This window comes from Columba livia, chromosome 1 (genome assembly GCF_036013475.1).
Source record: "Columba livia isolate bColLiv1 breed racing homer chromosome 1, bColLiv1.pat.W.v2, whole genome shotgun sequence".
In the NCBI taxonomy this organism is placed as follows: domain Eukaryota; kingdom Metazoa; phylum Chordata; class Aves; order Columbiformes; family Columbidae; genus Columba; species Columba livia.
The window spans coordinates 74,124,716-74,194,423 of NC_088602.1; the positions used below are offsets into that span (position 1 = coordinate 74,124,716).

Sequence of the window (69,708 nt, forward strand, 5' to 3'; positions counted from 1 at the left end):
CGGCTGGGGGAACTGGGGCTGTTCAGCCTGGAGAAAAGGAGGCTGAGGGGAGACCTGATCACTGTCTACAGCTACCTGAAAGGAGGTTGTAGCATGGAGGGTGTTGGTCTCTTCTCCCACGTAGCAAGTGACAGGATGAGACGAAATGGCCTCAAGTTGTACCAGGGAGGTTTAGATTTGATATTAGGAAAAAATTCTTCATGGAAAGGGTTGTCAGGCATTGGAACAGGCTGCCCAGGGAAGTGGTGTAGTCACCATCTCTGAAGGTGTTTAAAAGGCCTTTAGATGAGGTTCTTAGGGACATGGTTTAGTGCTAGAGATAGGTCTCTTCCAACTAAGATGGTTCTATGATTCTATGATCCTGCACTGACATGGGCTGGGGGGGTAGAAGCCGCAGCACTGCCAGGCACCTGGGAACTCTCCTGTCCTACCTCTGCGTTTCTTTCAACACACCACAGAATCATAGAATGTCCTGCGTCGGAAGGGACCCACAAGGATCACAAAGCTCAACTCCTGTCCCTGCACAGGACAAGCCCAAAATTCACACCATGTGTGTGAGGGCATTGTCCACTTCAATATGGTCAAAGTTGATGCTGTGACTGCCTCCCTGGGGAGCCTGTTCCAGTGCTCCACCACCCTCTGGGTGAAGAAACATTTAGATCCATTTAGATTTGAGAAGAAACCTCTTCTCAGTGAGGGTGACAGAGCACTGGAACAGGCTGCCCAGGGGGGTTGTGCAGTCTCCTGGAGACATTCAAAACCCGCCTGGACACATTCCTGTGTAGCCTCATCTGGGTGTTCCTGCTCCGGCAGGGGGACTGGACTGGATGATCTCTCGAGGTCCCTTCCAACCCCTGACATTCTGTGACTCTGTCCGCACCCGCGGGCGCAGAGCGCCGCTCGGCCGCTGACGGAGAGGAGGAGCGGAACAGGAAGACTAGACTCCGCCCCATGGCGGCCTTCCGCTGGGGAAGCGGAAGCTCCTCGGCCCCGCCCGGCAGCGTCCGGCGGTGCCTGGCAGCCATGGCTGACGAGGAGGAGGATGTGCCGGTGAGCGGCGGGAGGGGGTCGCGCTTCCCTCTGGCCGGGACGCTTCGGCCCACATCCCAACGGCGAGGGGGTCGAGGGAGGGCGGCGGGAAGGGCAGGGTCAGGAAGGGGTCCCCGGGTGCTGACGGCGGCCTCTGCTCTGCTGTGCCCATCTAGTTTGAAGAGGACGCGGAAGATGCCGGCGGGGGCCTGGACGGCGGGCAGGGCAAGAGGAAGAGGCTGTTCTCCAAAGAACGTGAGTCGAGCTGCGGCAGCAGCCCCTCCCCAGCGCTGGCGGGTCCCTCGCTGCAGGGCTCACCGTGGCTTGAACGACCACGTCCTTCCCCCAGACAAACACAGCTGAAGCTCTCAGCTATGGAGTGGCAAAACCTAATTTTTCTTAGTAAAACAGCAGCTTTCGTTCTGTGCCCTGGCCGAAAGCGCAGAAAGCTGTGCTGTAGACTCCCCCCAACCCCACCCCAAATATTGTCAATGCATGTTCTGTGCCAAAAGTCAGTCACGCTGCCAGTGTTCAGTACTTGGTAGGCTAAATGCGTATGTAAAGAGTCTGTAATCAGCCGTGCTTTCTTTATGTACAGCATTAGGCTTTTGTTGGCTTCTGTCCACCTGCCTGTTTCCTGTATGTTTGTTCAAGAATTGTGCTGCCCAACAGACAGGAGTGCCATCCCGGAGCATGAATGTGCAGGCTGGCGAGCTCTAATGAGAGGTGTGCTGCTGACAGTGCTGAATGGGTGGAAGAAGCCTCACGCTGAGTGTTTCTTTCTGCAGTAAGATGCATGATGTATGGATTCGGGGATGACCAGAACCCTTACACAGAATCAGTGGACATTCTTGAGGACCTGGTAATAGAGTTTATCACAGAAATGGTAAGTCAGTTCTATACAGCATGGTCAAAACATCCTCACTAAGTCTTTAGTCTTCTGAAGGTTAATACTTCTGACTCAAATGCTGCATTATCCCAGGCCCAAAACTCTGATGCTAGTAGGAGAAAGCTAAACTTAGACTTTGCTCTTCCAAGATTAAGGCAAAATTCACACATCTTGCTCCATATGGATTTAGAACTGTGTCTGAAGTTCCTAAGTAGCAGTTAGATTAGTATTGTAGGAGGGGAAATACACGTCCAACTTTGGGGCTCACTGTGGCATCACTGTATGCGCAGCTGACAGCAGGCAAGGCTCAGCTTTGATAGTCTGTCAGGTTTTTTTGTTCTCCCATTATCTTTACATGGATGGGAACATAGCTCTGCACTACAAAACAAATCCAAGCTTCCAGAGCCTGAAGCTCTTCCAGATATCTGGAAACTGTTTGAAAGTTTGTTTTGGTTTTTGGAAAAAGTTATTCCTAGTGTTTGTGGATCCCCTTGCTTCTGAAAGGTTGGCCTTGCCTTCCCTTATCAAAATGCCCTAAGCTGTCCTGTGATGTGGGTACCTCATTGCTTCCAAGTTCTGCCTGATGCTGTTCAAGCACTCTGCAGGTTGGGTGCCCCTCACGTAATCTGTCTTTACTTTTGATTCTATTACTGTTACGTGTATATAGTGGTATGTGCTGAGTGTAAGTGACGGGCAGCTGGGGACAGCACAGCAACAATAAGTCCACAGTTCACTGGTAAGTTCTATTGTGACTAGTATGATGGTACCCAGATCCTGCTATTGTTTACTTTTTGATTATAAAATGACAGGAAATAAGTGGAACTGAGAGATCAAAATAAATTAAGGGGGAAAGGAACCCTGCTGACTTTCCTCTTTTCCTCCAACAGACGCACAAAGCGATGTCAATTGGGCGGCAGGGTCGTGTACAGGTTGAGGACATTGTCTTCCTCATACGCAAGGACCCCCGGAAGTTTGCCAGAGTTAAAGACCTCCTAACTATGAACGAAGAACTGAAACGAGCCAGAAAGGCCTTTGATGAAGCAAACTATGGATCTTGATTCTGTGCACAAGCTGCACTAAGGCATTACTTGGGCACCTGCTGCCCAAAAGGAGCATGATCTGTGTTGTTTGAAGGGGTTATTCAGGATGGAGGTCACTGCTGGGATGTCTGCCTGCACTCCCAGCCCTTTTTGAGAAGCTTTCAAGCAGCTGAATATTATCTGATTATACATGGTACAACTTGGTGTTTTTATGCCATCGCATGAAATGAGGAAAGAGCTCTAAAGATTTTGTAATGGCAGGCAGTCTGAAGTAGGAGTGTGTTGGATTAGATATCTAAAGGGGACAACTATTTCAGTTATTGCTGGGTATTCCTGTGGCAGGAAACCTAGAAAGTAGATCTTGGTTAACTGGACAAAGTCCTCAAGCCCAAACTACTATAGAACTTCTGCTCTTTGCTCTGTACGTGCTCTTTGAATAAAACAATTTAAGTTTGTGCCCATTACTCATGACTAAACTTACACTGATAAATTCACACAAGGTGCCTAATACGAGGGTTTTAGCACTTCATTGGCTAGCTCTTCTGTTTTCTAGCAATATTAAGCCTAGGAAATGGAAGTTAGCCTATTCCAGATGTACTTGCACTTACAGCCTTTCCTCACCTCTGTTAGGCAGATGCTGTTCTACAACAAAGCAGGTTACTGTTCTTCATTCTGAGACAATTTTTTCTCAGTATTTCCTGGTGATCCTGATCTTGGGACATAGTTACAAACAAGAGCCTGGCAGAAAGCATTAACCACGTTGCTTGTTCTAATGTTATTTCATTAATATGTGTTGGAGTAGCTGTGCCTTACATTGCCCAGCAGGCAGAAATTGCACTTACATTAAAAAGATTCCAAGACAGCAAACAGCGTGTTCTCCAGTCAGGAGTTCACTGTTGCAGGCCACAGCTGTGCTTTCCTCTAGTTCTGGAGCAGCTCAGAGTGAGAAGGTTCAATAAACTCCTCCTTTTAGTACAAGGATAACAAATACTGAACAGCAATAATACTGCAAGTCAAGGCTGCCCCCTGTACAAGCACCACAGAATGAAGGGTGTAAGACTGTTTCCTTGGAAAATAAGTGGCAAGTGTTTTGTCCTAAACAGCAGTAAGCAATCACCTGCAGCATCTCACTGTGGATGGTAACGGTTTGCACTGTGAATTTGGCAGCAGCACCTAATATGTGGTCTGACAAAAGAGAAGAGACACTGAGTAAGGGTAACTGTTCCTGGACAAGTCACTGTTCCTGGACAAGGCTAGGTGGAAAGGATGAAAACCATTCAGCTGTTCACAATACCCCTCCATAAAAAAGCTGTTTTACAAAAATACAATAAAATAATTGCTACATTCTTACCAGAATTTAGGATGTGAGTTACCAAGAGACAATTAGGGTTCTGAGGGTTTTATTTAGGAAAAAAGAAAATTTGGAATGACCTGACCCCTTTCCTCCTTACAGTCCAGGATCAAACACCCATTGCTGCAAAAATTGAATCAATATCCATGTTCTCAGTATCTTCTTTCCCCACAGAGCCATGGTTTCCTTCCAGCAACAGCCACTTAGGGGTTCCCACTGTACTTAGTTTGGCAGTGGCTGTATCAGCACTGGAGCGTCCTTCCCGACTCAGAGGCCCATCCTGGCAAGCTGGGAGGATCAGTGAAGAGCTGTTTTCACAGACCCCAGAAAGCTCAGAAGGTTTTTGCCGAACTGTCTTCAGAGTTCTCTTCAAGCGAGTGCATGATTTTATCCTCCTTTGACAGAACCGTGCCCCAAGGTACCACCTTGGCCAGCGTGCATTTTGTGACCCGTACAGGAGGTATTTACAGACAGATGTTTTGACACAGCACAGTTTTTTCTTCAAGCTTAAGGGGAGGAAATTGCACAAAACATAACTTTATCAGCTGCAGAAGTGTTTTTTCATTTGGGGTTCGAAAGATTTGGTTATTAGCCTTCTCTACCATTGTCATACCAAGGAGACACAACAGCAACTTGTACATTATTAGCCAAGGCATTCTGAAGAAAGATAAACACCCCTTGCATCATATAATCATTCACATTAAATATGTACATGATTTAAGTTGCATTTTCATCCTCCCTCAAGTGTCTGTGCATTTATTAGCCTTTTAAATCCTTTCACAAATGACTGAAGCTAAACAGAATGTTCACATCAGAGCATCCAGTAACCTGAACTAATGATCCCATTTGAATTTAAAAACAATGGGTTAGACCACTGCATTTCTCTACACTAGCAAAATACATAATATTAAAATCTGAAGTGTCAGATCCAGAAACCCCCCACCCATGCAAAATTACCTGCAACCTTGAGCCTCCACATGGTGCAGCCGGTTGCTTTTCAGCAACTTGTTACGCAGAAAATAAGCTTCTGACTTGAATTTATTGCCTCTGCACCACAGAATTGCTTTTCTGAGTGCTTCTGACAGCTCCCCAAATGACGTAGCTGTCTGGACCATCTGCACAAGAGATCCAGTATACTGCAGTCTTGGCATAGGAGAGGAAAGTGATGCTGATTTTGCTGTAAAAGGTGTTGATGCAATGCTTATACCCTGAAACAAAGAATAACAGAAATAGTATTTTAAAAACATGACATGTCTGATCCTTTCTGCTGAAGAGGAGCAGAATACTGAGGTTTTTGTGAGAACTTCCCTTATTTCCTAGGGAGAAAGTAGAATACCAGTCTTGTTTTGTGAGATACAAAAAGAGGTAGTGGATAATTAGAATTTGTATTCATCACAGAATCACAGAATGTTAGGGATTGGAAGGGACCTCAAAAGATCATCTAGTCCAATCCCCCTGCTGGAGCAGGAACACCTAGATGAGGTTACACAGGAATGTGTCCAGGGGGGTTTTTAATGTCTCCGGAGTAGGAGACTCCACAACCCCCCTGGGCAGCCTGTTCCAGTGTTCTGTCACACTCACTGAGAAGAAGTTTCTTCTCAAATTTAAGTGGAACCTCTTGTGTTCCACTTTGAACCCATTTCCCCTTGTCCTACCATTGGTTGTCACCGAGAAGAGCCTGGCTCCATCCTCATGACACTCACCCTTTACATATTTATAAACATTAATGAGGTCACCCCTCAGTTTCCTCCAAGCTACAGAGCCCCAGGTCCCTCAGCCTTTCCTCACAAGGGAGATGCTCCACTCCCTTATTCATCTTTGTTGCCCTGCGCTGGACTCTCTCCAGCAGTTCCCTGTCCTTCTGGAACTGAGGGGCCCAGAACTGGACACAATATTCCAGATGTGGTCTCACCAGGGCAGAGTAGAGGGGAAGGAGAACCTCTCCGGACCTACCGAACACTCCCCTTCTAATACACCCCAGGATGCTATTCGTCTTCCTGGCCACAAGAGCACAGTGCTGGCTCATGGTCATCCTGCTGTCCATCAGAACCCCCAGGTCCCTTTCCCCTACACGACTCTCTAACAGGTCATTCCCCAACTTATACTGGAACCTGGGGTTGTTCCTGCCCAGATGTAAGACTCTACACTTTCCCTTGTTATATTAAATTTTTCCCCGCCCAAATCTCCAGCCTGTCCAGGTCTTGTGTCCAATGTCTATGACTGACTTGGCCCCTAGTCCTGCCACCTGATATACCAACAAATGCTCAAACTTGCAAGCAGAAATTAGTAGTGATTTTCGGTGCAAAGCTTCCACACTAACTTGGGTTGTGAGAGAAGCAAAAATAATGCAGGGAAAGGGGACATTTTCAATAACGGATATCATGTTTTGAGTGTTAGGGTCTTTAAAGTAAAGAAAAAAAAATTGTAAAAAGCTTGCCATACAAACCTCTTGTGTTAGAGGTCTGGATGGTCTAAGTAGGCTCTTCACATCAAAGCCCAGTTGCTTCCCTACAAAGAGAGAGTTCCCATTATGAAATAAAGACAGTTTTAAGTTTTCCCACAGAGACACCACAACGCTTTGCCCTGCTGAGCTCTCAAATCTCCTGCCGTCTCAGCAGGCTCACACCTGTACTCAGCGTTTCCAGGCAGATCTAAGGGGACTTCACTCAACCCACATGGCAGCTGGCAAGGGATGAAGAAGACACACAGATATTACAGAGGAGAACTGCTGCAAAGGAGAACTTAATGGACAAAAGCTTCATGCAAACACCTGGATGCCCGCAGTCACTGACCATAGCGCTGACTGCAAGGGAAGTCTCAGGCACAGCCCAGAACCAGCACACACAGGATGCTTGCATCCTGTACATACAACTCCATCTGCTCTTGTGCAGACTGCAGACAGTGCTCTTAGCTTCCTTCACTACCCCGGGGCCCCATCTATGCAGAAGCAGGAAAATACACGTAACTATTTGCAGGACCTATATACTGCATTCATTACTGTCCAGGCTGTACTCCATTACTGTACAGGCTGTACTGTCCATTACTGTCTCTAGGCTGTATCATGTTTAAAAAAATAAAAAATGAATTTAAAAAAACCCCTTTCAATACTGACATTGTCTACAGCTTTACAAGGGCAAGGGTACATGCAGAATTCTCCTCCTCTTCCAAGGACAGAAGAGGGTAATTGGTACCAGAACTGCACTCTGTGGGTAGTAGAAGTACTCGATTCTCTTGGACAGAGGTTGCGGTCAGTCTCCGAGATGTCAGAAACCAGTAGCACTGTGGCACAAGGCTTTACCTCTGCTGGCTCTGGTCACCAGAACTGGCTCTCCAATATCCGCAGGGCATGGGATGCTACAGTTTTTCACAGCACTCGTGCAGGTCGCAAAATTTCTCTTTGTCCCAACCTCAGACACCACCTCTGGCATTGTTGGGAAGAGCTTCTTCAGCCAGCCAGTAGGTTTTTTTGTTGTAAGCATTTTAGCCTTTTGCTTCTTCACCTCAGAAGAAACGTTAACTCCAAGGAAGTTACTGATATCAGAAGGGAAGGTAAATCCCTTGATATAAGGCATCTGTTGGGTCTCAGACACCAGATGAAGCGATGTGGACAACACACCATACAAGGACATGAGGCTCTGCAACACATATCTGTACTGAATCCTGAAGAGAGAAGACAGAAAGGTATGAAGTCTTCTAGCAAAGCCTTATGCTCACAGAACAACTACCTTCAGCCCAAGCAGAGGAGCTGATATATAAGATTCCAAGCTGCCCCTTCCCTATTCCACCTCAAAACAAGCTTATCTTTTTACACTCAATCACCATGTTGCCCTTAATATTAGTCTGAGCTTTAAGGAACTGTTCAATATCAGAGCACAGGAGCAATTCAATGAGTAAATCCCTGATCAGGAGCACCTCCGCTTCCCTAGAGCTTTGTGGAGTGCCACACCTGGGACTCAGCAGGTTGCCAGGTCACATCCAAATCATTTGACAACACGTGTTCACCCAAAAGAAACCTGTACCAACTCAGAACAGTATTGCTAGCACCACTGCTGGACAACCGCCTGCTCTATGTTTACTGGGGAGACAGATTTCTTGTGCCTAAACATGTTCTGCTGAGTTACTCTACACAATCCTGCTACTCCTTCAGCTACACACAGCAGTTACTTTCTCAGCATTGCTTCGCAGTACTGAGAGAGGCCAGAACAAAGATTTCCCTAGAAAACTCAGCAATATTACAGAACAACTTTATCCCAGCCTTTCCATTTCAGCATGGGGCAAGACTTACTGCTTTCTGCAAAGAGTACCAGATGTTAGTGTTTGTGGCAGGCTGGCATTAACTCTGTGATTTTATTAGCGCTACATAAAGTCTGCTATGAATAAAGCCTTCCAAAACAGCATGTAAGAAGTCTCCTTCCACTTATACAACCCTTCAGGTACTAGAATCAAGTCCAAAGAGATGGAAGGATGCCCCTCCTCCTCCTCCTCCTAAATTAATAAAGCTCACTCAGCAGCAATGCCTCATAACAAGCCCTTTTTCCTGACAGGCACATCAAACAGACAACAAATGAGACAGACTTTTGAATACACAAACCAGAGCCGGCTCAACAACCCTGAAGCCACAGTGTTCAAAAGTATGAATTCTTCTGAGCAGAGATGTTGAACGGACAAGCTGAAGATTACACCAGTTAAGGATGAAAAATAAACACCATGTAATGAGACTTAAACACACCAACTAGCGGCAATTCACAAGGGAATATTCTGGATAATTTGGGAAACGAGCATTCAAACTTTGGGCTGCTCAAGGCTGGAACAGCAGTCAGCCAACAGCCTGAGGTTCCTACATAATAACTTGAAAATAAGATGTTTGGCTATCAAAGGAACTCCAAGTTGCACATATCAATTGCACAGTTGAGTCCCTCAGCAATACAGGGCCTACAGCAGTCCATTTTGGTCTCATGAGGTACTGCTGGTGAACTGTTAAGAACATTTTCATGGTGAAAAAAGGATACAGAAAAGCTTTACAGCAACAGTCCAGTAGACGCAGTATGAGCTTGCAACCTCCCAACACCTTCAGAGCCACGGTTTCCAGCATAGGCTGGCTGGGAACTAAACACTCTGCATGGGCTTGGGGTGTATTTTTCCTGTGTTGAAACAAGGATGAGGAGATGGTTATGATCTAACATTCCCACCCTTTAGCTACACAGACTGAGTTAATGGATAGTATAACATATGTGATCACAACACTTACTTGGGAATCAGTCCTGCCAGAGTTTCAATGCAGCCCACCAAGTTCATTTTCCATAGGCGCTTCAAGCACTGTTCTACCTACAAGAAAGAAAACTCCTTTGACCGGCATCTTGAGACACAGAAGTGCCTTGGTCTAAGAAATATCACTATATTAAGTGACACTTTCTGCTTATCAGTTTAACAGCACAAATTGCAAGCTTGTGTGATGGAATGCTCTGGTACGTTCCTATATCTGCACTATGGTGAAGAAGATCCCTTTATCGCGCTACTGTGAATATGGAATTGAGCGAAGGGCTGGAGCAGGCCATTGCTAATTGGTGCTGCCTGGTTTCTCCTGCAGTATACAATGGCTTTTGGTATTGGCTTTCAAGAATGAAAACGCGTAAACCAATCAAGAAAGTAAAAATGATTCCCGGTCTATTTCAAAACAGTTATTTGAAGATATTGACAATACCTGTAAATACTGGAAAACTGGTAAGGAGCTGATTTTTTTCATCTTAAACCAACAAATGCCTAATAGAGCAGCATAGGATTTTTCTTTTCTCCTCCCATTATAGCAATTAATTGAAAATCAAATCTCAGCATGAGCATAGGTGACCGAGCACTGGTTCCACAGGGCTGGAAAGCAGAAATTGCACTGACTGCACAGAGCCAGGAAACCCACTGAACAAAACTGCAAGGACGCTTAGAGATGACAAAACTTGCCCCTGCTCCAAAATACTTTTTGCATGATGCCCGGGCACCAAGTGCTGCTCCGAAGGCCTCTCAGGGACCCGTCCCCAGCTGCCGGGTACCTGGCGCCCCGCCGGGGCTGCTCCTCACCTGCTGCAGGGCCAGGTAGGGCCGGTGCCGGAGCAGCCTGCTGTGGTACACGTAGAGCACGGCCCGCAAGACGCGTCCCTCGGCGGCCAGGCCTCTCCCCGACAGCTGCTTGCCGGCGATCTCGCTCCGCCGCCGCAGCGCCGGCAGCCACCTCACTGCGGGCAGGGGGACAGCACCGCCTCAGCGCCCGCCGCCGCCCCCAAACCCGCGCCCCTCACAGCCCCACCACCCGCGGCCGGCCAGCACCGACCAACGCCGCGCACGGCGCCCGGGAGCGGCCTCGAACGCCACCCAGCGCTCCCCGGGCCCGTGCCGCTCCCAGCCCGGCCCGGCGCCAGCGGCGGGGACCTGCAGGGTGTTGGGCCGCCAGGGCCACCGTCGCGCTGCTGGCGGGCCACGGCACGTCCAGCCGGTTCCACGCCGCCTCGGGCGCCGCCATCTTCCCCGCTGTGAGGGCGGGACTGCGCAGGGCTGAATGCAGGCGGGACCATGTTGGCGGGTGAGGGGGGTGGCGTGGACCGGACCAAATCACCCCGGCGGGGCGGGGGCTGGTCGCCATTGGGCTGGCTGCTGGTGGCTTTGGTGCCTTTGCGTCTGCCCCGCACAGCTTAGTCGGGGTGTCTGCGGGGTGCCTGGCACCCCAGAGCCGCGGGAGAGAACCGTCCTGGCTCTCCCGGCCACCCGTGGCCGTGGGGAGCTCCGGACCTCCCGCCTGGCGGAGCCGAGTCCCGGGCACAGCCCGGCCCCGCGGCTGTGGGGCAGCCTGAAGAGAAGCTGCTAGATTAATATATGTTGTGATTAAGTTACAAAAGACGTATCTATCATTAGCCAATTGACATGATAAATGCTGTCTAACCACCTGCAAAATGAGGGGATGTTGTTCAAGTTTTAGATCCTGCATGACAAGAGGGAGGCAGAAGATTAAGTAATACATTGTTTAGATGCAGAGTGCTTAGTTTATGTTTAACTAATAATTAATAGATGTTATGTATGTAGTAAACCAATCAATTATAACTAACTTTATCAATTATTTCTTAGTGTAGATGTATGTTAAAAATGGCAAAAAATTGTAATCAATATGTAATTAATTGTGTGGGTATAAGCAACACAAGAGCATCCATCACTTCTGGAGGATGATCCCCAGAGCTCCTCAGCGCTGCCAATAAAGAATGCCCCTTAATAGCATAATTGACTCTGCTGTTAAGTTTATTTCTCTGTTTCAGCCCTGGAACTGCAGCCCAGCCATGAGCTCCAGCCATTCAGTTCCAAAATGTCACGAGTGAGAAGGGAAATAAATATTAATTATGAGTGTCTTTCACACTTTTTAACCCTCGCAGTTCTTCCGCCTTGGGAGTCGGGGCTGTTCAGAGCCAGCGCAGTAGCAGCTGAAGTCGCCTGCAATGCACTGCAGAGGCACTGTGGCAGAAAAAAGTTCTCCAGGGGATGATCCCCGTCACAAGCCAAGTGCCTGTCCTGTCCCTCCACACACACACAGCCCAAAGTGCAAAAAAAACTGAGTAACTTGCTTCACACCAGCAGTTATTCACATCAGCATTTTGAGCATGAGGCTGCTGTCCTCGCCCTGGGGGCCTGCCTGGTCCCTGCAGTTGCTCCCCACCCCAGATGTTTGGGTTGGCTCTGTCAGAACCAAAGGGTCAAGACCAAGCAGGAGTGGGGCCTGTGGTGTGTGCAGGTGCCCTGTGGAGCTGATTGCTGTAACGTGTTAGCACTGCCCGAATGGTTATGCATCACATGGATTAGATTTTTATGGTCTTCCATGAGTTCTTCTCCCCTGGATATATAACATTGTTTCCTGGCCCCTTCTCCCTCCACCTGAAGCTGAATGTACTCTTTTTTTACCGGCCAACATTGGTATTCCCGTTAATATATTTGTGAGAAACAACAGAGTTAAATTGAGCATGAATTTTGTACGGTCTTACCTCTTTAGATTCCCTTTTGTTGTATACTTCCTGCTTGCTTTCAAGGAGTGTCCTACAAATCCAGGTTAAAGCGGTGGTGTCCCTTTAAAAAGATAGGGCAAAATTGGCATTAACTATCACACCTGTAAGGAAGAGAGGGGTGAGAGCAAAGCAGGAGGCAGAGCTGATAAAAGGCTGCTGTGAGCCTTTGCCTCTCCTGGGAAGGGGTGTATCAAGCTTCCTAGGCTAAGAGTGGAGATGAGAGGTAAAGGTGAAAATGGAGTCTCCACAGTGTGAGCAGAGGATCACAAAGGTCTCACTAGCCGAGATCCTGAGGTGTTTTGAGCATGCTATAAGTGAGGAGCAAGCCTGGGCTATCTGTTTTCAGTGTTGCCGTAAAATGGAGCAGTTGGCTCAGGGGCTGTGCCTACCGCTCCATTCTGTATTCATAAAAGGTCCTGGAAGCATCTTTATCCATGCTGACGGTACTGTTTCCTTCAAGGTGTACCACAAGTCTGGTAAGAGCACAGGTAGCTGTGGATGCAAAGGACTGTTCTTGTCATAGACTGAAATGTGGGGAATTTTTTTTCTGCTGTTCTCCTCCCCCCCCCCCCCCCCCCCAACCCACCTCCCTGTAAGTTGTCACAAGGCTGTTCTGCTGCCTATACTTCAATTTAAAGGGCTGTAGTAATACAGAGGTGCAGCCTACTAAATTTTCTAATAGTGCTCTGGTGAGTCGTTGGGTTCTAGGGAATAGCTGGAATGAAAGTTTGTTACCACTTATGTTATTTGAAATAAATAGTCTGGGGTTTTATTATGTCTTCTGCTCTGTTGATCTTCTAATGTATGGTTCCTTTGTTATGGTAACTCTTAGGACAGATCTATGATAGACAGTTTCCCTTTTTTGTGTAGCCAGCAAGTGGCAACAAGCTTTGTCTTATGCATCACTTCGTTGCACTGCTGCAGAGGTCAATGGTAGACTCACTCTTCAAGGAGAAGAGTGGGTAATAAAGAATGAAGATAAGGATCCAGTGCCTTCCTTGTGGTTAGACCTCTATTAGCAAGCAAAAAATGTATCCACCAGCAGTTAGTTTGGGACTAATGCTCATGAGTGTATCCTGTGTTGCTTTCTAGTAGCCGCTAAATATAGGCATACTTTCCTCAGGTGAAACTGACCTTAGTTAGAGGGGTTTGTTTCGTTATTATCAAGAATTCTTCCTGTTTCTTTCTCTTGACGGGGATTCTAAAAGTTGTTTATCAATGCCTGTGAGTTATCTTTCTCCCTTTCCCATCTTTTTTCCCTTCCAGATGTTGGCAGCATTCAGCAGTCAGAGGACAAGGTAAGCGTGTGTCTTCACCTTTGTATGTGTGCAGATAACCTTCTGTCATAGAAGGCCAGCTCAGGAGATGCAGATGTCTTTGGAAACTATTAATAACCATATCAAGGTGCTTAAATCTGCTCTTCACTGAGAGTGACTCTGTCCCTTGCAATCTGGAAAATGAAGCAAAATGGTAGGACTGAACTTAAGTAAGACAATGGGACTGGGAAACAATGTGCACAGATGCTGCTTGCTGTGGAATAGCCCACAGTCTTTTTGTCTTAATAACAGCTATAATAACAGAGGTACTAGCTAAGGCTGCTTAGAAAAAAAATCTTAGCTTATTTAGGGAGTATTTAAGGCTACCCCATGAGCATCTAGCTGCCTTTTGGGCCCTTCTCATCCTGAGAGATATGCTCAGCCCTGAGGGACAGTAGAGGATACACGTATGGCTGGGAAGTGACGGCTGTGAAGTTCTCCACAGTGCTTTGTGCTGCACTGCTTCCATGGTCTCTGCCTGCAGCTGCTGGAGTACTTGGGAGTGGTGATCTATGAAGCCCTGGACTGGGGACTCGACAGCCAAGCGGAGCGAGAGCTGAGTGATCCTTTGGAGAAAGTGCTGTGCCTCATGTTGCAACTGGATGATGAAGCAATGAAACCAGCAGTCACCCTGCAGGATGTTATCAAGGTTTCCTTTTTCACACTTAGTTAATATAGCAGCTTTAGAGGAGCTGCTGGAGTAATGTGTTAACCAAGGGGCAAGACCATTTCTGGGAAAATGCTGGGTAGTTTGTTGGAGGACACAGAGGGAGCACATGGCTTTCCCATCAGAGGGAAAAGGCAAAACCATTGCAGGTGCACACAAGTGCCTATGGAAAAGAATTCAGAAGATTGAACGTGGCTCTCACACAGCTGTATTTATGAAGTCCTTCTGCACATAGTCTCCAAATTCAATACCTGGAAGACTATAGATATTGAAAAAAGTAATTTGTGCATAGTGTTCAGTTTCTGCAAGAGCTGGTATTTGAATGTCTGAACTCAAATATTTTCTTCTCAACCATAATTTAAAGATGTAAGAAACTTCCTGTTTCTTGGTCTGATCAGGGCAGGGGAAAAACCAGGACAAGTGACTTGACGTTCTGGGCAGGGGGGGATTTGTGCTTCATCTGCACTGGAGGCTTCCATTTCCAGGTACTTACTTCAAAGCACACCTTATGGAGAACAAGATGCATAAATTACACATAAGATTGCTCCTGCTTCTCTGTTCCTCTGCATCTACAATAGGGGAAAAAAGAAAAAAAAAACTACGAAGGGCCTGTGAGGAAGGCGTTTTTTTAACCATGAATTAAGAAAACTGAGTCTTGCTTTATTCCATCCTACCGTGGTTTTTTTTTCATTTTAAGATTTCTTTTAAATAGCTGCATTTCTTTCAGGCCTGTGAGGAGCACTTGTGCAGGCCTTCTGAGGCTACCAGCCATTATAAAAGGACCTGTAGCAGCTTGTTTACTGAATATATGGAACTTCAGAAGCTTATGACCATCATCCAGACCTCCAAAGAGGTACAGCTGCGATTGCCTCTTACTTGCTATTCCCTCTACCTTCACATGCTCATCTAGTTCTAAAGTAACCTTCCCATTGCACTAGAAATGGAGTACCTAGCTGAGGGTCTATTTTCACTATGTGAAAGGCTGCTGTCTTTATTTATTGTAGCTTTTGAATTTTTGGGTGATTGGGACTTCTGGGCTTTTCAGATTAACACTGGTAATTTATACTGGATATAGGAAATCACTGAATGGTGCAAGGTAATAAACTCATGTGCTTGCTTCTCAGAGGCTAAGAAAAATGAGTGTGGAAGATTTGGTGGAAAATCCCCTCCAGAAGAAGGAAAAACACTGGGTAAGAGATTGCATTCCTTCATTATGGGAGGCAGGTTTGTCTACCTTGTCTCTTTGAGGCTTTCCATTGACTCTTCTATAAAAAGTAGAGTTTGAACACACACAAAAAATTCTTAGGTTGTTCATGAGCTTAAGTAGTTAAATATTTCTCTGCGAAGGAAGATGGGGAGTGAACTTGAACTATTTCATGTATTAAGCTCATGTGGACTTTTATTCTACATGAAGGGTGTCTTTGCAGTCCAACTTAAACCACTTCTAAAAATGAAGTTGGAGGCAGTCTTTGAAACAAGTGTCCACAAGTAGTTACTCAGGCTGTTTCTTCCTGCAGATGAGCCCCAAACTCCAGCTCTCGGCAGGAATCAACACCTGCCAAAAGCAAACCATTCCTTTCTTGTAGCTGGACTGAAAACTCTTCCGTTGGTGGTAGTACTGGGGCGGCCAATTTCACTCTTATTATGTGGTGTCTGTGCTGTTTCAGGGCTGAAGGGGACTGAAAGCCTATAGCTCTATCCATCTTTCTGGTTGTGCAGCTCCAGCAGCTCAAAGGGGTGAAGGAGGGCGAGGTTGGAGATGTAGCTCCTGCCTTCTGCTCACTGCCTTACTTGTCCTTCCTTGGATCTTAGAATGTGTGTTTGAGGCAGAGAAAGCAACTTATTCTGTTCTTTTCAAGGCCCTACACAGTCAGGGCTCAGTCAGAAACAAATAGCTCCTCTGGCTGGAGCTCTGCCCAGCATAAACAAAAGCACTGTAGTCTGGAGTCTGTGGAGACAAATGGCAAGCCCCGAGAGACTTGTGGACTCACTCCCTTTGTCTAAATAGCACTTGCTTTGAAGCGTGCTCAAACTATCTGTATGAAAATGTTTGTGAAATGTGTGTTTGGGCATATTCTCAATTTTGTGATCTATTAAAATAAACTGGCAAGCTATCTCAAACCACAAACTCATCAACTGCTATAGCTCTTTTCTGCAGGGAATACATGAATAAATACATGGGCTTTGCTGTGTGGCCTGAGGGCCAGTGTATTTGGCCTCTGCTCCTTCAGTAGACATGAGTTTCAAAAGCAAGATGTCTGTTGCATATCCTCTGCCTTTAGTTTCCAAGTCTCTAAGCACCAGTGGATTGCATCGCTCTGACAAACTCTTGAGTTTAAAATAACCAGGATGCCAACTTTACTGGGCTCTCACAGATTAGAGCTGATGCCTTTAGTGGTGCCAAGCAGCTGATGCTCCCTATGGCCCACGCTTTTTTATGTTGACTGCTAGAAAACAGGCCTTCTGAAACATAGACCACAGCCTGATAGCTTCCAGGGTTGTACAGTTTCATCAGAGCTTATTTGTACATGGCATGAGACCATCTTCACCCTGAAATCTAAGGAATGAGACCTCTTATGAACACAGCTGTCTTTCCACCCATCTGTTGAACTGAATGCAATGGGTTTGGAGTGTTGTGGCATCTTGTGTCGTATTGCTCAGGTGTGGGAAGTCGTTACATTACATGGGATGGCCCAGATAGAATCATTGCAGTGATCCAGCCAGTTGGGAAAGAGAAGCATGAGTAATAATGAGGTCATCTGCATCTGAAAAAATGTTTTGGGTGTACAAGTTACTCTGAAATGACCAACTGAAGGCAATTCTTGTCCCAAAACTAATGTAGCAGTATTACAGTACAGAAGTCTCTCTTCACATCATACCTTTCAGTCAAGTTTTGTCACCATGTAAAATACAACTCTAGAAAGTGCAAATGGCTCATGATAAGCTATTTCAGTTTGCCTGGAGACTTTAGTATGTTCTCCTACACAATAATAAATATAACCTAGGAGATATGACTAGTATGTGGTCACTCTCTGACAGTTCTAGTTTTCTGGAGTTGAGGCATGAATGTACCAAAGCCAGTCAAAAACAATCCAACAAAAACAAAAAAACCCGTCTCCTTGAAGGCAGCAATCAGTCAGAGCTTGCATAAGACTCTTCTGATACTACACCAAGATATCTGAATGGATAAGTTGAGAGGGGATGCTTCATGCTATAAGTGGAAAAGGAAGAGGAGTTTTAGTCAGAAGCTTTGTTCTGAGGCAGTTTTCTAAAATGTTTTGCTTCCCTTACTCTGTTTATAATACAGTCACTTCCTCTTACTTAATTTGCCATTGGAATCCAGATAAGCCGTTGACTTAGCACTTCCATTACAATGTTGTCTAAACATGCTATAGAGTTGATTTTTTTTGCTGGTCTTTAACTTTTGTTGGGTTATACTGCATGCCTGAGGATCCTCAGATATTAATACAGGAAGAGGATGAGCAGATGTCTGAGTTATCAGCTTGTGTCTCCAGGCTGAAACTAACATATGCTGCTGTGAAGGTTAAAGTAAGAGATCCCTTTCCCTTTGTCTTCCCATTTTGTTTGTGAGCCCTTCAACCCTTGGTTTCTGAAAGTTCAGAGGATTTTAATGGCAAGATTTGGGATTTAATTCCCAGTGTTTCCTGAGGCCCAATAATATGAAAAAAGTCTGGCACCTGGAGCAATTGCAGAAAGTAGGCGTTCAAGAAAATGGGTCTAGATTCCTGGCAGCAGAAGCTGTGTTTTGCTGGAGTAAGTTCATAAAGTTAACGACAAAATTTAGGAATGAGCCTGGTGAGCCAGCACCCAGATCCCTCGTTATAAATTAATGTCTGCAAAGAGCAGCAGTTCTCTGCTCTGGTACCGTGCCCTAATCCAGAAGTGAGTTGAAGGGGGTGTCAAGGGCACACTTCTGTGTTTCTGAATGACTTCGGTTGCTAAGTGTGTCCTATTACACAAAGGGAGGGAATGCTGTTTCGTGTGTTCCAGCCAGCTGTTGACTTGGCCCTCACTGGTTTCTCTGAGGCATCTCTGTGGCCCAACGTCATCCGTGAACTGCAGAACGGTGTGAGGCTGCGCAAGGCCACTGAGCGACCACAGCATCATGTGACTTCAAATGAACGTATACGCTCTCCCTATGAATTACTTTTGGATGACATTCAGCACAAAAGGTACACCCTTCGGAAGGTGAGTGACTAGAGTCAACAGACAGCTTTGAAACCAACTGTTCTACCTCGTTTCTAAGCAGTATTTGTTGAGACCTACTCTCCAAAAGCCTGTCTTTCTCAAAGGTACATCCAAGTCCAGAAGTGTCTGGGTCTCCCTCTCAGCTGCAGCTCAACATTAGATCACCCTGTTTGTCCACCCAAGTGCTTAATTTCCAGTAACTTTTTAATTCAGGAGTGACCACAATTTCATGAAGCTGGATGGCAAGCTTTTTCGCCCGATCCAGTGGTCAGCCACTCCCTTTCCTGGAGCAATCACTCTGCCTTGCACACAACAGTTTAATGAAATAGACCCTGTTTATGCTTTGCACCTTGGACACTTGTGCCCTTTCATGCTCCTTGAGCTGACCTGTGCCTGGCATCTCTTACTAATTTCTTTGCCTTCCTGGATGTTGTGAGATGTGTGCAAGTGCAAAAACACTTTAAAGTCCTTTGCTCGGCCTTTATGCAGTGTACATGAGCTACTGCAGGAGTATAATGAGGGTAAAAAAAAAAAAGCTGAGCCCCTTCCAGGGGCAGCTCCTGTGCTGACTCAGGTGGTAGGGGCTTCCAACAGTGTGGATGGTTGGTAAAGATGACCAGATACAAAACGTCTGGGGTGTCTCTAAAGGCTTGTGATGCTGTTCACTTGCTGCAGCTAGAGCTGGGAATGATGAGCAGAGCTAAATCACTGGCATAAGGCTTTGTGGCATTGGCATGTTTTGCAAACAGACATGTTGGCAGAAGATGAGACAGCTCTACTTGTAAGAAAGAGCGATATTTTACAAAGTGAAAACTTTGCATACCACACTAAACATCAGGGTTTTGTTGTTTTGTTTTGTTTTCCTTGTTGGTGCTACCAGAGAGCAGGGAGTTTAAAAGCCTCAGCTAAGCTGTGCACCTCTGTAAAACCCCAGGTCTTGGTTTTCTTGACTGGCTCCATCCTTCAGACAAGGCTATGACATTTCTCTGGAGATGATACCTTGATTGATTTCTAAGTGAACAGTAGTGGAAAGAAGACAATACATCATAACTACTTGTGTTCCTTGCAACATAGTGTGTTATCTGTATTGCGCTGTGCAATACAGAACTGTAACTCAAGGTGGCAGGATGAACTGGGTCTTGATTTTATTGTTTTTATTTTCCTGTGATCGACAAGAAGCAAAGACATGTTTGAAGAGTAAGAGTCAGAAGTGTCAGAAGAAAGCATGAAGTGCTGCTGCTCAGGTCTTTGTGAAGGCTCTTAAACGAGGATTTCCCCATCTGCAAAGCTATTTTAAAGCCTCTCTAGCAAACAGTGGTCTAATTTGCAAATGAATGAGTGTGGCAAGCTGTAGTGTTGTTCTACCTGCAATCCCACATGTTCTGAAGTTGTACACACAGGGAAAGTAAATGGCATAGTTGTAAGGAACTATCATCCTGCCAATATAATAGGTTCAGGCAAGATCCCTCAGCAAAGCGTATTTTGTAACGATTTTGCAAAACCAGGCTAACCTTCCCCATAGCTTAACTTCTAACCACAGGAATTGGTTTGCATTCCGAGATTATTGCTAAGAGAATTTTATATTCGAGATCTGATAGCTGGATGTCTCTCAGTATTTATCATGTTTCAGATTTACAGTTGCAAAGACAACATTCCTCCTTCAATGGCTCCTTACATAGCCTCAAAGTAAGAATAAGTGAACAAGACAGCCAAAGACATCTGTACAACTTCTTTTTCTTTTTTTGGTTGGTTCTTTTCTATGCAGCAAGCACGGGGCTGGATGAGGGAGACAGTCTTCCTCACATGAATACCTGCCCTGCGGTTCTTTCTTGCTATTGTTCTTGGTTTATATAGGGCTGTAAACCAGTCTCTTGGACTCTAGCTTATGCATACAGCTGTCTGCTGCTACAGTTCTTACAGTCTTGTTAACTCATTAAATTCCTCTCCTCCCTGGAGCTGTGTTTTCACTGATAAATGTGATATGACCATGGTGCTTGTTAGGATCGCTCCTCATATTAAAATCTGGGTACAAGGTTTTCCAGTGGTTTCTCAGGAGTTCAGGAGCTGCTGGGGCTAGAAGGCTGTATGCTTCTTTTGCAAGCCCCAAAGGGCTGTGCAGTGATTGCCTGTAGTTTGCCACACAGGCAAATTTATCTCTACTGAAAACTCACATAAGTAAACTTCGTAAGTGTATACCTCCCACATTAGTTTTATGTCTTCCCCACCTCCCCCATTCAAAAATCCTGATTTGAGTCAACTCACTGTGCTGTTAAAGGGGAGGGTGTACCACTAGCAGGTATAGAACTATTGCTTAAACGTCATTTCTGCTTTTTCAGGTGGTCATCAAGCACAAACACAAGACCCCCAAAGCTGATGTAGCTGCTCCCAAGCCTCATCTAAAACCTGTAAGTGACCTGGTGCTGCATCTAACGGTAGCAAAACAAGATTATTCTGGAGTTAACAGGACACTTTCTAGGAATACAGACCTAATGTCTGATCTACTGGTTTGGATTTGGGAGGGGGATTATATTTACCCTACTTAACCTTTGGGCAGACCCTCCTGCCAAAACATGGAGTTAGGAACACGGGAGTTGACATCTGCATAGGAGAAAGATGATCTGTCTCCCTGCTTCCTCCACTACTGCTTCAATTTGGAACATTTTGTGGTCTTGAAAGTGCTCCTGGAGTTCTCAGTTTCAAAGTTGAGAGTTGCGATAGTATTCTATTATGTATTATCTAAAGGTTCTCTCATGTGCAGGGTACAGTGCCCTCTTGAGTGAGAGGCACTTGTGAAACAATGCCATTGCTGAAGGAGTAGTTCTGTCACCAGTGGTCTCCTTGCTCTGTCCACTGGCTCTTTCTGGTGCTGTGCTTTGCCTGCAGGTGATGGGGAAGAAGCTGAAAGAGTGTGTGCCGTGGGATTCCCGCTGGTGTGAACATCTCGTATCAGAAATAAAACAACCACAGGAGCTTCTGTCACCAGCAGCAAGGGAAGAGGGGAAGAGGACCAAAGGTACTTGCTACAAAGCAACCTATTGAGCATGCAAGTGAAGTCAGCCTTGACTAAAAATAATACATGGCCTTTGAAATGAAGCTCACTTATCTTCTCCTTAGCATGTATTATGTAAAGGAGGTAGGAATGCAAATTTGTGTTGATAGAGGCAGTATGGCATAAGAATAGCTCTTTCTAGAAAATCCACCTGTGGCTTATTCACAGTCAAAAGACGTTTCAATCTACGATTTTTTTTAAGGGATGCTCAAATTTATCTGTCCATTAAGTGAGAGAACAGAATTTTGACCATCACCTAAAACTAAAAGATTATGAAACTACCAGGATAAAGTCTAGCCAAATCTCAATTTCTGATGTGTGGGTATGAAATTTGTCATTTTCTTGTCACAGCACAATATCTAATCTTGTCTGTGTGTATGGGGGTTCTTGTTCTCCCTCTCCCCTGCAGAAATGGTTGTGACACCAAATACTACCTTGAAATATCCAAGCGATGGTTTAACTCTTCAACATGCCAGTACCAAGTTTAAAATTATCAACACTACAACACAGCAGCTCAGACCAGGACTTCAGGTAAGGCTTTAAATGAAAAGACACTGGAGAGGCACAAGAATTGCAGGCATTAGATCTGCTCATACACATCCTGGAACATCAGGTGCAAATCCTAGTGTCATCAATTTTGTCTCTCAGAAGTGAACGAATGTAATACTGTTAGGTTCACTGACGTTCTTTCCTCTAGAGAAGCTCACACCATATTTAAACACATATTTTGTGGCATGTCTGCAGTCTATAGAACCAAGGTCTGCTCTTGTCTCTTAACATACGGATCCTGCAGAAGTTTGGATATGCACAGAAGCTTGGCCAATATGGTCCAGAAGTATTGTCATTCTTACCTCACAGTGAGGCATTTGATGCTACACGTATTGATGTATTTGCATTTCATGTGGTATGTGAGCCTGTGGAAGGAAAACTTAATGGCTTTTTTTCAGGAAGCAACTTTACTGGTGACTTCCCATTCTTCTGCCTGTGGAGCAATTTTGGGAACACCATTCTTCAATAAGCCATGATACATGGTCTTTGGGTTCTTTAACTCCTAGTTTGATCATGAAAAGCTTGACTGCTTGGTGCTGGGATTCAGTCTGGGCATATTCAGACATTCTGTGGAACAGACCTTAAGCCCTAACACATTGTGTCTAGCACAGATGCACTGGCATACAAACTGGAATCTGTTTTCTGTAAACAGAAATCTGTTTGTCTGAAATGAAGTTGCTTAACTGAGGAAAATGGATAGGAATTAATAAAAGCAGAAAAATCTTAGCTATATTTGCACAAATCTGTGCCACTTGTAGTAATGTTCAGCATTTGGGAACCCTGTGGTTGATGTATTACTGCTAAACTAGAAGGACCTTCATATAGAGACTAATACGATCAAATTTTTCTACTTTTCCAGAGAAGCTAAAAAACAAGCTGTTGAGATACAGCATTGGGTTGGAGTTGGATTAGTGGGGCACAGTCTGTTGAACTGTTCTCCAGTGTTGCTATGTGTGAGCTGGAGCCAGGAAAACGGTTCCAAGGTACTCTGAGAGTTGTATAGTGAAGATTTTGTGAAGTTGGTTCCTGAACAGATGAAGCTTTGGGACTAGTATCTGCATTGAACTTGGGTGGGAGAGAGGACAAACGAATTTGAAATTTCACTAGCTTGGCTGGAGCTTTGTGCTTGTGAAGGAAATTAACTTGCTATTACCTTTTGGAATATAAAGTTGCTAAATATACCACATTGATTTCTCTCTCCACTTTTGGCTGAGCCTTCAACATTTCTCATCAGTCCTGGGTATCCTGGGGTTTGATTAGCAGCAGCGCTTTTGAGGATGTGGACTTAATGTCTCTTGCATGCAGCTTAAGAATATCCTGCCCTCTGGTCTACAGGAAACCACTCCCAAGCTGCCTTCCAGCACCTGTCTTGCCTCAAACAGGGCATCAGTAATATCCTGCAACAGAACAGGTCAGTGTACTTCTACCTGCACATCTAAACCAGGGGGACAAAGTACAATCTGTCACCTGCTGGGTTCCCAAAGCATTAGGTTGGGTTCACTGTATGCTTTCTCTCTGGTCACCTGAGGACAGTTTACAGGAGAAGCTCCAACACTGAGTAATGAGTCTGGGGAGCTGCTCTTAGAAAACCATTCCTCTGCAGTTGGCTGAAGCTTGTATAGCTCCTGCAGGTTCAAAACAATGACAGCATGTCCCCAAAGGCCAAACTGGAATTCACAGTAAAAGCTAGCCTTTCTACTTTCAGAAAACAGTGAAGTGCTCTTGAGCATTCAGCTTTTGCGGTGAATACTGGAGAGCTGCCAGTTGGTTTTCTGCACCCTAAAACTCTCTCTTCCTCTCCAGGTCTTGCTGCAAATTGCATGTGTCCTCCCATGAGTGCACCCACATTAGGAGACATTAAACTGAATGGTTTCCCGGACACTGGCCAACAGCAACTGCCTCCTTACAGAGGAAGGTCCAAATCTTTAGAGAGAGGCCTTCAAAGCAAGGAGCTTGTAAGTCTAGTGTGTCATCTAGCAAGCCTAGTCTGATACTTCTGGTAATGACCAGAGCTTGCACCTTGATCCTTGTGCAAGCAGAAAGCATGTTCTGCGGTTTTTAGTTTAGGCCATATTGTGTACTGATCTGAAGTTGGGATATTATTGCCACCTTAGAGACAGCTTAAGAGAAGACTGTATGCTGTAGTGTCCTTGTGGAGGCTTCCCAGTTCAAATGATATGAAATAAAGTTGTTCTTCATACAAGAAGAAAAAAAATACCACTGCATTAGTTGAAAGTGTCTGTCAAGGCTTCCTCAGGCAGATTGTAGTTGTTGGTGGGACTGTCCTGCTTTCTCCATTTCGCCGCATTCTTTCTAGATTTTGATACATTCGCAAACATACTTTAAGCTGTGGTAAAGAGAACATAGATAGTACAGCATCAGTGACTCTTAAATGTGTACAGTACTGCAGTCATCAGGCTCTGAATTATGGTTGTGGGAACAATGCTGGGGTTTGTGAACTTCTGTGCAACTTTATGAATCATGGCTTGCACTGTTCTGCCCTGATGAGCCATGTTGTGCCCATGTCTCCTTCTTTCCTTCTGCATCCCTCCCTGCCTCCCACCCTTGGCAAGTCTCTGAACTGACCATGACTGCATGACCTCTTTGTTCAGCAGTGTGGTGGGGGATGCAGGTGGGTTGGGCTCACCACCTGGGGATAAAAGTACTATTGTCTCTCCTGGTCAGCCACCAGACCACAGCTGCCATTTGTGTGGGGCCAGTGGGTTGCGGGAAAGAGAAGGGAATAGAGAGTTGCGCTGTGGAAAGGGATCCTGTACCTTGGAGGCGCCAGGATGTCATCTGTGCTGTGGTCTGTACCAAAGGGTGAAACTCCCTAGAGACTGGCTCTGGAGATGGTATTAACTACTGTGGTGACCAAGGCACCTGCTTTCCTCAGTCACCACAGTGACCTGAGGTGTCAGGAAGGTGCTTGAAAACTACAGCAACCACTAAAAGCCCTGTAGTAGTTTCTTTGCTGGTATTGTCAAAGAGTCACCCGATATTCCTCATCACTGGCAGAACTGAGCATTGAGGACAAATGATTCTAAGTCTTTTGCAACCCAGTTTTGAGGATGACCTCCCCAAATACCTGCTTCCTTCAGCTTTTTCTGATGCTTAACTTCTGTGTTTGGATAGGACTGTCCCTTTCCTACCAAGTGGCCATCACCAACCATTGCTGAGCTGATTGGAACCAGGTATGCGATGATGATGCTGGAAGGGCAAGGCTTCTTCCAAGGAGGTAGTGATGGTGCTATTCTGAGAGCAAAGGTACGTTTCCTCTTCTTGTCTTTGTGCTGTCCTTGCCTTTTCAAAAGCTGGCTGGCTCTGTGGCCCTCAGTGCTGAACTGCTGAGATGCTTTCTGCCTCAACTTATCCTCTTCATGCAGCTGATCTGAGTTTCGCCTTAGGCTGTAAAAATCTTTTAATACTTGTATGGTGATGGCTTCTAATCAAACTTAAGCTGTGTAAGTTGCCTAGGAAGTAACCCAGCCTTTGCATGATACTTCTTGTCTGTTATTTTCATGCTAGGAGAGCTGCCATTACTGTTGATCAGCTCTAAAATCACAAAGTAATTAATTGGGGTTTGGTGCTGCTAAACAGTGAAGGAAAGTTTCTTAACTTGGACTCCCACACCTGAGTTATGCTGACTTAAATCACCTTGCTGAGTGGATGCAAAGGTCAGGGAGACGAGGGGGACAGCGAATGACCTGCAGCACAGGACTGTGGACTGTCCACTCTGCTTGTCTGCTGGCTTATTTGCCACATCTACTTTAGAGGGGCTGTTGCAACAAGCCCCTCTAGAGCAAACTTTGTGAGTACAAGCCCATTGCAACACAGATGTGAGGAAGTCTAGGCTACTTGGCTTGGGGGTCCAGATTCTTGCCCTCATTTATTTAGCAGAATAGACAAAGCAAAAGTGTTCTACTAGCAGAGCTATGCTACTTCCACAATCTGTCTGATGTTCCTGAGACTAAAGCCTTGTCTTCTCACCTTCCTTACCAATCCTGCTTTAACTTGCCTGCACTCTGCCTGTTCTAAAATGGCTCCATTACCCCCTTTGTGTTCTTGCTGCTGAAGTTTTTTTAGCTTGCTCAAGCTCTACTTCTCAAGATAATATCACTTCTGACTGCCAGCTGTGCATGAATGTGTTCTTTTTTATAAAGTTCAAGCGACTCATCAGCTTCCATATGACTCATTTTTTGCTTCAGGATTGGATTCAAATTTGCCCTGACTTAATCTCTTTGGGATTGCTGCAGTCTACCTCAAAAAAAGTCTTTTTCTCTCCCTTAACTAGCTACTGTTACACTCTTGCACAATACAGCTATTGTTTGTTCAAGAGCCTTTTTTAAAACTCCTGTTGTCTGGCAGCTGCCCCAAACCTCTGCATCATAAAAACACTGGCCTACAATTAAGTCTTTTTTTTTTTTTGCCTTTTTAGTTTTTAATTCCTGTGTCTTTGCTATCCTTTATTGGACCTCTGTCATTGTATGTGGATCTAAAGCCTTTAGAAGCTTGGTTTATATGCTTACTTTTTAGCAAGCAGTGGGTACTGTTGGTACAAAGATATTTCCTATTGGCATTCACAAGTAACTTTCTCTTCCACAGATATGTTTCAGCTGCTGTAGGCAGATGTTTCTTAAGTGGCCTTACAGCTGTTACCTCTGCAGCAGGTGAGCTAGTAGAAAAAAGGCTGAATAAGGAGGGAGAACAGAATGAAAAAGCAGTGCTGAAAATACTCAGTATTCAAACAGTTGTAGTAATGGGTAGAAACAGGTTGTTGAGCCCTTCAGTTTTGCGTTACTGCAGAAGCCAGGCTGAAGTGTCTACAGCTGCAGAGGATATGGAAAAACTTGCCTCTGAAGTGGTATCTCAATTTTAACTCTTAGCATTAAGTTTGCAACAACCAAGTTTACTGTGCAAGTATTAGATTCCATTTCTCTCAGAGATCACTGGGCATTTTGCTCTAGATGTTGGATTTAACTTCAGGCAAGGGCCTGAGCAGGTTCTGGGAGAGGTTTTTCACCAGAATCTTCTCTTAAGGACTGAAAAAGTGAACTCCAAACCCTCTGACTGGGAAAAGAGTTGGACCTACTTATATCCACTTATTTGTCAGAGGGTTTCTGTTCATGGAAGTGGAAAAGAGGAACTTTAGACGCATTAAGGCTCACTTAAATCTGTTTGAAGCAGTGGCGAAGCACTGAATTGATTACAAGCGGCAAGTAAACAGCCACTGAGAATGGAGTAATTGTCGGTGTTAGTGCTGGGTGAAAAGTAACAGGCGTTTGCACATAGAGCGTTCAAGCTATGGATGCTGACACATTTCAGATTATTTAAACTAGGATAAATAGGAGGGCTGGCAAACTGAATAGAGGGGAAATCTAAGCTTGCTCACTTTTCTATCAACTGATTATGCCACAATCACAAATTAAGACTGACTTAGGAAAGTCACCATGAACTGCAGCATTGGTATCTGCTGAGCTTTACTCAAATGGTAATGCTGGGAACTTTTTTCTCTTAGTGTCGTCTGCTGTGACTGCTGCATCAAGGCAAGTCTAATTTTCACAACAGCAGGTTTTTTACATTTTCTGTTTTCCCTGCACCTCACCTGTCATAGGAAGCTTTCCTTCATCCCAGTAATAAATCTACCCTTTAGCTTGTTTCTGAGAAAACAGAAGAGTGAAGATTATAAGGTGCAAAAGCAGACAGGGTGCCACAGACATCTCTCGTCACACTCAGCTAAAACAACTCTGGCTACTCTTTCTTTCATCCTGTGTAAAGTGGTTGGGATTACACTGTGCTCTATTTATACAACAGTCAGGAAGTTCACTGCATTAATGTCCATGTTCTAAGTGCACCAATAAATCAGTTGCATGCCATGCAAATTTTCCACCTCAGAAGGAGAATTTGTTTCCCTGAGAACTCAGGTGACTTGTGTTGTGATTCTAGATGTCCATGCCCTTCAGAATGTGTGTACATCTCCCACTTCATTTCTTAAGACTTTTGAGACTCTCCAGAGAGGAGGACCCAGCTACTCAAAAGCAGAAGAGCTCAGAGCTGCTGCATGAAATCGAGCACTGGGAGTGTTTGGGGTAAGCTGGGACAGGGATGTTCTGTTTTTACCTTGAAAGATGTTACCAGTTACTTGTATATGCAAGTGTGCAAATATGCAGATAACAGTATGTAGTATTATGCTGGTCAGCTTAATGTTATGCTGAATGAGTGGTTTAGCCACTGGTCTAGCTGTTCTACAATTCTCCAGAAGTATTGTGCATTTTAGATGAAACAAGGGAGGATGTGTAGGTGCTCTGAAATACATTTTGCCTTTTAGCTATAAAGCTTCCAACATGTTTTCAGAAGTGTCCATATTAGTCCAGATAGAGAAGGTTCCTTACGACAGCTCCATTTATATAATAATTTCCAGACCTCATTATATTATGTCCCACATAGCTGTGGGTCTGTCACTACAACCCAGGAGTAGCCCCTTTATACCTAGAAATAAAATATGCTAATGGTTTTGGGCATAACTGACTGAAGAGTAATGCCACAAATGGTTTCTCAGTCCCTACACACACACACAGACACCTTTTCCTTTTTGTGTCCAGAAAGGGAACTATTTCAAAAGGACCTTTTGACAGTGCTGGGTGGAGAAGACAGACTTTGTGGGTAAAAGTGCAATATTTAGGACTGGAAGCATACATTATCTGTTCTTTCCAAATCAGTTACATATTCTACTGGGGGAACAGATATATTTTCTTCCTGAAAGCATTTTTTAATGTAACCAAAATAAAGTTACAGCAGTTTCTGATTCAAAGACTTATACTTCAGCTGCCAAAATTCAGGGATGGTGTTCACTACTTAAGATAACTGTGTGGGACACTGGTTTGTTCTGGCTCATAGTCCAAGTACTGCGGAAGAGGTTTGAATGCATTACAGCTGTACTTCAGGACAGCAAAAATCCATCCTACAACATATGCTGTGAGAATGCAGCCATCACCTTGGGTCAGCCACAGATATCCATTAACCCTTTAGCTGCCATACTATCAACAGAGAGAAGGTGTCAGTGAATTAAGCTGTTCGGCTGCTTAGTAACCTTCCAAAGCAGAGCTAACTGCTCTGTTGAACTCATGCATTAAATTAAATCAGTGTTGGATCATGTGTCGGGGAAGGGTAGAAGACCACCATACCCTCTAACAGAAACCTGTGTCAGCTTTCCTGTTTTGTTTTGGTTTTTTCTTCCCTGTGCCACTCCAGTGTGCCTGTTATTTTGGAACCCCATTGCCTAGCACAGCCTCTGTGCTGTTACACAGGGACCATGGCTGACTGGCTGACTGCAGACATCTGTATGCGATGTGAGCAGTATCTGTTGAACATGGCTTCCAGTCAACAGCGGAGCATCCCTCTCAGGAGAATTTCTTGGCCCTGAACAAAACTGGAATGACTACCATACATTTCTCCTGTCACTTGTTCTGTACCTGAAGTAAATGAAACGGCTTTATGCACCAACCGACATAAAGGCCCAAATAAAAGACCTCCCTGCTGCTTAGTCTGAGCAGGAAGCACAGTTAGTATTTATGTATTGTGTAGTATTACAAAGCATTGCGGTTTTTAGAACTGTTTTAATTCTTTTACGTGTCCTTGGGGAAATAAATGTTGAAGCACTATCATGACTCTAGCATTTCCTTCTTTGCACCTGCAGCTGTCATTGTTCTGTGGCATTGTTTGCATTCATTGCTGAGCAGACTTCACCCTATGTAATGAGTACAGGGAAACTTTTAACATAAAACCTCTATTTCTGAGAAGCTTGAAGAGTGGAGCTCTCAGTTCTGTGATCACATTACTATGTGTTTTGCACTCCTTCCTGATAACTCACTAAAAAGCACTTAAACTCAGGGCTCTGAATCATGTAGCACTGCAGTGATGGCTGTCAGGAAGCCTGCTCAGGCTGCTTGCTTAGGACTAGCGCTTTGTTTGGTTTTTGTCCGTGTGTGATCTGTGCTTTGCCACCAGAGCTCTCTGGTGCTTGTCACTGAAGTACCCAGTATATCTCAATGCCATCATCACCTGAGGGGTGGATGGTTGTTCTGGAGAGATTATTGCTCTTTGTATTGGCCTTAAGCTTTGGCCTAAGCTAAAATGGACTATTACAACATATGATGTTTTAGAAAAATAAAGAATGTTTTGGCAAATGCCTTGTGTGGTTAAAACCAGAAATGGGATATTTGATAGCATGTCTGTTTTTCCCCAGAAACAAAATGGAATGACTTTACAGAAGTGGTGCTCTGATGGAGTTCTCTTTGCTGTGTTTTGCAGGGCCTGGATAGACAGTGGTGAAAGTTACAATGGTGTTGTACTTGGAATGAGTCATGATGAAGAAAATAATGTCTGGGAAGGGCCAGTTCTTCTAGATAGTGGAGAAGGGAAGAGAGGCATGTTTAAGCAGAGCCCAAGGTCTGCATCCAAACTGCCAGGAGGGTCAATACCTCCAGCTGACTTGTGCTGGCCTAACTCTACTTCCTCTAAACTATCTATCTGCAAGCTGATGCCTACTTGCAGGTTTGGACAAGCTCTGCAACTCAATGAATGTGGTGAAGCTGGAGCTTTTGCTTCCTTTTGGAGCAAGTTCAAGTGTTCCTCTTCCTTCAGTCAGTTAGGAGGGATGCAGCCTGCCTGCCCTGGTCCTCTTCTCCATGTGCTAATCACTGGTGCTGCTGGAAGGCACTTCCATGTTGGGCAGGTGGGCTCCTTGCAGGCTATAGGGAATGGCAGCCAAGCCGCAGCTGCGCTTGCTGGAAAGATGGGTGCAGTATGGGGCCAGGGGCATGAGGTACTCTTGGATGCTTGCTTAGTGAGGTAGTTTAGATAGGCTGATCTCAGCTCATTTCTATCTCTGTTTTGATTAATGTGCAAGCCCAAAATTCTTCTCAGGGCCTGGGTACAGTGGTACATCTGTATGACACCCAAGTAGACTTCAGTTTAGCTGGAGAGCAAAGCTGGTTCTAGATTCTGTCTCTTGAACATCTGCTGTGGTGCCACATGGACTTTCTTTACTGGCTTCCCCTTTTCCTGCCCTGTGTCCAGGAGCAGGGTGACTACAAGACAAACAGGAAAAGGGGTGGTGGGGGTTGCTAAGGGACACCCTGACCTTCCCTGCCTGTCCCTTATTTAGTGAGCTATCAGGAAGGCCCTTATTCCCATCACTCCTCTCTGCTATACTGGTTGCATTGGTCCCTGAGTGGGCTAGTAAAACCTCTGTCCCCTGTACAGGGGTGACATCTGATCTTCAACTCTTGTGTGCAACCATTGCTCCTGACCATGGGAAGTCATGACAACTTGTGGGAGGCTTACCAGAAATGTACATCTGTTTAAATACAGCCAAAACAGTCTGGTCATCTTTCCCTGACCAAGGAGAGCACTTCAGAGGAAGCAGAGACTAGGGCTTACCTGAGAACTGCGGAGTGCAAGGGGGATCGGGCACAGGCAGCCTGAAGCCAGGGTGCACAGCAGGAGGCTCCCATGTGGAAAAGATCTTAAATGCACCAAACCTTAAATGCACCAAGAACAGCATTTTGCAGGGATTTGGAAGTGACTGTGCAAAACTTGCTTGGTTTGGAGCCCCTGAAAGGTGATGGCTTGGAGGAAAGCCTTCACTCTGCAAGCACATGGCAGGATTTGATCTGTTTTCTAGTCATTTGCTGGTCCCTCTTACCATATGGACCAGAGCCTTTCCTGCTCAGAGTCAACTGATTCTAGTTATTAGTATTGTGTTTGGGTGAAACTTGCCTTTGGATGTGGGGACCTTTTGATATTCTCCCACTACTGCAGAAAGTAGTCTGTCTGTCTTTTGCACTGGGTCCCAGCACACAGCCCCTAGTAGCTTAAAGCTTAAAGTCTTTAGTCCTATCCCATTAGTGAATCATGACTGAAAAATGGAAAAATAATCTATTGGTAATGGAAGGATACTTTTTTTTTTTTAAGTATAGTTGTGCATTGAATATAACCACCTAGTGCTGTTTCAGGACAGGCTACCAAAGTGTGAAGAGGAACTTGTGGCAAGTGTCATTTTGTCTCCACACGGACTTTATCTGGGTGCTCCTGTACCCAAAGGGCTGGCTCTAATGAGCAGGAGAGCCTGGATCAGGGCCCTGGGGGTGGAGAAGGGAGACCTGTCTACACAAGCTTACTTTCATTTTGTTTCCCGCTCGAGTCAGTTCTGTGTCCACTTATCCATGAAGCCAGTAAGGGAGAGGGAGGGACTGACTTAGGACACCTTTTATTTCACCACGGGGCCTCTGAGCCTCCAAGAATGGTTGGCTGACCCTAGCTGGGCGCCCGGGTACGGCGCCGACAGCACTGCACGCTCGCTGCCGCGCCTGCCAGGAGCACCTGCGGGCAGGGCCCGGCTGCCCCGGGGAAGCAGCCTGAGGCGGGAGCCCCGCCCGCCCTCTCGCCCGGGGCCAACGGCTGCCAACGGCTCCAACGGTTCCCGCAGGCTCTGGGCGCGCCATCCCCATGGCAGCCAACCGCCGTCTCGCTGCCGCCGCTCCGGCAGAGGGCAGCCACGGGCCGCGCTGCCAGCCGGGGCCGGGGCTGGAGCAGGGGCCGGAGCCGGGGCCGACCCGCGGGGGCGAGGTGTCGGGAGGACTCCGGTAGAGGTGCGCGGTTACCCGTCACCCACCCTCCCGACTGCCTGGCGGTGCTGAGTTACAGGCTTCTTTATTGCCCGGGCCCCATCCTTAGCTGCGTCTAGGAAATAAAACATATTGTTACTGTCTTAATTTATTCATATTTCTCAGCCGTTCTGTGGTGCTCCCCTAGCCCTGGGAAAGCCTCAGTGGGCATTTCTGACCCAGCCGGCTGGTGCTGGGCCTGGGCCACCACAGTGGGGAGGTGAGGGGAAAAGTGAGGGTGCGTGGGCCAAAGGCAGCTGGGACAGAGACACAGCGAAACAAAAAGGAGGTGTTACATGGAGGTGAGAAGCAGGAGAGGCCTGGCTGCAGAACTGCGGTATGGTTATTGAAGTTGTTTGGTGTTTTGATGCTTGAAGCCAGGCAGCCTGACGAAAGCAGGTACATGGCCTCTTGTGATAGGACAAGAGGTAAAGATCTTAAATTAAAAGGAGGAGATTCAGGCTGGACATGAGGAAGGAATTTTTTACAGTGAGGGTGGTGAAACACTGGCAGTTTGCCCAGAAAGGTGATAGATGACCCATCCCTGGAGACATTCCAGGCCAGGCTGGACGGGGCTCTGAGCAACCTGATCTAGTTGAAGATGCTCCTGCTCATTGGAGGCGGGTTGAACTAGATGAGCTCTGAAGATCCCTTCCAACCTAAATTATTCTATGATTCTATGAATAATCTCACCCAGGGCGCCACTCCCAGCAACTTCTTGTTCAAGTGAAAGGTGGTTTTGAGCAGAGTTTCACCCTACGTCTGATTCAGTGCAGCTTTTTTTTTCTTTTTTTACAGAAGATAATAATAAAGGCATCATATTTTACACATTAGATAAAACTGTAGATGTAGTGTTGAGCAGGATTAGATTTTGAAACTATGTGGGCAAATTGGGGAAATGGTCTGGAAAGAACAGAAAGCAGTTGAATCCGGATAAGTGGAAGGTCTGACACTGGAGCAGCAATATGAACTCAGCAAGTACAGAGGAGGGAGGGATAGGTTAAGCAGCAATTCTTCAGAAAAAGGATCAAAAGCTGAATGCAAGTCAGATATGTCATAGCGTTGAGGTGATGGAAAGTAAGTGAGGGGAGATGTGTGGTAATTGGATCCAGCCCAGCGGAGAGCAGGGCAAAACAGCGGAAGTTGAGAAACCATTACCTATCGGGGAAGCTTGAAAGAACTGAAATTCTCTAAGCCAAAGGAGGAGAGAACTGAAGTCTTTAAGCACATAAAAGGACATAATCTTTGCTGCTTGTCTGTGATGAAGAAGAGGAAAAAAAGAAGGCTTAAGTCACAGCAGGAAAGACTCAATTTAGATGTTAGGAAAAACTTTCTAGTGACAGGGATAATAAAGAATAGACTGCCTGGGGAGTGGAGAGCTTTAAGATCAAGTTAAGCAACATCTGTCAGAGGTGTCCAAGGTTTAGGTGATCCTGCCTTAGGTTAGCAGGATGGACTGGTCTGACCTTTCAAGGTCCCTTTCAACCCTAATTTTTCAGTGGTTCTGTGGGCCACATTAATCTTCTTAATGGTATTTAAACACTCAGCAGCTTCTCTTAAGTAACTGCTAGCAAGTCTCTTCTCTTGCCTGCGGTTTAAAATTAACTTAATTTCCTTGCATCACTTTCACCCTCCAGCTTCCAAGTCCTGCATAGCCAATGAGCAGCTGAATTCCTTGACTGCTTGTCAGTACCTTCCTTGCAGCTGTGTAGCTATCCACAATGGAAAAGAAAGGATAGACATGCTGAATATCAGTGGCTATAACACGAGTGTAAGGGTTACCTTCTTTTCTGCCCCACTTCTTATGACAGCCAGATCTCATCTGTGGTTATTTCATCCTGTGCACTCCAGGGACCTGCCTTTCCACGTTGCCTGCAGCTTTCTGGGGGAGCTTATGTCCTGCCTCTGGCAAAGGCTGGCTACTTTCTGAAAGGAGTTGTGTTGGACCATGTTTCTTTGCCGTTGGTTTGTCACAGGTCAAGCCTTGACTGTCCATGCCCAGACACTGCCTAACCCTTTTGGCATTTGTGTGTAATTATGTTAGTGTGTATAAGTTCAGGTGTTGTAATTAATGTATTGTCCGTAAGTGATCTCTGCTTAAATGGCGCAAATTGTCAAGTTGGCCCTTAGTCTGGGAGTGCATCCTTCCACCCCTTGAACTACTCATGAAGGTGAATTAAGTTTTTTGGCTGCCAGCAACAGGATAAGAGGAGGAGAAAAAGCTAGGCCGTGATGAGCACTGTTTGCAATCCTTATCAAGTGTCCTCAGAAAACAAGAGAGCCAGCGAGCATGTCCTGAAGGAAGGGTGTCCAAAAACTTCTTGGTTATTTGCATAAAACAGAAAATACAGCATTCCATTTGCTAGGGAAAACTGCCCCTAGTAAGAAAGTGAACAACTGCCTATAAGTCCACACCTTCAGAAGATAGCTCCCTGCCAGGTGCTGAGCTGCATCTATGGACCGTGAGTGGTGACACTGCTCAGCGTGGCTCTGAAAACTGGGTGGGTAAAGGCACCAAGAGGATCACTGACCCAGTGTCACAGCTAGGAGGTCAGTGATAGAGGATATATCCATAAATAAAAGCAAGTTACCCAAAGTCAGGAAAACCTGAGGGTTCCAAACTTATATTGCATCCTTCTTAGTTCTTTACCTAAAAAAGGTATTTCTATAGCTGGGAAAAATCATCCCTAATGAGAAGGGGAACCAGAAGTATCTTATCTGCCCACAGAGAAGCAATTGTGATTCCTCACATTGATCTTCAGTGGTTTTAACCAACCAAGATAATCGTAGGCCACATGCACAGGCCCTCACATTCTCTTTTGTTAACAGAGCAAGGTCTGTCCTATCTCTGTGTGACTGGTGAGTACCGAGAACATTATTTTATACAAGGGAATAATGTACAAAGAAATGAACCAGCCACCGCAGCAGCAAGTTGTAACACAGGATCTTTCACTTTTGCCCTGAGCTGCTTCTTCCAGGCTTGGCTGCCAGCTCTGAGATGGGGGGATTGTTATTTACATGCATAATAAAACAGCACCTGAATGCAGTTGGGGTCCTACCTTTGAGCAACATTAACACTCTTGTGACTTCATTTACAGCTTTTTCACTTTGCCTCTCTTGATGCTGGGAATGAGAGTTTCAGGTGTGCGCCTGTTTAAAAAAGCCACTACGAAATATGCATGTGTTACAGCTGTTTGTGGTTTGTGGAGCCTATATCCCAAACTATATAATAGCCACTTTGTGCAGAAATTGTACAAAGGCACAGTTCCACTCCAGTGAAAATGTGTTTATCGGAACCATGACAGTATGAATCCAATTAATTAAATAAGGTTTTTTAAGGGAATGTTATGAATACTAAGGGAATGTTATGAATACTACAAATACAGCAAGTTTGTAAGGTAAGGGTGAAGCAAGCTTACTCTTTAATTGCTGTGACTTCAGAGAGGGGTTTTTTGGGGAGTGCTATAAAAATCATAAACTTTCTCAAATTTTTTTTGACACAGTTGCATCTCACAGCATTTGGGGGTACGATGAGATTAGGTACCCAAATGTAAGATTATTTGAATGAAGCAATTTATATAAAATGCAGTGGAATATTTCAAGATAAGAGGAAATCAGGACCTCTTTTCTTTTTTGCCCAGACACCGCCACCTGGGGAACTCGGGTCCAGCCACCCTTGAGCACCCTGCGTTTTGGGCATTACAAACTCAAAGATTTCCCATCCAAGCAGTGTTGCCAGCTGCAGCAAGCTTGATCTCTGCTTAGCTGTGGAGCTGGAGCCAGGCTGTGTGCTAACACAGCATGGCTGCAGGCCCTTTTGGTGTTTTTACTCTGTGGAGTTTTTATGAGACCATATCTGTCAAACGTATGTGTGAAGATAAATCAAACAAGCACAGCCACAGCTATTAAATAAATGTGAAATCTGAGTGGCTTCCACCAGCCCCTCCATCCCTGCCCCCCAGCTGCTGTGTCTGCTGAGTGTTTTACAGAAACAGGACAGTGAAGGATGGCTGGTTATGAGAAAGGGAATGCAGAGGGAGGCAGCTCCTAGGGAAAGGGTTGATTTCCTCACAGGGGGAAGCGGAGAACTACAAGTTGGGTTTGGGGCTCATGATGCTGAAGTATTTCAGGTCTAGAAAGAGCCTGTTTTGGATATTGGTGGCTTTTGAAGAGGGAGAGACTCAATAGATTCCGTCAGGAATACGGTCTGACTGTTGTCACGGTATCTAAAAGGCAATGAAGATGGGTACTCAGCAGAGGAGGCAAGAGGCATCAATGAAGAAATGTAATGAGTTGGTCAGTAAGAGACCATGCTTGGGGCTACTGCTGTGTGAGCACCATGAAGTTGCTGCACTGTGAATACCAAAGCATCAGAAGGGCATCAAGCTTTTACATGCCTCCCAGTCCGTCTTCTCCTGGGGACTAAAATAACCTTGACCTGATCTCCACTCAAATTTTTCCCCATTCACTAAAGTGTTCTTCCCCCAAGGGAAGGGTGGTCCTTCCAAGGTCAGGGCTGAGGTTACTGACAGGTCAGGGAGGGCAAGGTCAGGCTTGAAACTTTGGCTGTACCAAAGCTGTTCCACATAGGCAGAGGGCCTTGCAGTTTCCAAAGCCATCACTCTCCTCCCCACTTTCACCAGCTATTCACCTCTCCTAGTCTTAAGTGGAAGAAAATACAGCCAACCTCTTCAAGTCCTTGTGTCGCACCTCTGGGAGCTGCATTCTTGCTCTCGAGTGGTTGGTCAGGCAACAAAACAGAATAGCCAACATATCACTTCCAGAATCTTTATTTGGGGATTGAAGTTGGATCAATGTATCTGAAGGCTACTGTAATCAGGAAGTGATTCTTCTGATTTCTGACAATGGGGCCACTCCTGCCACTGAGAAAGCATTTGTCATTTCCCCTGGCTGCACAAGGGTTTTTTTACCCTGCACTTATTTACCCCAACACATGAGGAGACAGGGGCCCGAAAGGAGTCGAGGCTAACAAATTGCACAGTAACAAAGCATACATTGCTGATGCCAAAGGCAAAGCACAGGGGACAGCGCTATGCCATGCATCTGGACGTGGGCTGCAAGGTGGAAATGTGGGACAAGGATTGTTTGACCCGGTTCCTATGTTCTGTGAAATCATTGCACCTCCATTGATTTTGAATGCTGGATTGACACTAGAAGAGGATTTGACCCATAGAGACACAGTCTGCTGCACATAGGGTGTCATGGTCCTTCTGTGTATATCTCCAGTGTTCAACTGAATGAAAATAAATACCCAGAGATGGTTTTTTCCAGTAAAAATATACAAGGAAAGAGAAGTCTAATATACTAGCAAGTGCATTTCTCCTGAGTTGCTAATGCAATGCAAAATTCTTATTACTAATAATTAGCAATGCACGTGAGACTACCGTTGAACAAATCACCTGTGAACACCCAAAATGCCAGGAAAACACTTAGTATCAATCTTTTTTTGAAAGTAAATAGATTAGATTAGATTCTGTGGGCTCATAGGGCCAGGTTGCTTACTTGATGTGCTGGCACTGTTAGTTTCAATCTAAATCAGCCAGTTTACACAAGCTGAAAATCTTATGGTAAGTTTTCTGTTGATTGTTAGAGTTAATATTAAATATTTAAGGGCCTAGCTTTACATTCAGTCTTGGACTTGGATTTTTTCAAGAGTGTGCTGTAGATCCTGGTGTATAGCATATACGTGCAGTTCCAAGTGATTCAGTTGCCACTTACCAGCTGAAATGCTGAGTCTATGCCATCCTGTCAGTGGGGAATGATTTTGTTCTCATCCCAAATAACAGCACCTTTCAGAGGTCAGGGCAGAGTGTAGGGCACAATTTGAATTTAGGATGGGAACACGGGGGAAAAAGTGGTCATGACTGATGGAAGCGATGTGCCTGCAACTTATTTATGCATATAAACACCTAACAAGCCCTACTCTGCCATGCAGGGGTAATATGTGAGCTTATAATATCTTTTACTCCTAAACCTGTGCTTCTCCATAGTGCAATTCCATTTACAAATGCAGGTTTTCATGGAACAGAAGTAACACAACGGTAACTTTCAGTTCTCTAGTCTTCAATTTATCATCCTACCTATCTCTCCTGTGGTTACCAGTCATCTTCTGTTTACATTGCTGCCCTGTAGTACAGGGTAAGAACCTTGTTAAGATCAGGCAAGGGATGCAGATTGGCTTTGATATTTACTGTACTGCCTCTTACGAGAAAAACCCCTTGCACTGGGACATGTCCTAAGGCACAGGCAACATGGGCAGCTGCCTTGGGTGCCAGACTTATGATCTTTTTGCTGAGGCCAGAGGAGACAGGTGCTGGTTGCTGCTGGGGAAGCCTGGAGGCAAACCACTGGTTTCTTACCTCCTGGAGACATATCTCTTCATTCCTGTCACAACCAGCAGAGCTGGCTGCAGGGAGATTCCTTTAGCAGCAGCAATAGCTGTTTCCCCACCCCATTCGACCCATGGCACGGGGAGCAGCAAGCCCTGTCTCCAGGATTTTCACTGCTCTCACATCTGGCCCTGCATCCTTCGCTTCATCTCCCCAGGGCAAGGTTAGGATGGACTGGCCCCTCCTGCCCTTCAGGTGTGCAGCAGCAGCTGGGGAATTGCCAAAAGATCAGTGACACCTACTGCAGATAAGGGACTACAAGGGGAGTAAGTGGGAACAGGTCCTGTGCAGAGGAGAAAGGGAGTTTTGAGGAGCGAACTGAGGAAGGCGGAAGGAGAAACATCCTAGCACTCCTCACTGGCTGTCCCACTGAATCCTCCTATCAAGGTTCTCCACTTACACCCTTCCTGGCCCTCTTCCTCAGTCAGCCTACACTAGAAGAGGTGCTGACTACCCCCAAATCTCTGTTCCCCCACCAGATCCCTGGGACAGGATACCTCTGTCGTTCCTGACAGCTATCCAACCTGTTCTTGAAGCTCTCCACTTTGAGAAGCTTCATGCCGAGGCACTTTGTGAATTGCTTCCATCTATTTGCCCTGATATTTTTTGTAACATCAAGTTTGAATCTTTCTTACTGCAGTTTAAGCCTGTTATTATTTCTTAACCTCTCAATTTTGAGCAAGTAGAGCTGGCCAGTGCGTTTCTTCCCTTGCTTCAATCTTTCATGAACTTAAAAGCTTGTTGTGCTTATCCTTGGTCTTCTTAAGGCTAATCGTTACCAAGTTGTACTGGTTTAGCTGAAATCAAGGTAATTCTCCATGCAGTTAGAATGTTTTCTCCTTTGTTGCTAGCATGGTCTTTTGTTTTGGATTTAATATGAGAATACTGAGAAAACGCCGTGTCTTCCCTGGGATAGAGTTTGTGTTTTACTTTCAGTAGCTATCCGTTTTGAGTTAGTATGAAGAGAAAGTAAGAACTCACTGATATTTTGGCTGCTGTCAAGGAAACCTAGGACTTCTTCAGCTGTCCAGCTGCAGGTGAAAATTGGAATGTGGGGGGCACAGACAGGACAGGACCTAGATTGACATCCAGGCTGATCAATGAAATATTCGATACCATTAGTGTCATGCTCGGTATAAAGCTGAAGCCTCCTTTTCCAGCTGTTTCGTTCAGGTTTTCTGGCTGTTTGGCTTAGTTCTGTTCTTGTTCAGTTTGGTGTTAGTTTGGCCTTTTGACATTCTGCCATTTTGCAGTTGGCCCTTGGGCCTTTCTGCCTCTTGCCTTTATTTGCTCTCTTTCACTGGGATCAGCTGTTCAGGATGAGAGTGCACTCATCTCTGGGAATGGCTGTTCAGCGTGACTAGAGTTTCATGTGGGATTGCACTGAGTATCATTTATTTCATTTTACATATGGTAGTAGTGGTAGTATATCATCGTTATTTTGTTGCCTTATTAGACTGTTTTTATGTCAACCCATGAGCTTCTCCCTTCCCTTTTGGTTCCCTCCCCTGTCCTACTCAGGGTGTAGGGGTAGTGCGCGAGTGGCTATCAGGATCTTAGTTGCCAGATAGGCTTAAACCACAACTCAAGTCTTTCAGATTTTCCTCCCAGATCACGTTCTATAGACCTCTGGTTATTCTTCTTGTTTTCTTCTGGACTGTGTCTAATTAGCTCACATCTTTTTTTGGCTTTTCCAAGAGTATGGCACTGATGACAAACAGTTCAGTTTTTAATCTGCACTAAACCTCAGCTCCAGCAGTTCCATATCCATATTTGTGCAGTCAGTTATTCCTCAGTGTGGATTCTTGCATGGATTCCTACTGTGTCCTTTCTTTTTTTTCCCTGTTTCTTTATTTTGTAGGCTGTTGTTTTTTTAGTTGGGTTTTTTCTTTTGTTTTTTTTTGGTTGTTGTTTTTTTTAATTCTAGTCCTGTCTTCGATGTACTTGCAGATCCTTCCAGCTTTGGGCATCCTGCACATTTAATCATCTTTTTTTTCGGTTCACAGTCCATGTCAGTAATGGCCTGGAGTCAGAGCCAGAGAGAAACCTGTACATCTCTGTTCAGTGGGTTTTTGTCTGTGGAGAGTCAAGTTCACAACCTTCTGGGTACCAGCAAGGAATGTCTGCTCTGCAGTAGATAGACCACACATTCCTTGCTGGTTTATGAGAATTTCATGCAAGACAGTGTCAAAGGACTTACTGAAGTCAAGATACTGACATCTGCTTCTCCTTACTGGCCTGCAAGCTCTGTCTGCTTGTTTTAAAAGGAAATTAGATGCGTTTGTCAAGACTGGACTATGAAGTTAATATTGGTTGTCACTCATTCCATCATCTTCCAGTTCCTTACAAATGGCTTTTTTCATTATTACAGAATTTTTCCTGTGATTGAAATTAAATTAATTTGTCTTTAATTCCCCAGCTCTTTTTTTTCCAAAGACTTTCTGAATTTTACTTTCCTTGGTTTTTCTGTACTGGTACACTAATTCTTAGTGATCCAACCTAGATTTCACTCCCTATGTGTAACCTCTTTATGCTCAAGGTCCACAGCAGCAGTCTAGTCAAGCTGTTCTTTTCTTGTACTCCTTTTGTTTCTCCACAGTGGTGTAGAGCTTGCTTGGGTGAACCGTGTCCTGCTGCCTGCCTATTCCAGCACCTAGCTTGGAGAAAAAAAATCCCCATTTCCACCAAAGCCTGGGCTGTGGTTGAAATCTGGTAGTTGCTTCTTGGCTTGATGGTTTGCAGGAGACTTGTCATGAAGATGAGGCATACATCTGGTGACCTGCAGGCCACCCTGTGCTGTTGATGCTTGTGTTTTCTCCCTGAGCTATTTTACCTTTAGCATTTCACCTGGCAGATGTCCTGGGCCACCCACCTCAGCATTGGTGCCACATTCTTTCTCTTTTTTTGGCCTTGTCAGAAATTATTGGCATGGATGAGATGGCCACATCTTCAGCAATGCCCAGTGAATATCCATTCCAGCTGCTCTGCAGGAGGGGAAAGGAATACTGTGCACTCCTGGCAAACTATAGCCCCCCCCCACCCCAACTGCTTTTCTTAGCCTTTGAAGTCAAGGTTAGGTCTGCATTACCATACTGGCAGTGAAGTCCTAATTCAAGCCATCTTTAGATAGTGTTTGCTCAGGTGTAGCATCTTGGAAGTGAAATAATCGCTTCTCCTATCCCAGAAAAAATACTCATTGTTTGCCACGTTTAATTAAGTTTTCTCCTGTATTCACACAGCCTCTCACATCCAGATCTGAAGTTAGTTTTATAGTTTCCTCTCAGCCTTCTCCTTTGATCCTAAAGTAGCTGTCACCTCAGTACCTACAGCCCTTCCTTTCTCACCTTGGCCAGCATAAAATGTGTTTGTGTGTTAATGGCTTTCTCCCTGGGGGCTTCTGACTCTCTTTACTAGTCAGCTGGATGCTAGATGAAATCATTCTGTCACATATATATATATTTCCCCACCCGTGTTTTATGTTCCATCCTGACTTCATTCATAGGAAATGATTCTGTTTTAGTTCATTTTGTTTTGGAAAGTGAATCCATTGCCAGGGGAAGGCGAGAGATTTCCAGAGAATGGGTCCAAATTCAGTGCAGGAAGGTGCTGCACAGATTTTGCCACACACAGCCTGTGGCGGCTGCTTCTCATTCCTGCACTGCAAGAAGCTGTTTCCTCCTTAGAGCCTCCTCAGCATAGCCACACTAAAACCAATGTGTCTTAAGTCGTGTGGAGTCTCTGCTTTCATCAGCCCTGTCTGTGACTTGCTATCTCCACCTTATCTGACTCCTGTCAGCCAACTTGCCCTGTACCCGAACTAGAACTGAGGCTTGAACCCTCAGGTCTGTGCAGGGGGGGAAAACCTGCTTTAATAAACAGAGCTCTATTACAGCAGCCAAAGCAGAGCAGGAACAAGCCTTCAGGTTACGTGGAAGAAGGCTTAATATAGCCAAGAAAAAAAAAAAAAAGACAGCTTGACATAAATACACAACAAAATAACCCCATGCTACAATGCTACAAGATGTAAGTACAATTATGAGTAGTACCATTTTTAGACTGTTTGTTGGGATAAAGTTCTGCAACGAAAGTTATTAATAAAATGCTTCACCATGAGTGTCACTTCAATAGCATGACTCGGAAACCTCAATCTAACGACAGCTTGTCTGCTGTAGAGCCTAATTTAGATGCTGCATTCAGCCATGCCACAGCAGACTAGATTCAAAATGCTCAATTAGTGTAATTAACCCAAAGTATAAAGTAGACTGCACATTTTCTCTGGTGTGCCGTCAATCAATGCTCTTTAGCTCTGGTACCAGCATGGAACAACAGGATCCATCTCTTGGGCATGGTTATGTGAAGTGGGCTAATGCGGGAGAGTGCTAATTTGAGGAGGCTCTGGAACAGCAAATCTAGAAGAGCGGAGTGATGGCATGTGAAGTCCCAGAGAAGAGATGTGTGTAGCTACATACTGGGACCCCAATACTCTCCCCCTCTGCTTCTCAGAGGTAAAATCTTAAGCCGCTGTAATCAGCGACAGATGCAGGCTGCTAAACCAGAGCTCTGCTCCATCTCAAGAGAGGGAACTCAAGAAGGAGGCACAAAAGATGTGTGGTGTGTGAATGGTATGTGATGAACTATTGCAGATTACACTCTCCAAAATGAACAAATGTTGTTCTTTAGTGTTTGCTATAGACTAACTTTTAATAAAAATGTACCCACATTTGTAAAGAAGGTGTAGAGAAAAGGTCTGTGATCTTTTTTGTTTGTTTGTTTTCTTCTTGGTGTATTACTATGTCAGCGAGCTTATTAAATCTTACTTCTATAGATCATTTTCAAATTCATGCTTATGTTCCAACACAAAAGAATGAAGGAAAAAATACCTCCATCTGAAACATGGCTGGCAGAGGATGAACAAAAAGTCTGCTTTGGAAATGAGCACTGCCTCTCCCTCTCTCATACATATGCACACATAACCTTGCTGGGCAGCTCACTGCTGATCAGGGTTACTAAGAAGAGTTAAGGCCAAATCTGGAACAAGGGAAAACTCTGTCAGTGGAAACAGCCCAGCAGATGCACATTTATTACATTCACTGCAGCAGCGAAGAAAAACAAAACCAAACTATTTCTTGGTGCCTGTGTCTGATTTGCCTGTGATGACCTCTCTTTCCTTCAAGCCAAGTCTTTTCTTTCTGCAGATCTCCATGTATGGTTGGCATTCCACAATTAGGGAGGCATCAATAAATCAGTGACAGGCAAGCAAGGACTTCAGCCTTCCCTAGAGCTTGCACTGTTAAAAGTTCATCTCCAAGTGCTCCCTCTTCATTCCAAGCAGCAGTCAGGGTGCTTAGGGTTTGTGAACAGGAACAGCAGGGGATCAATGCTGGCCAGACTCTGAAGCTGGAGTCAGAGGGGGTGGGGATGCAGATAATACTGGGTTGAACTGCGCACTGTTAGATATTGGACCATGCAGCGAGCCAAGAACTTGGGTGGTAGCTATTGTTGTGAATCATGATCAAGAAATGTTGTTATTACATAGTACTTTACAATAGTTGAAGCCTGATGCAAACAGTGGGGATCCAGCTTTGCAGAACATAAAGACCAAAGAAAGACCCATGGGCCAAAGGGACAGAAATGCCTGTATGAAGAGGGTCCAGTGTGGCAGAGAGGATACTGTATGAAGGATCAGTGGCAGGGTTCAGTTTGCATAGGGGGCTTCTGTGGAATTCACAGTATACCTGTCATAGAGTACCTCAGGTGGGACAGGACCTTGTTAGGGCTCCAACCTCAACCCACACTCAGAGGAAGGCTATTTTCAAAGTTAGATCATGCTGTCCAAGACTCTGTGCAGCTGAGTTTTGAAAATCTCCAGGATGAGAATTTCACAATCTCTCTGTGAAACCTGTTCCAATGCTGCAACATCCTCTCGGACAAGTTTGGGTTTTTTTATTTTGCTCCAATGAGCATTTCTCTTGTAGCAACATGTTCCCATTGTTTCTTGTCCTCTCACTGGCCTCCTTCAGGTGCAGTCTGGCTCTCTCTTCTCTTTAACCTCCTTTAGATAACTGAAGACTGCATGTAGATTCCCCTTTAGTCTTCTCCGCTCCAGGCTAAACAGGTCCCTTTCTCTCAACTTCTCCTGATACGTCCTCTGTAACCCCCACATCTCTTAGTGGGAAGTAATTTTCCTCTGCCCCATCTATTTAGACAGTAAGGTCTTTGGGATGGGTATTGTTATTTAGTACATGCATGGCAATTTGAGACCTCCTGGATCTCTCTGCTGGGGTCTCACAAGTCAACTGCACATAAATAAATAATAGAGCACAAATGAACTTTGGAAAACCACTGAGAATTTGGGGTGTGCAGAGGGGCCTTGAGGAGGTGATGAGTGAGAGTGGGGAGGCAAGGGTGATGGATGATGACTTCATGGAAAACTTTCCCCTCAGGATAACTCCATTCCCTTGCCTTGCTGGAAGTCAGAGGGGGGCTGTAAGTAAAGCTGCAGGCTCACTGGGGGAGCAGGACAGGGAAGAAGTACACCATTGAGGACTTGTTATTGTCTCACAGATGCCCTCATCTTCTGAAGCAATATTCATTGTACCTGAGCCATCCTTGACAGATGTTTCTCCAGCCTCCATTTAAATTGTGCCTGTGAAGAAGAGCCTGCAATATCCCTCATCAGCTCCAAACCCTCCCTATTACTGCCCCATTGGCCTAAATCTTTGCTGCAAACCAACTCCAGTTTTCCTTGTGTTCTTCCCTTGGACCCTGTAGGCTTTAGGACAAGGCCGTATGTACTGAAAGGCTGTTATAGTCCCTCTTGTTTTTTTATTCTCCAGACTAAACAAACCCAATTCTTTCAATCTGCCCTCATAGATTATGTTTTCTAAAGCTTTTATCGGGCTTGCTCTTGCACCTCGGAGCACTCCCCAGTTTGTTTACCCAGTTTGGAGAGTGCTGTGCCCAGCATCCCCAGCTGAGGCATCCCCAGGGCCAACTGCAGCACAGTCATTTTCTCCCATGCCTGGCCTATGAATCTCTCATTAATGGATCCCATCAAGAGACTTGTCTGTTTTGAAACAGCATAACAGTGTTGACTAAGTTTTTGTCTGTGATCCCGGGAGCCTTTCCTGCAGCAGTGCTCTTTAGCCAATTAGTCCCCATTTTGCATTTGAGCTCCAATACCTCGCTGTGGTATTTTGCACTCGTTCTTGTGTCATCTCCATCCTGCTGATTTCAGACCAATTCTCCAATTTATCTAGATTCTTTTGAAATCTGCTGCTGCCCTCCCTTCCACACAGACCCCGTGGCTACAACTCCTCCCAGCTCAGTGGTGCACATGAATGTTAGCCTGATTTCTCTTCAATATCCCTGATGTTGTGGTCCTTATTATCTCTACTCCTGTGGTCAAGCAAGCTGTTGAACCTGCAGCAGAACCCTGTTGGCAGAAAATGCAGCTGCTAACCTTTTGGAACGGTGTTACAGTGAGTTGCACACCTGCTTGCATCATGTTTTCACCCACTGCAGGTTCCTGGTTGTTTATGAGGCAGTTTTCCAGCACACTGGAGGGCACTGGGCATTGCTGGGCTGTGGTCTCTCCTGCTGGTCTTCTGGGAGCAGCACTGCTAAGTGCTAAGCAAAGGATTGGCAAAGAAAAGCTGCCTTGTGGTCCAGGGCTGTGAGGAACTGAACTGTGAAAAATACCCCGAGGGAACATTTAGGCAGAAGTATGCACTGAAGGGTCAGGCAGACTTCCCTTTCTATAGCTCCATAAATATCCTGGCCAGCTCAGCAGAAGGGGGTTATCTAGAGGTGCATCTTCGGGTCCTGGGGGCTCATGCAAGCCCGGATTTGGCCCCACGAGCCCTTTGCTGACCCCAGGAAGCACCAGCTCGTGCCCAGGGCTGGGCACTTCCCTGGGGGCCGAGCCCAGAGCGGGACCTGCCAGTGCCGCGGGGGCTCCCCCGTGCTCCCCTCGGTGCCCGGCTGTCTCCAGGCCCCGGCCGCCAGGCTGGGATGTGGGTTAGCAGATTTTTTCCACGCTGTTTCTCCGGGATCCCTGACAGAGCCCATCAGAGCTGCCTTTTATCAGCGCTGCACGCCTTAGTGAGCCTGTCATGACTCACACACAATGTGCTCTGTGCCGGATTAATCCGGGCGACTTTATTGCTCGGGATGTGGGCGATGGGCAGGGTGGGGGGCATGCGGACAGATGCAGGGCTAGCAAGGGACTGGGAGATAGGCAAACATGAAGATCCTGAAGTACTGAGGAGGCAGACTTCATTTCAGGATGATCTGAAAGGACAAAGAGAGAACAAGCCCAAAGGCACAAAAAAGGAACAAGACAACAGGTGTGCAAGCTGCCTTCCAGCTGGAGATACTTGTTGCTCTGACCTTTTAATCAGAGCCATGCCAGGGAGCGATGTAGGGGTTTTCAGCCCCATCAGTGAGTTTGTTTGCACTGCTTCACCCTTCACTTCGCACCATCTCCCTTCCCAAGAGTGCCAGGGTTGGTGTCTGGAGGAGCCAGAGGCGGGAGGCAGCCCTTGCCACACGATCATCTCCTGCCGCCTCCTGAGTGTCTGCAGCTCCTGGCACACCCTGTGTTATTTCTGCCACCAAATCATCTGCTTAGCCAACAGTAACCTACCCCCTGCTTGAAGGGTCACATAGTAATAAGCAAGTTTTGCAAGATTGCCTGCAGCTCTGCTGTTCCAGAGGCCCAACGTGCCATCAGTCCAGCTGGGATCATGCCTGCATGTTGCTGCAGGTACATCAGAGTGCAGTTTGGTGTTCGCCCCTGTTACATAGCTCCATTCAAACCAAAGAGAGAGAGAAAGAGAGATATTTGCAAATTCAGGTGCAACGGCATTCTTCAGAGCTGCTAATACTTTTAATTTAGGTGTGACGTTTCTTTGATACATAAATACATCAGTTGAAGCAGATCGCTCGAGGGGCTTGTGAGTCTGACACAGGTATATTTGAAGCTTTGGTCCATGAGGGAGGACAGTGTTTATAGCTCATCTTTTATCCTTTCTGGAATGCAATTTCAAAGTAATTGCAGTTCTTAAAAATGTATTGGTTATGAAATGGTTGTCTTAAGAAAGGGCTGCCATGACAGTCCCCCCTGAAATGTGGGGCAAGCTTGAGAAAAGCTGCTCGTTTTCATCCCAGTTTTATCTGCATGCCGTGTAAATTTGAGATCTCTTTCTGCTTATTTGTGAAAAATATTTTTCCCTTAAATAAAGAACTGTGAAGCTGAGCTGAGTTATTTATGCTCACTAAAGGTAGAAAATGTCCAGTAACTTATGTTTCCTGCGTAGATTATTTCTGTGAGTCCATCATCGTGGGCATTTAGCATGTCTCCTAAATACCACATCCAGACCTTGGTGATTCAAGAGGAGTGAAGTCATATTTGTGTCTTCCAAACTCTCTTTGGAGCAAGCATCTCCAAGACACGAGCTGCAACCTGACTAGTGCCTTTTGGTGATGGCCAGAACAGCTCAGCTGGGCGCAGAGAAGGGAGCCTGACCTGCTTCCTCAGGGCTGATGCACCTTGTAGGGCAGCGCTATGGGCACTGCTGCTGCCTTCACTGCTGGCGGGAACACCAAAAGGGGCCGGGCAGTTACACCTTACAGTGCCAAACAGGACACTCAGGCTACTTTGGGAGTCTTCCTAGGGAGCATCACATGGAGCTATCAGTCCAACTCCTGGTTAAATGGTCTGGTTACTTTTTATTTAAAGAGGTATACATCCGTTCAAAGGGCCCATATTGGCACTGACAGCTTGGTTTATGGTTCAGAAGTATGCGGAATCGCCATCAAACATTACCATGCCTTTTTGAACAAAGACCTATGTTCCACATCCTATTCAATATTCAAAACAAACAAACAGACACCACCACCACCACCCCCCGCCAAAATAAACAAAAATCAACCAACCAACCAAAAAACAACAAACAAACAAACCACCAAGAAAATACAGGAAAGTTTATGTATTTCCTGCCAGATATTCAGTCATAGTTGAAACAGTAAGGTGTGTAATGTATCACCATTTTGGTTGATTATTCCATCTTCAGACACCAAGTAATGAGGTTTTTCATTCATCTCCATTAAATGCAGAATGGAGAACCTGAACCGGTTCATTGTTCCAAAAGCCATTCTTCTGCTTTGGCAACTTTTTCATTTCACTTTCCTCAGGTGCAAGGGTCCAATTTATCAAGGTGTTTAAACACCTCTTTAAGCTTAAGCATATGATTAAGTTTATTCCTACGCAGCAGCACCTCTAAGCATGCTCTTAATTGTGCACTCCAGTCGCAGTGAAGTAAAGCCAGCAATTAAGCAGGTGCTTTGCTGAAGCAGAGCCTAAATGGCTACATAAGTCCTTTGTAAGAAGGAGTATAAATCCTTCTCCTGACAGGGATGGGAGTGGGGATGGATACACGTTATTATCATCCTCCTTTTTAAAGCTTGACTTGGTCTTGCACACTGCCTGGGTCCTTCCTCATTCTGGTGGCCAGCTGGTAAGCGGCTGTCACCTCTCTGAGTGCTGTGGCCATGTACGAAAAGATCAGATTTACAGCAACACTGATGAGATCATCATCCTTTTTATGGAAATGCAAGCTGGTGGCAGGGGAAGGGTTGTTGGGACCTGGCTTGTGTTAACCCAGGCAGGGGGAAGGCAGTGGGGCCATGTCACTTTAAACTTGCTGAGGCTTTGGGGGGAGCGGCAAGGGAGGGAAAGTTTTGAAAGTTTGCCCTGGTTTTGTTTCCCACCGCACCAGCATCTTCCTGCAGGGGCCGCGAAGCCCTTCTGCAGTCGTCATGCCGCTTGGAAAACGAACACTGTCTCTGTTTAATTTTAATGCAGCCCATTAACTAAGCTGCCTCACTGCACTTTGTCCATCTGGGTCGCACCATACGCACCAGAGTTTCCCTTTTATATTATTCCACATCGATTCAGGAGGCCCTTTTGACTTGCCCGCCCCCCCTCTTCTCTCCCCAGCCCATCAATATTGTGTTGCTCAGCCCTGGAGCACAAGCCGAGGTCCTTCCCCACCTCCCGCTGCCCACACGGAGAGACACCAACTTGTGCAAAGATAAGTTTCACGCATGTTCCATCCCCCCAAAAACAGCCCTTGCTGACATAAGATAGGGAATAAGCACGATGGAGGGAGGGACCACAACTATAACAGTGCACACTTGTTAACCAGGAAAAAGAAAAGGGGGTAGGGAGGAGGAGGAGGAGGAGATGAAGGAGGAGGATAGACATAGCAACAGCAGGGGCTTGAGCAGGAAGGGGGCTGGGGGTGAGGGAGGCAGCCAGACAAGTAGGATCCATCCACTGAAGCCATCAATTATAGAGCCCAGGGCCTGGTTGTTGCTGTTGTTGACAGCGTGGATCGTTGGGGATTTATTTTTTTCCCCTCTTCCCTTCTTCCCGTTTTTGGTTGTTTTTTTTTTCGTGGGGTGTACGCTGCAGCTCAGCCGAGGAGGGCTGGGGGCGGGGAACGAGGGGTGAATACAGGATTTTGCCCAATCCACTGATTCTCAATGGAGGCTCCAGGCAACACTCGAGGGGCTGCAAGGCAGCACAAGCTCGAAGAAAGGGACCCTCAAGGGCTGTGGCGGGGAGGTGGGCAATGACAGACATCCCTCCCTTCCAGGTGAGCTGGCATCTGGTCACTCTCTCCCCCCACCCCAATCCCACTGCCAGGTCAAACGTTAAGGATGCTGTGGAGATTTTGGCCCCTGAACTCAGGCCAGGCACTTGCATAGTGCTTTAAGACTGAAATGGGTAAGTAAATAGCGTGCAGAGCACACCTTTGGCTGGGGGGATGCTGGTCTATACCAACTGGGGCAGTACGTGTGAAGCTACACATATACATACGTATATATGTAGATATAGATATAGATATATGTGTATATATATATAGACACAGATATACAAACACATTCCTGCATGGAACATGGACTGTAAGGCCGGTGGCAGCAGTGGCTGCGACTCTCCAGCCTGGCCCTGCGTAGTTCCTGCCCCAAGCCTGCCGTCCCTGGCTAGGTGGTATCATCTCTTCCAGGAAAACATCTGGTCCTGATTTCAGGCCTGCTGGCGGTCAAGCCACCTCTGTCCTTCTAGGTAATGTGCCCTATGGATTAATTACTTTCACAGTTGAAAATGTGCACCTTAATTTTCAGTTTGAATTTGTCCAGCCTCAGCTGCAGGCAGCTGGTTCTCATAAATGCCCTTTTCTGCCAGATTAAAGAACCCTTTGATATTGGGAATCTCTCTCTCCCTTGAAGTGCTTGTAGATCAAATCACTCCTCAGAAGAAACCAGGGAAGGAGATCGTGCCTTTTTAAATTGCACACCATAGGGTAGGTTATCCAGATTTCAAACCCCCATCCTGCTGAAACCTTTCCAGATTAAGCTGTGTGGTGTTAAATATCCTGTGGTATTCACACCAGTTCTCGCAAGCCTCAGTTGCCTGCTAGCCCAGGATGCTTGATGCTAGATGGCATACACGGCCACGCATAGACCACGGGAGGATCAGAGACTTTGAGGGAGACCTGACAGCAGCGTTTGGCCATGAAGGGGCTGTCCCAGCGTAAAAGGAGCAATAAAATGAAAATTGCCGCTGGTTTTGCTGCTGACAAAGTCATGGCATGCTGAGTGGGTCACAGCAATAGAGGCCAATCACTGGTGTGAGGGTGGGAAGGAGATTTCAAACTGGCCAGCATGTTTTGTACCAGCAGTCACGGAGAAACAGATTCATGTCTTATATCAAAGACACAATAGTTTACACATGATGGGGGGGGAAAAAAATATTTTAAAGAAAAATAAGGGATTGTTGGTTTGCAATATTTTTTCAGATTTTAACTTTTCATGGTAGTAGAGCACAAAAGGGAGAAATGTTTTTAATGAAGCCTTGAGTCCGGGAAATGTGAAAATACCTTCCTGCCCAGTCTTGCAGTAAACAGATATCTGTGTCAGAGAAAGGACCCTGCAGAAGTTCACCTTGTCTGAAGTGGAAAGGAGAGCCATGTTGTATCCCCATGCTATTACATTTTATAGCTCTTTTTTGTTTGTTTGTGAGTTCTGCAGCCCAGTATTGCTCTGTGTTTATTAAGCCAAATACTCATGGGGAATGACATGTGGGTCCCACCCATATTCTAAACATTTCTTTACTTCTGGTGTTCACATATATGGTCTGGGCTTGTCTCTCCCTCCTGTTCCCCAGTCTGATTCTCTTTTCCATGATTTTGGTGTAAATACAGGCAACTCCACCTAGTTATGAGGAGTTTGGCTGGTGAAGCTGTTGAATTACAGCTGTCTGGGGGCTGGTTGGAGGTACCAGGTGTGACCAACAGAAAGGTGGTATTTAAAGGTTGATGGTGTCTGCATTTTTGCCTTTCTGTCTCAGCTTCTGCCAGTATTGAGGTACTTATATGTCTTTCTGCTGCCACAGGCATCTCTGCTTGCTTGCTTGCTGGAGTACTACCGTCTGTAACATGCTGAGGCATTGCTACTCTACCATGCTTACCACCAACTGGGGCTATAAACAGCTGAGATTACAACCAGTTGGGTATAACTAGGCCTGGTTACAGGAGCTGGGGAACATAAAAACTGCAGTTGACTAAGTAATTTGCAAAAGGTCACCCAGGGCATCAGTAGCAGGGCAGGACCTGAACCCTGCTCTGTTAACAATGCCTCCTCCTCACTGAACCATCTCCCAGGTGAGACCACTCTTCAGGAGCTTCAGATCAGGGAAAAGAGCTGTCAGGGCAGCCTTTCCCACTAAACTGCATTTCTAAATGTTTTAATGCAGAGTTACAAGTCTTAATGTGAGGGCAAGGCAGGCCTTTATTTCCCACGTCTGAGCCCGGGAAGTAAATCCACAGGGTGTCCCAGGAGGGAGCACCACAACAGCCTAGTCCAGCCCCTTGTAAATGCAGACCATAAAACGTTTATCAAAAGCTGGATCAAAATTCACCTTTCAGAAAGATTTGATATCTTTACAGACTCAATGCAGTCTCCAATTCTGCCTCTAGCTGATGCAAACTAAAGGAAGTTGTAAAAGCCTTTTCAACATCTCCAAGCAGAACAAGTGAGGTGCTCCATCCCACTGGCGTGCCAACTGGTACGATATTTCCTCTAGGCCTGTATCTCCTTCAGCAAAACCAGGGAAAGCAGTTGGCTCCTTGGACATCAAGCATCTTTCTTCCTGTGTGGTGCTCAGTTCTAATGGGAATGGAAAGGAGAAGAAAGATCTTCTTTCTTGTCTCAAATCCTCCTACCCGCCGACCCATTCCCAGGGGTACCGGGTGATATGATACATGTGTTTTCCTTTCATCCCTGCCTGAGAAACTAAAGTTTCTGCATTAGCATGCAAGATGGAAGAAAGCCAGCAGTTACGTGGAGCTACTTTGGGAGGATTTCATCCCAGAGATCACTTTTACTTTTTCTTGACTGTTTCCCCAACATTGTCTGCAGCAGGAAACCCCTGTCAGTTTGTTACCCACTCCCTTCTCGAGGTGGTGAGCTGGATCTCTTGACTCTGTCAGTGATGCACTTAGACGTGGTGACAAGCATCTCTCACCAGAGGCTGTTTTCAGCAGCTCAGGTACAAGGTGCTTTATGGGGCTGGCAGTGAAGGAAGTGTGGAGAGGGGAGGTGGCTTCTTGTCTCACCCAATGAAGAGGTGTTAATTAAACCGGCTATTTAGACTTTCTCACGCCTGACATTCTTTGTCAACTTTTCTACAGCCCGATGAGAACGTACATGACCCAACTGGCCTCCCAGCAAGTGCTGTGTGAGATCCCTTTTCCCCACTGGCCACTCTTCACCATCCCCCCTTCATCATCATCTCCTGCCCCCTCCCACTTTGGTGCTGCTAATGTATTTCCATTATTTATGAGACATCCCTTGGAGTTTCCAATTCAGCCTTTCTCATTCTCTCTTGCTTTTTGCCTGGCCTGTAGAGGTCCACGGCCCAGAAGTCAATACAGTTCAACACTCAGGCACCAAACACAGAAGATCCATTTCAACTTTTCCTTTCTGGCAAGGTTTGTTCTCAGAGAAGTTTTACAAGAGCAAAATGTGATCATCATACATGGTTGTATGAACAAAACAAAAGTGAAAATTTCTGGATTAATAGCCGTGGAAACAAGTGACTTCACAGGTTAGTTGAGAAATGTGTGATGTACTGGCAACAGTAATATGGACCAGAATCCTGTCTAAAAGGGGGAACGGAGAGTTCATATTTTCAGGCATAATGTTCTTTTTTTCTGATGGTCTACCAATGAGGCAGCCAGCTGGTGCTCATCATGATCTCATCTTTTTTCTGCCTTGCTGTGCACAAGGAAATAATGAGAGACATGATCAATGCATTTTGCATTTGCCATCATCTGAAAAATCCTTGATTGTCACCAATCCTGTGCTCAGGATCCAGAGCATTTTGTTCTTAAGGGTTCTCCTTATGTGAAGAACGCTTTCTGCTGCAGGCCAAGTACATCTGAACTCACTGCAGTGAGTTCACTCATTTCAGTACTGCTCTGTAGGGAAATGGTGAATATATTATTCCTTTTTACAAGGCCTGCATTTGCTTGCCGAGAGAGGAGGCCCAGAGGAATGCTCCCTCACCAGACATCAGCCAGACCTTAGCTGTATGACCTTACGGCTTGCAGACAGCAGTTTTACTAGCACATCCAAAATAAACCTCTCCTTTGTCCAGATTCAGGAACTGCACGGAGGCTGTTTCGTTTAGAAGCCTTTCCTTGGACAGTCTATTCCTCTGGTGGCCTGGGAAAGCTGTCAGCCTCTCTTGTGAACTATTTACCACCTCTCCCCTTTGTAATACTGAGTCTTTTTGCTGTCTTGCTTGCTCTCCAGCACACACAGTGTGAAAATAACAACACAAATCCAATTTAAGGTGCACACAACTCCCCCAGCATCCTCTACCAGCATTCACAGATGTCCATGGGTTTTTCCATTCTGAGTGAAGGTTTCCAATTCCCATTGCAACAGCCCAGAGCTTGTTGTCTATATCTGATTTTGAATTAGGCAGAGGCCCATGGTTCCATGTTGATGCCAAGCTGTGGGTGGGAGCGGAGGGGAGGATTTTTTTTCCTAGGGACTTGAAATCTCTTCTTACACTGTTTCTGAAAGATTTCATCTCTCCAGGAAGCGGAGGTCTCTCGAGATGTGCTGTTTGTGCAAGACTCAGCCGTGTGGGCTTGAGCTAGAGGCTTCACATGGAGCCAGACTGAAAGACTGCTCTTTTTCTGGGTTGGGTCCAGCCAGGATCCAAACTTCAGGAGAGGATTTCAGTCCAAGAAATTTAATCTGAACTGCTCTTATCTTCAAGTGTTTCAGATGAAAGGATCATTTGGGGCCAAGCAGGCATGTGAAAGGCAGTCATGCTGTCTTGGTTGTGCCTCCAGGCAGGAGACATAGCAATGGGCCAGTAAGTGAAGCTGCTTGTGGCTCGGGTGGGCGCTTGATGAAGTAACTTGACAAGGGACACACAAACAGCCTATAGCAGAGACAAAGAAAAAAATATCTAAATACAGTTTTGTTATCCCTCTTTAATACACAGAGACTAGTGTGGGTGGGCCAAATCCACAGCTGGCGTAAGAGCCTCCATATTGTCCTAATGCCTAGGGAAGACACAAATATAGAGACGGCATCAGGAGCAAGGGAGCCCCATCTCTAAATGGCATTTACAACAGGAGCCAAAGCTGGGGTTCACATGAAACACATCCCGTTTCAGATCACCAAATCCAATGCCTGGGGTGGATTTTCTTCTATACCCAATATCAGAGCTGAAAGCGTGGGAATGCCTTCTCTTGAAATATATCTTATTTCCACGGTCTGGCTAAAGAGGTCCCTCACTCCCAAACCATTACAGCCTTTGTTTCTTTCCTAAATCTCATAGCACTGACGTTTGCCGTGAAATCACCGGGTCAGCGTCCCCCTCCCCACTTTACTCCCCCCTTCTCTGCGAGCTTGCCGTGTTGCACTCCAGGTTGCACACAGAGAGAAGGGCTGCCAACACCCGGCAGCGGGGGCAGCGGATAAAACGCCGCCACATGAAACTCACACTTGTTGCAGAGCCACGTTTTAACCTTGCCCCATCCCTCCCCCTTCCAAAAAGCCAGCCTGGGTGGGAAAGGCGGGGAGAAATAAGATGTCACGCTTGTCCTGGCGAGCTGAGAGACATGTGTGAGTGGGGGGGGGGTTGGATTTGAAACCAGAGACGGGGATGGAGGAGGGGGAGAAAGAAACATGCAGAGATATTGATGACCCTGTATCTCGGCACGCCGGCTCTCCCTGGAGTCCCTTTCACAGCATGTTTGGCATCTCTCAGTTTGGCATCTCCCAGTGCCGCGCATCCCTGTATGTGCATGTCCCTGCGTGCATGCACGGACGGCAGGATTGGGGCGGGGGGGTCTTAAAAAGCCTTGCTGAGAAAGGTATTTCTTGTGGGGAGAAAGGAGGCGGGGGGGGGGGGGGGGGAAGAAAGAGGGCAGGCCCCCTCACTCCCCACTGAGCCCATTTCTCCTGCTTTGCCAGAGCTGTCAGCTTTGAATCCCGGTGGCGTCCCGTAACTAATTGACAGCAATGGGGGCCTTTGGGAGCCGAAGAATACGCGTCCTTGCCGGGCGAGCGCTGGAGCAGGGGCTGTGAGGGCAGCTGTGGGGGGACATAAAGGGCGGCTTTTAAAGCCTTTGTGCCTGCCCGCGAGTGCGTGTGTGTGGCGGTTTTGTGGTGGAGGTGAGGGGATGCTGAGCGGGGCGGTGGGGGGATTGATGCACGGAGAAACCACTGTGGAGAAGTAAGTTTCTCCCAAAGGAAAGACAGGAGGAAAGAAAAAGCCATAAATGGCACAAGGAGCGAGGTCCCCACACGCTTGGAGGTCGTCGGCGCCACGAGGAGGGAGAAGGTTGGGATTTCGGTGTGACACCATCGAGAAACTAGCTCTCTGTTTTCCATCCTGCCCTTGTCCCAGTTGTAAAACACAACATGCTGGCACCACTGCCAAGCTGCAGCTTCAAGAAACAAAACCCCCAGTTGTGTGTTTTCTGGGCTTGGAAAATAGGCAAAGAAAACTTCTCCTCCCAGGTGTAACCTGGCAGCTTTGTCCCTGCAGTCACCTTCCTCCTTCCTGAGGATACTCAGATACTCACCAGAGGAAGGGCTGGATCTTTGTCATTGTCCCAGTCGCACAAATAAGTACCAGCATCACAAACAAAATATTGTCCAGGAGACATTTTTATGCTTTTAGTTTGACTTGTGCTAAAATGCCTCATTGTCTGTGACATTTGCAGAGACAATCAGTTGATAAAAGTATTCTCACATTTACAGCTGGAAAGAAATAAAAAAACTTCTTGCATTTCTCCAGGGTCTGTCACTGTGGAATTTAATAACAGAAGCAACCAAACGGAGACAAGTGTAGAAAAAAGCAGTTCCAGAGGCAGCTGGGCAAGGGCGTGACTACAAGGCCCAGCACAATGGTACTGCCAATGCGGGACACTGGTATTTCAGACCTAGTCTGTACCCAGCTTTTGAGAGAGAAAATGGGTGTTTGAAAGATGGTTCATAGGCTTGAAGGCCAAAAGAGATCATTAGACCAGCTAGCCTGATCTTTTGTGTTATAAAGACCCTGGGATGACACCCAATTACCCTTATATTGAGCTAAATGACTTTTATCTGACCAGTAACCACTTTTTTTTTTTTTTTGTCACAGTCTTTTGTCTCTTGCTTTCAAGGAGACCCTGTGCAAAGAAAATAATAATAATAATAATAATAATAATAATAATAATAATAATAATAATAATAATAATAATAATAATAATAATAAAAAAAATAAAAGGATAGGCTCAGCCAGTCAATGGCCCCTAGGCATTTACAGAATTGCATTTATTGTTCTGCATTTGCAATACTTAAGTAGATGCTCTATTTTTGCAACCTCCTGGCAATAAAGCACTGAAGTCCAGATCCTCACAGGTTTGCTTGCTGAGTAAGTCTAATTGCCCCAGCAGGCTAACAGAGAGAGCTGCCTAGCCATCTCATCTCCCAGCTCAAGTCCAGAGGCCCTTGGGATAAGCTCCATCCCCAATACTGCTCATGCTGTGGGTGAAGTACTGAGTCCTCAGCCTTTCTGTTGCCTGAGAGGTTTGCATTACTGCAAAAAGGGAGCTGGCTTTCCTTGAAACAATAAACAGGTTTTTGCTTGGCAATAGGTCTTTGGGGCAATCCAGATGCTGTGCAGTGAGCATCTGTCGAGGCTTCTCCATGAAGCCAGAGTGGGCACATTAAATTCAGAGGGCAGGGCAATCCCTGGGCAGGTGTTTGCACCCCTGGGCATAGGTCAGGGCAGCCAGCCTCTCCAGTATCCACCTGGTAACTGACTAGTGCCTCTACTGGTGTGTGTTAATGCTGTTAGAAGGCAGATGATCAATTTGTACTGTTAAAAAAGGAGAATGTCTTATCTAACAGGTCCGGCCACTTTGAAAAACAGTCCCTCTTGTTCTGTTTGGTTTTTGGAGTTTTTTTGGTTGTTTGTTTTTTGTTTGTTTGTTTTGGGGTTATTTTTAAGAAGTAGAGAATGGCATAAAAAAGCATACCTATTAAACACTATTTTTTAAACATTCTTTTCTGCTTTGTTTTCAGTTGTGTGGGTGGTGGTTTTATTTTGTCCATGCCTCAAACACCTATGGGCTAATACAGCTCTGTCCAAGCTTTGAAAGATGATGCTTGATCCATCTAGCAGACACCGGCTTCGGCCCGAGCTCCCAATGAACTCAGTAAAAAGATTGACTCAGCTTAAAAGGGAACATGACCTTAGTCTGTACCCTGAACAATAGTTGAGAAATGCCTGCCTGGCTGCAGGCTGCAGTGACCTGTTGCCGCTTGTGGTAGTTGCGCTGCAAGCTCCCGACAGCACTGGCCATCTTTAAGCCCCATGTTTGTAGTGCATCCTGTGTGGGATCAATATTAATTTTCTGATGGGTGCTCCCACATGTTTTTGCAGTGGATATTTAATAGCAGAGCCTGTCTGTGCAGGTGTGAGTGGGAATGGCACAGCTTTCACCCTGAGAGCTCTGTAATGTCAGGGAGCTGCATGGGCAGCCGTTTTGCTTCTGAAGGGGTTGCTGGTTTGTGTGGGAAGAAAGACGGGCTGTAATTGCTGGCAGAGGCATCAGTTCAAGCCTCCTGTTTGCTCTCTCTCCACTGACAGTAAAATATTTCAGTTTCAGATAATACGGTGCTGTTCTTTCCATGTGGAAAAATCAGAAAGGCATGCAAACCTCTCCCTTCTTTTTTTCTGCTAATTGCCTTGATTTCTGCTTCCACACTCCCAGCTGCCTCTCCTCTTCAGGTTGCCCTTTTTGACTCCTCGATTAACTTCTTTGTCCACCCGTTTACCACTCAGGACACGGCGACCTTTGGATGTAAATCTGCACTGACGTCCCTCCCGCTTGCGTGCTTTTGTCAGGGCTGACATCTGCGAGACTCCTTGTGGTGGCGGCGGTAGAGAGCCAGGCGGATGGGGTACGGCGAAGTGCCCTCCTCTGCCAGGGCTGCTGTCCCCCTCCACCCTGCACTACCAGAGCACAGAATCACAGAATTGTTGGGCTTGGAAGGGACCTCTGGAGATCACCTAGTCTAACCTACCTGCTAAAGCAGGTTCACCCAGAGCAGGTCGCACAGGAATGTGTCCAGGTGGGTCTTGAATGTCTCCAGAGAAGGAGACTCCACAACCTCTCTGGGCAGCCTGTTCCAGTGCTCTGGCACCCTCAAAATAAGGAAGTTTCTCCTCATATTCAGACAGAACCTCCTATGCTTCAGTCTGTGCCCATTGCCACTCATCTTATCTGCATCCCAAAGCTCAGTGCCTTAGCCTGGGTTGAAAATAATCACATATTTTGGTCTCCAGTTAACAGTGATGCATGAGTGTAGATGTAGCCTGCAGTCTCTGGTGTCTTCTGGCTCACCAGCTCCTGAGCTGTGGATGGACTGCTTGCTATCACCTCCTCAAGCCACTTATAGTCTTTATTTGGTAGCTTAATTTGGACGGGCATTCCTGGGGAGAAAATAGAAGATTGCTTATGGGCCCAGCCCACATACGGTGCCCTTTGTTGAATGCTGGAGCCGCTGCTGTTTGAAATGGGAGGCTTGTTCATCCCAGCAGGAAGGTGAAAGGTTTGGAGGACACCTTCAGAGACAGGACAATCCGCTTACTTCTAACGTCACCTCAGGGTGAAACAGGTCTTCCCCAAACAGCAAGTCTCTGCATCTGGGAGGGGGACAGAGACCATCACAGAGCCTGATTGTGCACCTCAAACCAGACCTGACAGGTAGGGTGGCCACAGCATCATTTTCCAGGTGCAGGGCCCTGTCAACTTTTGAAGGAGACACACGGCTCTTTCTCAAATTATGTTCCAGGCTACAGTGTGAAGGCATTATTTCCTCTGAAGAAGGTTTATTCTGCACAAAGCCTGACTCCTGGCGTGTGGAGCTCTGCTTCCTGGGTCACTGTGATTTTTGGTAGTATCTCTTAAATCCTGCTTCGGAGCCTTCTGCGTACCTCCAGGCTCGGCCCAAAGCCTCCACCAGGGATGTGAGCCGCCAGTTAATGTTCAGCTTCCTAGCACCACATAGGGCTTCTGGCTTTAATTGCACAGATGGAGCCCCTCCTACCCCCGGCCTTCCACTTATCCCCAGCACAATGAGTTCAGACACCTGCAAAACTGAACTTTTAGCAAAGTCAGCCCAGTGCGGGACAAAGGCGTGAGGTGGAGAGGGAACATGTGGGGCAGGCAAGCAGCTGTGGCAAAGGGGGCACAGCTGGATCCCTGCACAGCACTGCCTCCCTGCCTGCCCCTGCCTCATCCTTCTGAAGCCTGTTAGCAGCAAGCACAGGAGTTTCTTCTCAAATCATAGAATCATTTTGGTTGGAAAAGACCTTTAAGATCATTTGAATCCAACAGTTAACCTAGCACTGCCAAGTCCACCTCTAAACCACGTCCCTAAGCACCTCATCTACACGTCTTTTAAACACCACCAGGGATGGTGAATCAGCCACTTTCCTGGGAGCCTCCTTTTCTCCAGGCTAAACAGCCCCAGTTCCCTCAGCCGCTCCTCATCAAACTTGTGCTCCAGGCCCCTCACCAGCTTTGTTGCCCTTCTCTGAACTCTCTCTATTACCTCAATGTCTTTCTTGTAGTGAGGGGCCCAGAACTGAACACAGGATTCGAAGCGTGGCCCTAGTGGCAAGTAACTCCTCTTCCGTTAAGCAGTAAGGACTGAGGGAATGTGCACATTCCTGCTGACTGCAAGGATCAACAGGGCCTTATTTGGTCTTATTTCAAGGAGGGGCAGGTATTCTTGACTCCCAGGTGCTGCTGAGGCTGGAATCACATTCCTCGTTCTTCAGCTGCTGACTTGCTTCAGAACAAGAATAACAGACCTTTGTTTCCAGACCTCTGTGGTGGAATCCGTGGCTGGCTCCACTGCTGCCAGTCAGAAGTCCTTGGACAAGCTCTTTGCTGAAAGCCTCTCTGAACAGCTAAGAGGAAGTGCTTTTGTTTGGTGTTTATTCCTTGAGCTGTTTTCCTCTGCTCAGCATTATCAAAATCAAGCAAGGTACCACTGTGGAGGTTGAAATAAATAAGCTCTCTGTATTGGACCTGTAGACACTAGGAATGAGCAAGCTAAAACTCCCCCACCTTGGTTGACTTAGATCACAGCCTTTCTTGCTTCTTTGGAGGTGGCACACATAGGACATTGCCGTCCTGTGCCAGCTGCCAGAAATGTTTGGTTTAAATACTTTTTTGTGCTATAGTTTTCCTTAACATAAAAGGAATCATGAACACTGCAACTGTGCAAAGGAATATGAAGTTGGAATTACATGCTCAAGAGGTCTATGAGCCTTACAGAGCACTGTAGGCAAATGGCTTTTGATGAAATCACACGTGAGTTGAGCTTCATCCAGGTTTTTGTTTGTCTGTTCCCACTCAAGTGAAAGAAAATAAGAGGACATACTCTTTTCTAAAATAAAATAAAATAAAGGTTTAGAAAGAAGCAGAGAGAAAAGAGAGCAGGACTAATAGGTGACCTATATTCTGCCTAAGATTGTCCCATAGATTAGCTGTATGGTTTTGTTCAGTTACCACCACTGGTCTGCTCCTCTATGCTCGCATATGTAAAATAGGAAGAAAAACAATGTGTAGATAAGAAAATGAGATCACAGATAGGGATGAGTAGGTGGATAATGAGGGGCAAAAAGATTAAAAGGGTCATCAAGTCTCATGCTTCAGGATCTAGCTCAATATTTTTATATCAAGTGCCACGAAGAAATCTGGGGAGTTTTATCATTTAACTGCTTCTAGCAAGCTTTTTTGCACTTCCTATTGACAGTGGGCAAGTGGATCTTGCCCAATAGTACCTGCTTTCACACAGCAGTTCTCCTTAGGTAAGTGGAAAGCTTTGTATGAGCATTGTATGAGTACAATGAGAAAGCAACTCTTTTTAGAGCTGACTGGTTGGAAGGGCCAAGTGAAATCTCCAACCCATAAAGGTCTACAATTGGGCAGCTAAAGAGCCGCAAGTTCAGTGTGAGCTTTGGGCAATATTGGGTTGAAGACTTATAATTTAGGCTTCCTCTCCTTTAGGAGGGGTCTGTCCTGCCCTGAGAGGAAGGGTGTCAGCCTTGAGGACCTCTTGCTGTCATGCTGTGGGAATGTTGCTGAGGGGGTTGCTGTGCCTCCCATCATTTCTCCCGAGGTACGACCCACTGTGCTGCCGCCTGGGCTGAGAGGTGGCAGCGAGGGGTAGGGATGAAGGTGGGGGGGAAGTTGGTGGATAGGGGAAAGGAAGCAACTTTTTAAATAAAAAAAAAATTAGTGATGAATAGATCGGCTAATCCCGGGAAACCTTGAGAATATAGAGCAGTGTTTGTGGGGCCTCCCTTTTTTCTTTTCTTTTTTTAATTTTCTTTTCTTTAATTTCGCTGCAGCACGTATAATCAATTATGGCTTGAATTGGGGATAAGGGGAGGGAAAGTACTTCAATTCATAAATCAATTTTATACGGTCATCAGTCAGGTTGTGAATGCAAATACCTCTGTCGGTTTAGGTTATTCAGAATTAATTGACTCCCACCGGGCTGGGCTGCAGATGGAGAGAAGCTTTCTCACAAAGTCTGCTCAGGCTCAGCATGGGGGCAGGCAGGCGGGTCGGCTTCCTCCTCCTCCTCTTCCTCCACTTTCCTCTCCTGGAGCATTATACTATTGGCATTGGGGAGAGTTTTGTGTGTGCGTGTGTGTGTGTGTCCCCGCCTGTGAGAGGGCGAGATGCTTGAAGAAAGAAAGGGATATGCAAAGATTAAAGTCACAAGCCCCCTCTTCAGCCCTGGCCTGCGCAGACACTTTTATGTGATTAGGAATGCTTTGCTTTCAAGGGTTTGCTTTTAAGCCTTGAGCTTCTCTTGAACTTCTCCAATAAGAAAACAAACAGCAGTGTCAAAGCCTCCCCCTGTGCCTGGAATTTGAGCTCGAGTCGTGTCATTAAAAAGCCACTTCGCTACTGGGACTTTGGCATCTGAGTCACTGTTTCAAAGCCAGTCTGGGGCAGGAGAGATCGAAAGTCATTAAATATCTAGTGGTTGTTTTGGTGGCCTATTGAAAAATGAGGTTTGGAGGTTTTCAGGGCCACCGAGAGGACGCAGAACAAATGCTGCCACCTGAATCCCCCCGCCTCCTGCACCTTCTCTCTGTGGGCTACATGGCCAAAATATAGGGGGGGGCAGGCTGTCTGTAGAAAACCAGAGGGATGGATTTTCTGTGAGGGTGAAAAAGGGTGTAATCTGCAGCCCCTCTTTGCCCAGCTCAGCACACATCCTGGGCTACGCGGTGGGGCAGAGCTGGTGCTGGTCCATAGAGAAGGCTCTATCAGCACCCCCTCCCAATTCAGTCTCCTCATAGGGCTGCACCCAGCCTGGAGGCTGTCACCCCACTCCATTTCTGGCCCTGTGACCCCTTCCCTCCTCCATGGCCACCTCCCTTTGTCTCACTGATTAGCTGATGCTCTGCTCCCAGCTGTGAGTGCCCCCGCCCAAGCGATGATCATCCCAGCTTTGTGCAGGGTCTCACCAACTAGCCAAGGCTTCGGACTGGCTGGTGCATCCCCTACACCAGCCACCCTCTGCTGGAGGTTTGTGTCTGATATTGCCCCTTCCCAGATGTCACACTGGCAGACTTTATGGAAGGCAGCATGGAATGGGTGGGAGACACCACTTCATGAAACCCTGGTGGAAAAAGGACATACCCCGCCCCCCACAGCTTTGCTAAGGCACAGAGGATGGGAACTGGTGTTAACACCCAGGTACACACCTTTCCCTCTTTGTTTTGGTTTGTCACAGCTAGGACTTTTCAGACCTGGACATCTCAGCTTCAAACTGCAGGAGTTCATCTAGGGAAGCAGGCCATCAGATACACATCAGTAGACAGCTAACTACAACATCAGTTGCCAAAAGTCAGAGTATGTAACCCTATTTTATGCCTGAGGAAACTGAGGCACGGATGAAGATGTGGCTCAATCCAAAACATCACCCTTTAAAAGTGGCTCAGCTGCGAATAAAGCTTAGGTTCTGCGATCTCCACTCCATCATTGTCCCCCCCAGGACACAGAGAATGGGTCACCAGAGAGCTGAACACATGGGTCGCACCTGTGCCCGCTGCTGCACCACGGGCTGACCGCCTCAGTTTTTTGCAGGGCTGGAGGAACTGGCACTATCAATGGAGTGATGGAGCTGACCTGATGGAGCTGATCTCCACAATCATGTGGAAACAATAGGTCAGAAACACCAAAAGCTTGGAAAAGACTGGAAGTAGCAGTAACTGGAGAGGCAGCTTGGCTAGGCTTAAAGCACCCTGGGAGGAGGAGGCTGCAAAGAAAGATGAAAGGATCTGTCAGGAAGTGCAGTTAAGTGGGGAGGCGGGAAATGGCTTTGCAGTTCTTTGGTAGGAAGAGTGGTGAGCAGGTCTTGGCAAGGAGAAGAAGCAGAACAAAAGAGCCATGCAACTTCCACTCAATGCTTCACTCCATTTGGGGCAAATCTGCTATTCGAATGATAACCAAAGAGCCAGGTGCTTTGGATGGCCTTCCACAAGGCTCTGCCAATTTCACAGCACTCCTCATCGACAAAATTCTCCGCTAGTTTTCACAGATGCAATTTTGTCAAAGCCCACATTCCCTCTGCCTCCACCACAGTTCCAGAGACCCCTACACACCCTATCCTGCCAGACCAACCGCACAGTCCCCCAGATTTCCCCTCGGTGCTTCCCGTTCACACTAAATAGTGGCAGCCTGGCACTATAGACAGTAATTGATGAGAATATGAATGCCCAAAATTCCTTGTTTGGTATCTTGCAAAATGAACTTGTGCCATAGTCTAGAGATGGCAAAGATGAATTGTTAGTTCCAGCACTGACTTGGAAGCCCCAGGGATTTACCAGCCTTGTCACATGCCAAAATACAACCCATTAAGAAAGATAGGCCCAGTATTTGCAAGCCTGTCAAGTGTTTCACACAGAAAATGAGAATTACGCAGACACTTCAGGCTCCCTTCTGCAGGAGTTGTTGCACCTTGTGGATTCTCCATGGCCAGCACGGAGTCTCTGCTGTTCCTGGTTGTTGCAGCAACCCCAGCGGGATGTCCTGCTCTGGGGCTGGTGGTGGCTGGGAGCATGGGGTGGGAGCACATCGTGTGTTTTGTGCGTGGTGCGGGAGGCCCATCAGGTTTGTGGTGGTACCGAAAAGCTTTTGCCATATGGCTCGTCACGTGGGAGCCATGTACTCTTTCTTCCTGTGCCAAGCACCAGGAAATTTATGCATTAGATAAAAAAGTGTCATTGTGGCCTGTTCTGCTCTTTGTGCACGTCCAAGTCATATCTACCCACCAGCCTGACATTAACCACGTCTGACACACCGGTCTAAACACACGTCCCTGGGGCCAAAGGCTGAAATCTGTGCAGCCTCTGCAGAGCCTTCATTAAATTGCCTGCTGAATACCCCTGAGAAGGTCTGCTTGGCATTCATTGAGTTGAAAACCAGTTAAAAAAGGCCAAACCAAAACAAACAAAAAAAACCCCAACACACGCCACCCTTTGGGATCTTCAAGCAAATCCATAATATGTGAGAATTAACCTATTTTTAATGCACCGAGTGCTTTCCCCACACTTCCTTGCTGGCCCGAGGCTGGTTCATCTTTCAGAGCCTAACAATGCTTCGTGTGTTTCTGTTTGCTCAACATTTAGAGGAGAGGCCTCCCTCTCTTCAGTGCTTTCTTAGCGTTTTTTAATCATGTTTATAAAGTCAAATACCTAAGTGACCAAAAGAGTGGTGAGAACTGCTTCTCCGCTCTGCAGGGTACTGAAATCTCCTCTTGAAGTCAATGGGGAGAGCCATGCTCCGCTGAAATCCTGATCAGAGCTGGGGCTTTAGCTTTTTAGGGGAGGAGTGAGCCCCTTGTTTTACTACATAGCCCCTTTCACAGAGGCCCGGGGAAGGAGGGGTGAGGTGGGGGGGAGGAATCTTTACACCCGTGGTGGGACTTCTGAAGAATTTAGTCATCTTTCCTAGAGACACTAAAGATTTTATAGCCTGGGTACCAGTGGTTACAATGCCCTATGGAGCGCGAGAGCTGAGCGTATGCCAGGGACCCCTTCATCTCACCAGAGGCTGGAAGGTGGCCAGGGGCTTCACACGGGGAAGTTTATTTCAGAAAGAGAGAGAAGGGAGCAAGGAAGCGGGAGCGAGAGAAGAGGGGAGAGAGAGGCCGAGCGAAGGGGGAGAGGGAAGGGAAAACAAAGGCATGTGAGATGGGGGAGTGAGGGAAAGAGGCAGAATGGAGAGTGAGGGAGGGGGAGAGGAGGGAGGCAGAGAAAGGAGAGGATGCCAGCGTGGGAGGAATGAGAGGAGAGAGCCAGGGAGGAGGAACAGAGGGGAGAAATGAAAGAGAGAGAGAAGAAAAAATGTAGAAGTGGCAGAGGAAGGAAACGTGAGAAGAAGGAATAACAGAAAAGGAGCCAGGAAGAGGGAAAGGAAGAAATCGCAAATATGAGGAAAGTTAGAAAGCAAAACAGGATCTGAGAGCAGGTACAAGAGGGAGGCTTAGAAACAGCTTACAGCCCAGTCCCCTAGACAAACAGCACAGAAAATGAGGCTTTTCAGTGACTGTCCCCATTCTCCTGCCAAGTCTTTAAACTGACAGAGGAGCTGGGGAGCACTTCTGCATACCCAATTCCGCACAGACCTGCACACCTAGGCTCCTCTTAAGCAGACACCCACCAAAATTAATATATAGCTATATCTGGATGCATGTTTTCGCGTGTGTGTATGAACTCCTACACACAGGTGCAAGCATGTTGTATATCCAGCCATGTGACACCCATGCTTTCCCTCTCTTCACACTTCTGTGCACCTGCCATGCATATGCAGACTTTCCATGTGCCTTCGCCTGCCTCCACAGCCACCCACACATCCAGCTCGAGCTCCACTCCCTCTTTGGCTGCCTGCAAAACAAGGCTTATACTTTGCGAAAAATGCTGAGGTTTGTGCATTTGGGTTCATTCCAAACTATGGAGAAAATGAGCCTTTAAGATGTTGTGCTTTTTTATATTTCTTGTTTGGTTGGGTTTGGGGTTTTGTTTGTTTTGGTTTGGGTTTGGTTTGGTTTGATTTGGTTTTTCATGGAGGAAAATAATCCAACAAGAAAAATGAAGCCAGCAAGTGCTCCACCCCAGAAAGTGAAACACGGACACACATTTGAAAAATTGTTTCTATGACCTGGTGGTCTGTTAATGCAGGCCCCAGATTTAATGACGATTATAGTGGTCAATTATAACCTGGTCATTTATAGCCTTATGGGGCTATGCATAAGGCCACTAGCCTAGGAGTTACAGCACTATCAGGGTATAAGACTCAGTTTTATATTCTTGGTCCTAAGCCTGGCAAAATCAGCGTGGTGGTGTTTCTCTGGATGCAATGGGGTGATTTCTGAGTGCTGCATCTGCTTGATTTGCAGATGGAGGGAATGTTTGCTGGGGGTTCCCACACAGTGGTGTGCCTCCTACTAGAAGAGCCACAGCAAACCTGGGGCTCTCAGGACAGAGCTACTGCCAACATCTACTGCCCATCACTGCATTTCTAAAGCACCATATGCCAACTTTTTCTCAGCAAGGATCAGCCACAATCATAAAAATCCCTTGAAATGAACATGGCACTCAACATGCTTCTCTCTCATTATAATGGGCAGAAAGTGGCTTGTAGCAGAGATTTTCTAGACTTTTACAGGTGTTGCCAGAACCTGGAAAGGGTAAGAAGCCAAAGGGTAAGGGACCCTGGATGTTGGGACGTTGGGATGAAGGAGCCAACCCAACTGTATGTTGGGATGAAGGAGCAAGAGTGTTTTAATTTTCTCTTAAAATGCCTCCCTGTAAGCTTTGTGAACTTTCTTGTGTCAAGACAAACACTGTGCAAAGGCCCTGGGTAATGGCCCGTGTTAATGGGACTCTCCCGTACTGACGGTAACCACCGCCCTGTGCTGGAGGATTTGGCAAACCCCTAGAGGAGGTAGGTTTGTGCACATCACCACTGCAGGAGTGTGTCCTGACATCCAAGTGCTGTGGCAGAGTGAAGAGGATGCCAGGGGAGCATCTCCTCCCTGTTAGTGTTAATGTCAGACCTCCTGTGGGACAGCTGAATATTTCTGGATGCCTTGGGGCATGCTGTCCCTTGCCACAACTTGGCAGCAGTAGAGTCCGTCTGACTTAAGACACATGAGATTTTGAGAGCCAGATCTCCAGTTAAACAGCTGTCGGGGAAGAGCTCGAGGAAGGGATGCCTTTATTTTAAATCCTTTCACACGCACATTTCCGCTGGTTTGTAACTCAGCCTTTCACCTGTTTGGGAGTGCTCACCTAATGCCACTGACTTTTACAGCCTCACTGTGAAACACCACTGCTTCAGAAATGTCCCTGTCCCCTTTCTCTCCCCATTTTCTTTGGATTTTTTTGCTTCCCTGTAGAAAAACCATGAAATGCATAGGATACAGTGCATGTGTCAAGGGGGAGAAAAACATGAATCAGGAGAACAACAGGTGTGCAAGTTCAGCACACCCTCTAGACCCAGAAATGGAAGTTAATTTTACCTTATTTTTACTGTTCAGGCCCTGTTCTTGTTTGGTCACTTAGGATGGCTGTGAAGTCAAGGCTGTCTGCTTTGGAGATGTGTGGCCATTTCTGCTAGGAGAGAGCACCAGGGAGTCTACATGTCAGGGCAGGAATAGAAAGGAACTGGCTTTTGTGCCGAGACTTTCTTGGTAATCCAAGAAATTCACCCACAAAAAATGCTAAATGAATCCAAGCTATAGTCCAGAGGGGCCCTGGCATCCTCAAGCCATAAACAGAGAAGAGAAGAGAAATGGATCTGATAAAAAGTTA

General features: G+C 46.2%; 3 protein-coding genes across 5 annotated transcripts; 2 read left to right on the forward strand and 1 right to left on the reverse strand.

The window, feature by feature from the left end:
• The first annotated feature begins 912 nt into the window (after positions 1–912).
• Positions 913–3,422, forward strand: TAF13 (TATA-box binding protein associated factor 13). The gene is made up of 4 exons (XM_065049947.1): positions 913–1,050; positions 1,206–1,284; positions 1,818–1,915; positions 2,806–3,422. Exons 1-4 carry the CDS (start codon positions 952–954, stop codon positions 2,974–2,976), a joined length of 447 nt encoding a protein of 148 aa, XP_064906019.1. The 5' UTR covers positions 913–951; the 3' UTR covers positions 2,977–3,422.
• Positions 3,423–4,341: 919 nt separating this feature from the next.
• Positions 4,342–10,884, reverse strand: NEPRO (nucleolus and neural progenitor protein). Of its 2 annotated transcripts, none has more exons than XM_065049943.1 (9): positions 10,727–10,884; positions 10,379–10,533; positions 9,558–9,630; positions 9,319–9,450; positions 8,901–8,978; positions 7,608–7,969; positions 6,756–6,817; positions 5,267–5,517; positions 4,342–4,815 (listed from the first exon to the last, which is right to left on the reverse strand). In XM_065049943.1, the coding sequence occupies exons 1-9, from the start codon at positions 10,867–10,869 to the stop codon at positions 4,419–4,421; spliced, it is 1,653 nt and encodes a 550-aa protein (XP_064906015.1). In that variant the 5' UTR covers positions 10,870–10,884; the 3' UTR covers positions 4,342–4,418. The 2 variants fall into 2 exon arrangements, with proteins under 2 accessions (XP_064906015.1, XP_064906016.1); XM_065049944.1 differs by having other exon boundaries at positions 9,558–9,634; positions 10,727–10,823.
• Positions 10,885–12,436: 1,552 nt separating this feature from the next.
• LOC102097052 (protein spire homolog 1) lies at positions 12,437–29,790 on the forward strand. 2 transcript variants are annotated; one of them, XM_065049940.1, is made up of 16 exons: positions 12,437–12,815; positions 13,606–13,637; positions 14,140–14,304; positions 15,050–15,175; positions 15,447–15,512; positions 18,334–18,531; positions 20,868–20,936; positions 21,415–21,544; positions 21,990–22,111; positions 23,465–23,540; positions 23,933–24,084; positions 25,265–25,396; positions 26,735–26,799; positions 27,648–27,675; positions 28,076–28,218; positions 29,381–29,790. In XM_065049940.1, the coding sequence occupies exons 1-16, from the start codon at positions 12,575–12,577 to the stop codon at positions 29,550–29,552; spliced, it is 1,917 nt and encodes a 638-aa protein (XP_064906012.1). In that variant the 5' UTR covers positions 12,437–12,574; the 3' UTR covers positions 29,553–29,790. The 2 variants fall into 2 exon arrangements, with proteins under 2 accessions (XP_064906012.1, XP_064906013.1); XM_065049941.1 differs by having other exon boundaries at positions 18,370–18,531.
• Positions 29,791–69,708: the final 39,918 nt, after the last annotated feature.

Excerpts from the sequence above, each read along its gene's own strand:
- LOC102097052 (XM_065049940.1), top strand. The coding sequence starts at position 12,575 with ATGGAGTCTCCACAGTGTGAGCAGAGGATCACAAAGGTCTCACTAGCC. Across the intron at positions 14,305-15,049 it reads CCCTGCAGGATGTTATCAAG|GCCTGTGAGGAGCACTTGTG; the intron begins GTTTCCTTTTTC and ends CATTTCTTTCAG. Across the intron at positions 22,112-23,464 it reads AGCTCAGACCAGGACTTCAG|GAAACCACTCCCAAGCTGCC; the intron begins GTAAGGCTTTAA and ends TCTGGTCTACAG.
- NEPRO (XM_065049943.1), bottom strand. The coding sequence starts at position 10,869 with ATGGTCCCGCCTGCATTCAGCCCTGCGCAGTCCCGCCCTCACAGCGGG. Across the intron at positions 9,631-10,378 it reads CCTACCTGGCCCTGCAGCAG|AACAGTGCTTGAAGCGCCTA; the intron begins GTGAGGAGCAGC and ends TCTTGTAGGTAG. Across the intron at positions 5,518-6,755 it reads CCAGACCTCTAACACAAGAG|GGTATAAGCATTGCATCAAC; the intron begins GTTTGTATGGCA and ends TCTTTGTTTCAG.
- TAF13 (XM_065049947.1), top strand. The coding sequence starts at position 952 with ATGGCGGCCTTCCGCTGGGGAAGCGGAAGCTCCTCGGCCCCGCCCGGC. Across the intron at positions 1,285-1,817 it reads GAGGCTGTTCTCCAAAGAAC|TAAGATGCATGATGTATGGA; the intron begins GTGAGTCGAGCT and ends TTCTTTCTGCAG. Across the intron at positions 1,916-2,805 it reads TAGAGTTTATCACAGAAATG|ACGCACAAAGCGATGTCAAT; the intron begins GTAAGTCAGTTC and ends TTCCTCCAACAG.